We start from the raw sequence: 72,089 nt of genomic DNA on the forward strand, positions 1-72,089 counted from the left end.
AAAATTAATATAAGACCCGGTCTTATATTCGGAGAAACACGGTAAGTAGCAAACTCTCATTGTTTTGCAACCAGTGTGCCTCCAGTTGTTGCATAACTACAAACCCCAGCATGCCCCGGGCAACTAAAGGGCATGCTGGGAGTTTTAGAAGTGTGCCTCCAGCTGTTGCATAGCTACAAGTCCCAGCATGCCCTTTCGCTGTCCGGGCTTGCTGAGAGTTGTAGCTTTTTGCAACAGCTGAAGGAACACTGGTTGCAAAACACTGAGTTTGTTACCTAAATCAGTGTTTCACACCAGTGTCCCTCCAGCTGTTGCAAACTACAACTCCCAGTATGCACTCATAGACCGTACATGCTGAGAGTTGTAGTTTTGTAATAGCTGGAGGCACACTGGTTGCGAAACACTTAGTTAAGTAAGAAACTCTGTATTTTGCAAACAGTGTGCCTAAAGCTGCTGCATAACTACTCAATATATGATTAATTTGCAATGTCCAATTTCCTTACAAGCAGAACGTTTCAAAGTTCGAAAAATGCAAAATTTTCATGAAATTTGGGGATTTTTTTACCAAGAAAGGATGCAAGTAACGACGAAAATTTACCAGTATGTTAAAGTAGAATATGTCACAAAAAAACTGCCTCGGAATCAGAATAAAAGGTAAAAGCATATCAGAGTTATTAATGCATAAAGTGAGAGTGGTCAGAATTGCAAAAAAGACTACATAACCCCTTAAGGACACTTGACGTACGCCTACATCATGACACTCTGGTACTTAAGGACCCATGACGTAGGCGTACATCATGGAGAATTCCGGCCCCTGCCGCACGCCGGGCGGGGATCGGACCGGGATGCCTGCTGAAATCATTCAGCAGCCATCCCGTGTAAACGCCCAGGGGGGTCATCAGACCCCCCATGTTGGCGATCGCGGCAAATCGCAAGTGAATTCACACTTGCGATTTGCGCGGTTTCATGTCATTACGGGTCTATGGTGACCCGGAATATAAGGGGGATCGCGGTTGTCTGTGCCACCCCTCCTATCCCTGCTATTGGTCGCAGGAGTGACAACCAATAGCAGATCGGGGCGGGGGGGTTAACTTTCGTTTTCCTCGTCCTGCGCACCCACAATAGGCGGGGCAGAATGGGCAAACGACAGAGGACCGGGCGCTGAAGATCCACTTACCTGTCCGGAGGCAGCGGGCAACGGAGATCGTCGGGCGACGATGTCGTGCGGCTGGATCCTACGGAAGCCGGTGAGTTGCCTAGCAAGATCTGGAGGGAACAGTTTGAGACTATACAGTGGTCTCTAACTGTAGCCCTCCAGATGTTGCAAAACTACAACTCCCAGCATGCCCAGACAGCTGTTTAGGCATGCTGGAATATGTAGTTTTGCAACAGCTGCAGGGCTACAGTTTGAGAGCACTATACAGTGGTCTCTAAACTCTATCCCTCCAGATCTTGCAAAACTACAACTCCTAGCATGCCCAAACTACAACTCCCAGCATGCCGAGACAGCTGTTTGCTGTCTGGGCATGCTGGGATTTGTAGTTTTGCAACATCTGGAGGGCCACAGTTTGGAGATCACTGTGGCCCTCCAGATGTTGCAAAACTGCAAATCCCAGCATGCCCAAACAGCAAACAGCTGTCTCGGCATGCTGGCAGTTGTAGTTGCGTACCTCCAGCTGTTGCATAACTACATCTCCCAGCATGCCCTTTGGTGACCAGTACATGCTGGAAAATACTGAGTTAGGTAACAGAACCTAACTGAAGGTTTTCCAACCAGTGGGCCTCCAGCTGTTCCAAAACTACAACTCCCAGCATGCACGGTCTGGTCAGTACATGCTGGGAGTTGTAGTTTTGAAACAGCTGGAGGTCCCCCCCCCCCCCCATGTGAATGTACAGGGTACATTCACATAGGCAAGTTTACAGTAAGTTTCCTGCTTCAATTTTGGGCTGTGGCAAATTTTTCGCCGCAGCACATACTCCTAGCGGGAAACTCACCATAATGCAAATGTACCCTAAAAACACTACACTACACTACACTAACACATAATAAAGGGTAAAACACTACATAAACACCCCCTTACACTGTCCCCCCAATAAAAATGAAAAACGTATTGTACGGCAGTGTTTCCAAAATGGAGCCTCCAGCTGTTGCAAAGCAACAACTCCCAGCATTTCCGGACGGCCACTGAATGTCCAGGCATGCTGGGAGTTTAGCAACAGCTGGAGGCACCCTGTTTGGGAATCACTGGCGTAGAATACCCCTATGTCCACCCCTATGCAATCCCTAATTTAGTCCTCAAATGCGCATGGCGCTCTCTCACTTCAGAGCCCTGTCGTATTTCAAGGAAACAGTTTAGGGCCACATATGGGGTATCTCTGTACTGGAGAGAAATTGCACTACAAATTTTGGGGGGCTTTTTCTCCTTTTACCCCTTATGAAAAGGAAAAGTTGGGGGCTACACCAGCTTGTTAGTGTAAAAAAATTAAAAAATTTACACTAACATGCTGGTGTTGCTCATACTTTTTATTTTCACAAGCATTAAAAGGAGAAAAAGACCCTTAAAATTTGTAACACAATTTCTCCTGAGTACGGAAATACCCCATATGTGGGCGTAAAATGCTCTGCGGGTGCACAACAAGGCTGAGGAGGTAGAGCGCACCATGTACATTTGAGGCCTAAATTGGTGACTTGTACAGTGGTGGCTGATTTTACAGCGGTTCTGACATAAACTTAAAAAAAGAAATACCCACATGTGACCCCATTTTGGAAACTAGACCCCTCACGGAACGTAACAAGGGGTATAATGAGCCTTAACACCCCATAGGTGTTTAACGAAAATCCTTCAAAGTTGGATGGAAAAATGAAAAAAAAAATGTTTTCATTTTCACAAGGGAAAATAGGAAAAAAAGCCCCCCAAAATTTGTAACCCCATTTCTTCTGAGTAAGAACATACCCAATATGTGGATGTAAAGTGCTCTGCGAACAAACTACAATGCTCAGAATAGAAGGAGCACCATTGGGCTTTTGAAGAGAAAATTTGTCCAGAATTGAAGGCCATGTGTGTTTACAAAGCCCCCATAGTGCCAGAACAATGGACCCCCCCACATGTGACCCCATTTTGGAAACTATACCCCTCATATAATGTAATAAGGGGCGCAGTGAGCGTTTATACCCCACAGGTGTCTGACAGATTTTTGGAACAGTGGTCCGTGAAAATGAAAAATGTAATGGGGTGTAGTTTCCAAAATAGGGTCACATGTAGGGGGTTCACTGTTCTGGCAGCACGGGGGGCTTTGTAAACACATATAGCCCCTGACTTCCATTCCATACAATTATTTTTCCCAAAAGCCCAATGGCGCTCCTTCTCTTCTGAGCATTGTAGTGAGCCAGCAGAGCACTTGACCTCCACATATGTGGTATTTGCCATACTCAGAACAGATGGGGTTACAAATTTTAGGGCGCATTTTGTCCTATTATCCCTTGTAAAAAAAAAAATTTATTTGAGGGAAAACTTGCATTTTAGTGAGAAAATAAAATCATTTACACATCCAACTTTAACGAAAAATCGTCAAACACCTGTGGGGTGTTAAGGCTCACTGTACCCCTTGTTACTGTTACGCCGAGCGCTCCGGGTCCCCGCTCCTCCCCGGAGCGCTCGCTACACTCTCGCTACTGCAGCGCTCCGGTCAGATCCACTGACCCGGTGCGCTGCGATACCGCCTCCAGCCGGGATGCGATTCGCGATGCGGGTGGCGCCCGCTCGCGATGCGCACCCCGGCTCCCGTACCTGACTCGCTCTCCGTCGGTCCTGTCCCGGCGCGCGCGGCCCCGATCCCTAGGGCGCGCGCGCGCCGGGTCTCTGCGATTTAAAGGGCCACTGCGCCGCTGATTGGCGCAAGTGGTTCTAATTAGTGTGTTCACCTGTGCACTCCCTATGTATAGCTCACTTCCCTGCACTCCCTCGCCGGATCTTGTTGCCATTGTGCCAGTGAAAGCGTTTCCTTGTGTGTTCCTAGCCTGTGTTCCAGACCTCCTGCCGTTGCCCCTGACTACGATCCTTGCTGCCTGCCCCGACCTTCTGCTACGTCCGACCTTGCTTCTGTCTACTCCCTTGTACCGCGCCTATCTTCAGCAGTCAGAGAGGTTGAGCCGTTGCTAGTGGATACGACCTGGTCACTACCGCCGCAGCAAGACCATCCCGCTTTGCAGCGGGCTCTGGTGAAAACCAGTAGTGACTTAGAACCGGTCCACTAGCACGGTCCACGCCAATCCCTCTCTGGCACAGAGGATCCACCTCCTGCCAGCCGGCATCGTGACAGTAGATCCGGCCATGGATCCCGCTGAAGTCCCTCTGCCAGTTGTCGCCGACCTCACCACGGTGGTCGCCCAGCAGTCACAACAGATAGCGCAACAAGGCCACCAGCTGTCTCAACTGACCGTGATGCTACAGCAGCTACTACCACAGCTTCAGCAATCATCTCCTCCGCCAGCTCCTGCACCTCCTCCGCAGCGAGTGGCCGCTTCTGGCCTACGACTATCCTTGCCGGATAAATTTGATGGGGACTCTAAATTTTGCCGTGGCTTTCTTTCTCAATGTTCCCTGCACTTGGAGATGATGTCGGACCAGTTTCCTACTGAAAGGTCTAAGGTGGCTTTCGTAGTCAGCCTTCTGTCTGGAAAAGCTCTGTCATGGGCCACACCGCTCTGGGACCGCAATGACCCCGTCACTGCCTCTGTACACTCCTTCTTCTCGGAAATTCGAAGTGTCTTTGAGGAACCTGCCCGAGCCTCTTCTGCTGAGATTGCCCTGTTGAACCTGGTCCAGGGTAATTCTTCCGTTGGCGAGTACGCCGTACAATTCTGTACTCTTGCTTCTGAACTATCCTGGAATAATGAGGCCCTCTGCGCGACCTTTAAAAAAGGCCTATCCAGCAACATTAAAGATGTTCTGGCCGCACGAGAAATCCCTGCTAACCTACATGAACTCATTCATCTAGCCACTCGCATTGACATGCGTTTTTCCGAAAGGCGTCAGGAGCTCCGCCAGGATATGGACTTTGTTCGCACGAGGCGTTTTTTCTCCCCGGCTCCTCTCTCCTCTGGTCCCCTGCAATCCGTTCCTGTGCCTCCCGCCGTGGAGGCTATGCAGGTCGACCGGTCTCGCCTGACACCTCAAGAGAGGACACGACGCCGCATGGAGAATCTCTGCCTGTACTGTGCCGGTACCGAACACTTCCTGAAGGATTGTCCTATCCGTCCTCCCCGCCTGGAAAGACGTACGCTGACTCCGCACAAAGTTGAGACAGTCCTTGATGTCAACTCTGCTTCTCCACGTCTTACTGTGTCTGTGCGGATATCTGCCTCTACCTTCTCCTTCTCTACTATGGCCTTCTTGGATTCCGGATCTGCAGGAAATTTTATTTTGGCCTCTCTCATCAACAGGTTCAACATCCCGGTGACCAGTCTCGCCAGACCCCTCTACATCAATTGTGTTAACAATGAAAGATTGGACTGTACCATACGTTTCCGCACGGAGCCCCTCCTAATGTGCATCGGACCTCATCACGAGAAAATTTAGTTTTTGGTCCTCCCCAATTGCACTTCCGAAATTCTCCTCGGACTACCCTGGCTTCAACACCATTCCCCAACCCTGGATTGGTCCACTGGGGAGATCAAGAGTTGGGGTTCCTCTTGTTTCAAGGACTGCCTTAAACCGGTTCCCAGTTCTCCTTGCCGTGACCCTGTGGTTCCCCCTGTAACCGGTCTCCCTAAGGCCTATATGGACTTTGCGGATGTTTTTTGCAAAAAACAAGCTGAGACTCTACCTCCTCACAGGCCTTATGACTGTCCTATTGACCTCCTCCCGGGCACTACTCCACCCCGGGGCAGAATTTATCCTCTCTCTGCCCCAGAGACTCTTGCTATGTCTGAGTACATCCAGGAAAATTTAAAAAAGGGCTTTATCCGCAAATCCTCCTCTCCTGCCGGAGCCGGATTTTTCTTTGTGTCCAAAAAAGATGGCTCCCTACGTCCTTGCATTGACTACCGCGGTCTTAATAAAATCACGGTAAAGAACCGCTACCCCCTACCTCTCATCTCTGAACTCTTTGATCGCCTCCAAGGGGCCCACATCTTTACCAAACTGGACTTAAGAGGTGCTTATAATCTCATCCGCATCAGAGAGGGGGATGAATGGAAAACGGCATTTAACACTAGAGATGGACACTTTGAGTATCTGGTCATGCCCTTTGGCCTGTGCAACGCCCCTGCCGTCTTCCAAGACTTTGTTAATGAAATTTTTCGTGATCTCTTATATTCCTGTGTTGTTGTGTATCTGGACGATATCCTGATTTTTTCTGCCAACCTAGAAGAACACCGCCAGCATGTCCGCATGGTTCTTCAGAGACTTCGTGACAATCAACTTTATGCCAAAATGGAGAAATGTCTGTTTGAATGTCAATCTCTTCCTTTCCTAGGATACTTGGTCTCTGGCCAGGGACTACAAATGGATCCAGACAAACTCTCTGCCGTCTTAGATTGGCCACGCCCCTCCGGACTCCGTGCTATCCAACGTTTTTTGGGGTTCGCCAATTATTACAGACAATTTATTCCACATTTTTCTACCATTGTGGCTCCTATCGTGGCTTTAACCAAAAAGAATGCCAATCCTAAGTCATGGCCTCCTCAAGCGGAAGACGCCTTTAAACAGCTCAAGTCTGCCTTTTCTTCGGCTCCCGTGCTCTCCAGACCTGACCCATCTAAACCCTTCCTATTGGAGGTTGATGCCTCCTCAGTAGGAGCTGGAGCGGTCCTTCTACAAAAAAATTCTTCCGGGCATGCTGTTACTTGTGGGTTTTTTTCTAGGACCTTCTCTCCGGCGGAGAGGAACTACTCCATCGGGGATCGAGAGCTACTAGCCATTAAATTAGCACTTGAGGAATGGAGGCATCTGCTGGAGGGATCAAGATTTCCAGTTATTATTTACACCGATCACAAGAACCTCTCCTATCTCCAGTCTGCCCAACGGCTGAATCCTCGCCAGGCCAGGTGGTCTCTGTTCTTTGCCCGATTTAATTTTGAAATTCACTTTCGGCCTGCCGATAAGAACATTAGGGCCGATGCTCTCTCTCGTTCCTCGGATGCCTCGGAAGTAGAGCTCTCTCCGCAACACATCATTCCTCCTGACTGCCTGATCTCCACTTCTCCAGCCTCCATCAGGCAAACTCCTCCAGGGAAGACCTTCGTCTCTCCACGCCAACGCCTCGGAATCCTCAAATGGGGTCACTCCTCCCATCTCGCAGGTCATGCGGGCATCAAGAAATCCGTGCAACTCATCTCTCGTTTCTATTGGTGGCCGACTCTAGAGACGGATGTTGTGGATTTTGTGCGAGCCTGCACTGTCTGTGCCCGGGATAAGACTCCTCGCCAGAAGCCCGCTGGTCTTCTTCATCCTCTGCCTGTCCCCGAACAGCCTTGGTCTCTGATTGGTATGGACTTTATTACAGACTTACCCCCATCCCGTGGCAACACTGTTGTTTGGGTGGTCGTTGATCGATTCTCCAAGATGGCACATTTCATCCCTCTTCCTGGTCTCCCTTCAGCGCCTCAGTTGGCAAAACAATTTTTTGTACACATTTTTCGTCTTCACGGGTTGCCCACGCAGATCGTCTCGGACAGAGGCGTCCAATTCGTGTCAAAATTCTGGAGGGCTCTCTGTAAACAACTCAAGATTAAATTAAACTTTTCTTCTGCCTATCATCCTCAATCCAATGGGCAAGTAGAAAGAATTAACCAGGTCCTGGGTGATTATTTACGGCATTTTGTTTCCTCCCGCCAGGATGACTGGGCAGATCTTCTACCATGGGCCGAATTCTCGTATAACTTCAGAGTCTCTGAATCTTCCTCCAAATCCCCATTTTTCGTGGTGTACGGCCGTCACCCTCTTCCCCCCCTCCCTACTCCCTTGCCCTCTGGTTTGCCCGCTGTGGATGAAATATCTTGTGATCTTTCCACCATATGGAAAGAGACCCAAAATTCTCTCTTACAGGCTTCATCACGCATGAAGAAGTTTGCTGATAAGAAAAGAAGAGCTCCCCCCATTTTTTCTCCTGGAGACAAGGTATGGCTCTCCGCTAAATATGTCCGCTTCCGTGTCCCTAGCTACAAATTGGGACCACGCTATCTTGGTCCTTTCAAAATTTTGTGCCAGATTAATCCTGTCTCTTACAAACTTCTTCTTCCTCCTTCTCTTCGTATTCCTAATGCCTTTCACGTTTCTCTTCTTAAACCACTCATCATCAACCGTTTCTCTCCCAAACTTGTTTCTCCCACTCCTGTTTCCGGCTCCTCGGACATCTTCTCCGTAAAGGAGATACTGGCCTCCAAGAAGGTCAGAGGGAAAACTTTTTTTTTGGTCGATTGGGAGGGTTGTGGTCCTGAAGAGAGATCCTGGGAACCTGAGGACAATATCCTAGACAAAAGTCTGCTCCTCAGGTTCTCAGGCTCTAAGAAGAGGGGGAGACCCAAGGGGGGGGGGTACTGTTACGCCGAGCGCTCCGGGTCCCCGCTCCTCCCCGGAGCGCTCGCTACACTCTCGCTACTGCAGCGCTCCGGTCAGATCCACTGACCCGGTGCGCTGCGATACCGCCTCCAGCCGGGATGCGATTCGCGATGCGGGTGGCGCCCGCTCGCGATGCGCATCCCGGCTCCCGTACCTGACTCGCTCTCCGTCGGTCCTGTCCCGGCGCGCGCGGCCCCGCTCCCTAGGGCGCGCGCGCGCCGTGTCTCTGCGATTTAAAGGGCCACTGCGCCGCTGATTGGCGCAAGTGGTTCTAATTAGTGTGTTCACCTGTGCACTCCCTATGTATACCTCACTTCCCCTGCACTCCCTCGCCGGATCTTGTTGCCATTGTGCCAGTGAAAGCGTTTCCTTGTGTGTTCCTAGCCTGTGTTCCAGACCTCCTGCCGTTGCCCCTGACTACGATCCTTGCTGCCTGCCCCGACCTTCTGCTACGTCCGACCTTGCTTCTGTCTACTCCCTTGTACCGCGCCTATCTTCAGCAGTCAGAGAGGTTGAGCCGTTGCTAGTGGATACGACCTGGTCACTACCGCCGCAGCAAGACCATCCCGCTTTGCGGCGGGCTCTGGTGAAAACCAGTAGTGACTTAGAACCGGTCCACTAGCACGGTCCACGCCAATCCCTCTCTGGCACAGAGGATCCACCTCCTGCCAGCTGGCATCGTGACAGTTACGTTCCTTGAGGGGTGTAGTAACCAAAATAGTGTGGTTTTTTTTTGCTGTCCTGGCACCATAGGGATTTCCTAAATGGGACATGCCCCCCATAAACCATTTCAGCTAAATTTGCTTTGAAAAAGCCAAATGTGACTCCATATCTTCTGAGCATTGTAGTTCGCCAGCAGTGAACTTGACCTCCACATATGTGGTGTTTCCATACTCAGAAGAGATGGGGTTACAAATTTTGAGGGGAATTTTCTCCTATTACCCCTTGCAAAAATTTAAAATTTGGGGGAAAACTAGCATTTTAGTGAGAAAAAAAAATAATTTACACATCCAACTTTAACAAAAAGTCGTGAAACTCCTGTGGGGTGTTAAGGCTCACTGGACCCAATCAACTGGTGCCAGAAAGTTACACTGATTTGTAAATTACTTCTATTAAAAAATCTTAATCCTTCCAGTAATTTTTAGGGGCTGTTTGCTACAGAGAATTTATTTTTTATTTTTTGGATTTCTCTTCTGTCACAACCACAGTGCTCTCTTCTGACCTCTGCTGTCCATTTTAGGAACTGTCCAGGGCAGGAGAAAATCCCCATAGCAAACGTATGCTGCACTGGACAGTTCCTAAAATGGACAGCAGATGTCAGCAGAGAGCACTGTGGTCTTGACAGAAGAGAAATCCAAAAAGAAAAGCATTTTCTCTGTAGTATACAGACCCTAATTTACAAATCTGTTTAACTTTCTGGCACCAGTTGATTTAAAAAAAAGTTTTCCACGGGAGTATCCCTTTAAGGTGGAAATGGGCTGTCGCTAAGAGGACATATATATAAGGATAAATTGGCCAGCACATACTGATACACAACTATTGCATGGACCCGGCACACAGGTCTACACTGCTAAGCTAAGTATACACAAGCAGGAGAATACAGCAACACACTGCTAGCACAAAGATATATATGAAATATGAAATGCTATATTGCTATAATGAAAAATAAAAAAATTGAGGTGCTTCATTTACCATTTGGCCAAATAGTGTGTAACATCCCACAATGATAAAGGGACTTCATTGGGACGGACCCTACACTATTAATGTGCCTATGAGCAGTCAGTTACCAGGCTTGTAAGATCTGAGACATCCAGTCTCTCTCTCTCTCTCTCTCTCTCTCTCTCTCTCTCTCTCTCTCTCTCTCTCTCTCTCTCTCTCTCTCTCTCTCTCTCTCTCTCTCTCTCTCTCTCTCTCTATATATATATATATATATATAAATAAAAATGTAAAATATAAAGCTTTGTTATAATTAACTTATAAATGAATAATTAATGGGATAGTCACACCCTCTATGTAACCCATCCAATTTGTGTTAACACCACAATACATAACATGCTATGTCTCTATTAAGTTGGTGCTCACCTCCTGATATGGCAGCCTCGATGAGTCCACCCTGCTTGGGCATCCTGTTTCACAGCCCACAGCACCTCAGCCTCCAGTGGGGGTGACTTCATGCCAGAGGATAAAGACTATAAATAGGTCAGGGGACCAAGGAGGTGAGGAAGCACGGCCCGGGGCAGCAGGTCAGGCACCTGTAAGGGCACGTTGGAGGGGGGGGGGGGGGGGGGGCAGTGCAGTCATCTTGTATATCATTGTGTGTAACATTGGGTATGATTGGGTACAGGTTGATCTAGGGCAGTACAAAACTAAAATACACCACTGCCTAAGCATATGGCATAATCGCAAACGAGAGACTGTACGGAGGTTCATGGAGTCTCTCTGTGACTTATTGCCATTGGAATCATAGGCACTCCATAGAGCACTGTATGGTACTTCATACAAACAATGCTTTTAGTAGATGAGTAGCTCTGAAATACAACATACAATAAAACATGCCACAAGTTTCTTTTTCTTGTAATTATAAGTAATCTAACAGATCTGTCCATATGAAATCGGATCCTCTTTCTGTTGCCTGTGGTAAATCCAATGTAATGTATTAAGCCCCGGCTCTGGTCTTCTTCCTGTTCCCACCTTTCAAGAATTTTTTTTTGATCCTTGACTCAAGGATCTGATTACATCTTCTGATAATTAACCAATGTTTATTTTAGAACACCTTGCAAAATAACTGTAACCCTATTAGAATACCACAGTTTGCCCACTCTGGTCACCCAAATGGCTTACATGACTCTATAGAACAGGTGTGCATACAACTTAAATTGTCTCTATTGTTTTGCAAGACCTTTTCATTTTCATTTTAGCAGCATCTAGTCCATTAAATCCAATTTAGCAGAATTATCAGAGCTTGAAAGGGCAGATCAAATCCCAGCTGTGCTCCCCCCAAATCAGCTTGACTATGGACTGCGGCCCTCTACTCACTTGTTCAGATCCACACATGATGCTTTGTTGAGCATTGGATTCATTTTAGTCTCTACGAAGCCTGTAGTTCCCAAAATAGTCTCTCTATTTCAATAGTGGAGTCTTCAATAGAAAAAAGAAAAAAAAAATATATCATTTAGTATGAAATGTTTACTTCTCGCCAAGCGGATGAGTCAACTCCCTCTGATACAGTAGCATTTTTCACTATGTAGATGTAATAATGCTAAGCAGGTGTTTATTTTCCAGTTGTAAAAAAGTCAAAGGAAATGCGGGAAAGAAGATTGCTATTTATGTCTGTTATAGTCCTCAATAAAAACAAAAATTCTCTCTATGGGATGAGATCTTGTTTCATTTTTGTGATGAGATGATTAATATGGAATCTGTCAGTAGTCTTGAGCCTTCACAACTGCTTACAGCCCTTTACAGAAGTTGGAGGCGGAGTGTAATGATTCTTTACTGGGTAGGGATAAGTGCAGACCTGGATCTTGCTCCAACAGTGGTAGCCCCAAACTGGGCAACAGACACTTCCCTGGCTAAGAGCAGGGGCATCAGAAGTGTCAGACAGTCTGGGTCAGCTACAAATAGTTCCAATGTGGCAAACAAGTGGTTAACCTGGGAACAAAACAAAGGATCAGGACCAAGAGAGCAGTGAAGTACACATCACTGTCACAAGGCAAATCAGGGTAGTAATGGTTCAAACATAGAAAGCTGCGTATTACAAAATCCAAAGGCAGGAGCAAAGTCAGTAAATATACGAAAGGTCAGGTCACAGGAGGTCAGAAAAGAAATAGGGATAATAGGGATCAAAAACACTAGTGTAGGATGAAAAATGTAGGGAATGTAGGGAAACCTTAGTAAATACTGTCGGGAAAACAATTGTAGGGGATTAAGACTCACAAAGAAACCTACACTCCACTCTTAGTAAATCAGGGCCACTGTAGTTTAAATACCATGCCTCAGGACCGTTGCTAGGATGGCAAAGAATGACACTAACTGTCAGAGAGTGGAACGGAGACAACACTGGGTCAGGCTAGGCAGGTTCATTATAGATACCTTCAGTTTTGTTCAATCAACATGCAAGACCAGCTCCATCCATTAAGAGCTTTTAGGTCCCTCTATTCAACTCTGAGGGACAACATTAGCAACCAATCAGGAGACCTCTAATACTGTCAATAATAGAAGAGTAGCTAAAGGAAAGGGATCATGAAGCTGTAAATAAAAAATCACCCTCCCCTCTGGGTCATAAAGAGCAGAGATTAAACAAATTCAAAATCAATCAAAATAAATGTTATCCATATTTTTTGTGAAATTCTGACATGTGGCGAATTGATTCACTCATCTCTACCTACTGACGGTAATATTGGAAACCAGTACATGCTAAAAAAAAATATAAAAAAGCAACTTTTGGAGCTTTTTAATAAATGAAAAATTATTTTTAAAAAGTCTAAGCTGTTTAATTGTATGGATATACAGTGGGGCAAAAAAGCATATAGTCAGCCACCAATTGTGCAAGTTTCCCACTTAAAAAGATGAGAGGCCTGTAATTTTCATCATAGGTATACCTCATCTATGAGAGACAGAATGAGAAAAAAATCCATAAAATAATATTGTCTGATTTTTAAAGAATTTATTTGCAAATTATGGTGGAAAATAAGTATTTGGTCAATAACAAAAGTTCATCTCAATACTTTGTTATATACCCTTTGTTGGCAATGACAGGAGTCAAACGTTTTCTGTAAGTCTTCACAAGGTTTTCACACACTGTTGCTGGTATTTTGGCCCATTCCTCCATGCAGATCTCCTCTAGAGCAGTGAAGTATTAGGGCTGTCGCTGGGCAACACAGACTTTTAACTCCCGCCAAAGGTTTTCTATGGGGTTGAGATCTGGAGACTTGCTAGGCCACTCCACTCCACCTTGAAATGCTTCTTACGAAATCACTCCTTCGTTGGACGGGCAGCGTGTTTGTGATCATTGTCATACTGAAAGACCTAGCTACGTTTCATCTTCAATGCCCTTGCTGATGGAAGAAGGTTTTCACTCAAAATATCACGATACATGGCCCCATTCATTCTTTCCCTTACATGGATATGTTGTCCTGGTCCTTTAGCTGAAAAACAGCCCAAAGGATGATGTTTCCACCCCCATGCTTCACAGTAGGTATGGTGTTCTTTGGATGCAACTCAGTATTCTTTTTCCTCCAAACACGACAAGTTGAGTTTTTACCAAAAAGTTCTACTTTGGTTTCATCTGACCATATGACATTCTCCCAATACTCTTCAGGGTCATCCAAATGCTCTCTAGCAAACTTCAGAAGGGCCTGGACATGTATTGGCTTAAGCAGGGGGACACATCTGGCACTGCATGATTTGAGTCCCTGGCTGCGTAGTGTATTACTGATGGTAGCCTTTGTTATTTTGATCCCAGCTTTCTGTAGGTCATTCACTAGGTCCCCCCGTGTGGTTCTGGGATTTTTGTTCACCGTTCTGGTGATCATTTTGACACCACGGGGTGAGATCTTGCCTGGAGCCCCAGATCGAGGGAGATTATCAGTGGTCTTGTATGTCTTCCATTTTCTAATAGTTGCTCCCACAGTTGATCTCTTCACAACAAGCTGCTTGTCTATTGCAGATTCAGTCTTCCCAGCCTGGTGCAGGTCTACAATTTAGTTTCTGGTATCCTTCAACAGCTCTTTGGTCTTGGCCATAGTGGAGTTTGGAGTTTGACTGTTTGAGGTTGTGGACAGGTGTATTTTATACTGATAACAAGTTCAAACAGGAGCCATTAATACAGGTAACGAGTGGAGGACAGAGGAGGCTCTAATAAAAAAAGAAGTTACTTTGATCCCAGCTTTCTGTAGGTCATTCATTAGGTCCACCCATGTGGTTCTGGGATTTTTGCTCACCGTTCTGGTGATCATTTTGACACCATGGGGTGAGATCTTGCATGGAGCCCCAGATCGAGGGATATTATCAGTGGTCTTGTATGTCTTCCATTTTCTAATAATTGCTCCCACAGTTGATCTCTTCACACTAAGCTGCTTGTCTATTGCAGATTCAGTCTTCCCAGCCTGGTGCAGGTCTGCAATTTAGTTTCTGGTGTCCTTCGACACTCTTTGGTCTTGGCCATAGTGGAGTTTGGAGTTTGACTGTTTGAGGTTGTGGACAGGTGTCTTTTATACTGATAACAAGTTCAAACAGGTGCCATTAATACAGGTAACGAGTGGAGGACAGAAGAGACTCTAAAAAAAAGAAGTTACAGGTCTGTGAGAGGCAGAAATCTTGCTTGTTTGTAGGTGACCAAATACTTATTTTCCACCATAATTTGCAAATAGATTCTTTAAAAACAGACAATGTGATTTTATGGGTTTTTTTTTCTCATTATGTCTCTCATAGTTGAGGTATACTCTCATCTTTTTAAGTGGGAGAACTTGCACAATTGGTGGCTGACTAAATACTTTTTTGCCCCACTGTATCTATTTTCAACATTTATTTTTTTTCTAAACAGGAACAACATAATGTGACTGAATGACTAAGCAACCAAAAGAATAATGTTAACAGGAATATAGAGATTTATGATTAAGCGCCTGGCATCTGATCCTGAAGGATTTGGCATAGTCATGGGTGTTGCCATTTTGATCATTTGGAATCTGCTATAAATTATTAATAGACTTTAGCAATTTGTTTATGACTGAAGATGGATTCATGTTATTCATTTTTTTTACATCATAAAATATTACTGAAAGTTATTTGGCAACATACAGTAAATAAGTAGCAATTTATACACCGATCAGCCCTAGCATTAAAACCACTGACAGGTATAGTGAACAACATTGGTTATCTTGTGAAAATTACATCTGTCAGGGAACGGGATACAACAGGCAAAAAGTGAACAGTCAGATCTTGAGGTTGATGTGTTTGACGCAACCGGAGGTCCACATGATATAGGTGAGAATGTAATTCATCCGATATGGTGGAGCTCATCTTTACACATGTTCAATTGCTTATTCCAGCAGCACAAATCAGTGACATACTTGTTATGTAGCAGAAGGCTTTTGGAGCCAGTGTGACTTTCAGCTGATGCATTGGCTGCTAATCAGAGATACTCAGGCCTTTTGAATAGGCAACAAGATTTGTCAGCAAGGACACTAGTAGAATTAGTGAGATAATGCTTTTTATCCTTCTTCTGGAGCAAATGCTCATGTGATGATTGAGCAAGGAGAGATGGGGGAAGGTTTACATCTGGCTGGTAGCAGTATGTCTGTTCTTCTTGAGGAGGAGTTGGATGACGAGAATAAAGTGCAACCTGAGGAGGAGGAGTAAGCGATAGAATCTGTCAAGGGGACAGGTGACAAGGAACCTACTCAAGGTGACTAATAATAGTAATAATGATAATGACAACAACCATGAGGACCAACCTTTTTAACCCCTTAAGGACCAAGGACGTACCGGTACGTCCTTGGTCCTGCTCTCCTGATATAACGCGGGGTTACACAGTACAGCATGTAGTTATGATTTTTTCCACAAGTCCGACAAAATCAAACCTATATAAGTAGGGTATCATTTTAATTGTATGGACCTACAGAATAAAGATAAGGTGTCATTTTTACCGAAAAATGTACTACGTAGAAACGGAAGCCCCCAAAAGTTACAAAACGGCGTTTTTTTATTTTTATTTTGTCGCACAATGATTTTTTTTTGTTTCACCGTAGATTTTTGGGCAAAATGACTGACGTCATTACAAAGTAGAATTGGTGGTGCAAAAAATAAGCCATCATATGAATTTTTAGGTGCAAAATTGAAAGAGTTATGATTTTTTAAAGGCAAGGAGCAAAAAACGAAAATGCAAAAACGGAAAAACCCCCGGTCCTTAAGGGGTTAAACAAGCCGGGCCCTCAGAAAAGCTGGCAAGGATGGCGAGCTGTATTTGCCATGGATGTTCTATCTTGTCCATTCTCTAGTGTAGCTTCAGAAAGAGTGTTCAGCACAGAAGACGTTGTCACCCCTAAACAAACAAGATTGTCTGTTAGCAACATGAAAAAAACTCCTATTTGTTAAAATGAATAAGGCATGGATCAGTGAGGAATTTAAACTCCTTGCCACACGCCACTGATTAGACACTACTACCACCACTGCCTGCTGTTTGCACACAGTGGTGGTAGTAGTCCACCAGTCCACTAATGCCTGATGTCTGTTGTCTACAACAACTCTCACCAGTCCACCACTGCCTGCTGTCGTCTTACTTCTACAGCTCTCACCAGTCCACCAAAGCCTTATGCACCTTTATTTTTGTGTTCAAAAGCATACAAAATGTGCTAGTGCTGTGTGTTTTTAACCTCTTAAGGACCCAGGGCGTATGGATACGCCCTCACACCCTGGGCCTTAAGGACCCAGGGCGTATCCATACGCCCTGGCGTTTTCCGGTTTCTGCCGCGCGCCGGGCAGAGATCGGAACTGGATGCCTGCTGAAATGCTTCAGCAGGCATCCAGGGCAAACGCCGAGGGGGGCCATGTAGACCCCCCATGTCGGCGATCGCCGCAAATCGCAAGGGAAATCGCCCTTGCGATCTGCGGTGATACCGGGCTGATCGGGTCTCTGGGACCCGACCGCCCGGTAATTTCGCATGATCCCGGCTGTCACAGACAGCCAGGACCATGCTAATGTATAGGAGCGAGGTGGCAAGCCTGCCACCTCCTCCTATACCCTGCGATCTGTCGGTTAGTTAACCGACCAATCGCAGGAGGGGGGGCGGTTACTTCCTCCCGTCCGGAGAGGACAGGAGGAAGACCGGAGGACGCGGCGGGGGACGGGGGAGTGCTGGGGACCGGCCCCGGTACTTACCTCGTCCCTGAAGACCCGGATCCCGGTTAGGAAGATGGCGGCGGCGGCGATAGGTGGGTAGATCTTCAGCCGCGGTCGGGCCCTTTACAGCAATGCAAGTCGCCGTAAAGCGACATGCATTGCTGTAATGGGACCCTGTGAACTACAACTCCCAGCATCCCCAGACAGCCCTTGGCGTCTGGGCATGCTGGGAGTTGCAGTTTTGCAACATCTGGAGGTCCACAGTTTGGAGACCACTGTGCCCTTCCAGATGTTGCAAAACTACACATCCTCAGCATGCCCTTACTGTCCAGGCATGCAGGGAGTTGTAGTTCTGTAACATCTGGCCCTTCAGATGTTGCAGAACTACAACTCCCAGCATGCCTGGACAGTTTTGGCATACTGGGAGTTGTAGTTTTGCAACATCTGGAAGGGCACAGATTGGGAACCACTGTATTAGTGGTCTGCAAACTGTAGTCCTCCAGATGTTGCAAAACTACAACTCCAAGCATGCTGGGAGTTGTAGTTCGGCAACATCTGGCTCTAAAGATGTTGCCGAACTACTACTCCCATCATGCCTGAGAATGCTGGGAGTTGTGGTTTTGCAACAACTGGAGGCACACTGGTTGGGAAACATTGTCTGTTTCCTATCTCAGTGTTTCCCAACCCGTGTGCCTCCAGCTGTTGCAAAACTATAACTACCAGCATGCACTGATAGACTGTGCATGCTGGGAGTTGTAGTTTTGCAACAGCTGAAGGTCCCCCCTGTGAATGTACAGGGTACATTCACATGGGCAGGGGCTTACAGTGAGTATCAGGCTGCAAGTTTGCGATGCAGCAAATTTTGCGCTGCAGCTCAAACTCGCTGTAACCCCCCGCCTGTGTTACTGTACCCTAAAAACACTACACTACACTACCACAAAATAAAATAAAAAGTAAAAAACACTACATATACACATACCCGTCTGGTACGCCACTGTTTCCAAAATGGAGCCTCCAGCTGTTGCAAAACAACTCCCAGTATTGCCGAACAGCCATTGACTGTCCCGGCATGCTGGGAGTTTTGCAACAGCTGGAGGCACCCTGTTTGGGAATCACTGGCGTAGAATACCCCTATGTCCACCCCTATGCAAATCCCTAATTCAGGCCTCAAATGCGCATGGAGCTCTCTCACTTCGGAGCCCTGTCGTATTTCAAGGCAACAGTTTAGGGCCGCAGAGGGGGTATCTCCGTACTCGGGAGAAATTGCCTAACAAATTTTGGGGGGCTTTTTTCTTTTCACCCCTTATGAAAATGTGAAGTTGGGGTCTACACCAGCATGTTAGTGTAAAAAAAAAAAAATTTTACACTAACATGCTGGTGTTGCCCTATACTTTTCATTTTCACAAGAGGTAAAAGGGAAAAAAGCCCCCCAAAATTTGTAATGCAATTTCTCCCGAGTACGGAGATACCCCATATGTGGGCGTAAAGTTCTCTGGGGGCGCACAACAAGGCTCAGAAGGGAGAGTGCGCCATGTACATTTGAGGTGATTTGCACAGGGGTGGCTGATTGTTACAGTGGTTTTGACAAACGCAAAAAAAAAAAAAAAACAACATTTCGGAAACTACACCCCTCACCGAATGTAATGAGGGGTGCAGTGAGAATTTACACCCCTCTGGTGTCTGACAGATCTTTGGAACAGTGGGCTGCGCAAATTAAAAATGTTGTACAGACCACTGTTCCAAAGTTCTGACAGACACCAGTGGGGGGTAAATGCTCACTGTACCCCTTGTTACGTTCCTCAAGGGGTCTAGTTTCCAAAATGGTATGCCATGTGGGGGTTATTTTGCTGTCCTGGCACCATAGGGGCTTCCTAAATGCGACATCCCCCCTGAGCAAAATTTGCTCTCAAAAAGCCAAATATGACTTCTTCTCTTCTGAGCATTGTAGTTCACTCGTAGTGCACTTCAGGTCAACTTATGGGGTACCTCCATACTCAGAAGAGATGGGATTTCAAATTTTGGGGGGTATTTTTTGCTGTTAACCCTTGCAAAAATGTGAAATTTGGGGGGAAACACCCATTTTAATGATTTTTTTTTTTTTTTTTTACGTATGCAAAAGTCGTGAAACCCGTGTGGGGTATTAAGGCTCACTTTATTCCTTGTTACGTTCCTCAAGGGGTCTAGTTTCCAAAATGGTATGCCATGTGGGTATTTTTTGCTGTCCTGGCACCATAGGGGCTTCCTATATGGGACATGCCCCCAAGCAAAATTTGCTCTCAAAAAGCCAAATATGACTCCTTCTCTTCTGAGCATTGTAGTTCGCCCGTAGTGCACTTCAGGTCAACTTGTGGGGTACCTCCATACTCAGAAGAGATGGGGTTACAAATTCTGGGGGGTATTTTCTGCTATTAACCCTTGCAAAAATTTGAAATTTGGGGGGAAACACACATTTTAGTGAAATTTTATTTTATTTTTTTACATATGCAAAAGTCGTGAAACACATGTGGGGTATTAAGGCTCACTTAATTCCTTGTTACATTCCTCAAGGGGTCTTGTTTCCAAAATGGTATGTCATGTGTTTTTTTTTTTTTGCTGTTCTGGCACCATAGGGGCTTCCTAAATGCAACATGCCCCCCAAAAACCATTTCAGAAAAACGTACTCTCCAAAATCCCCTTGTCACTACTTCGGTTCTAAGCCCTCTACTGCGCCCACCGAACACTTTACATAGACATATGAGGTATGTGCTTACTCGAGAGAAATTGGGCTACAAAAATAAGTATACATTTTCTCCTTTTACCCCTCGTAAAAATTCAAAAATTGGGTCTACAAGAACATGCAAGTGTAAAAAATGAAGATTGTGAATTTTCTCCTTCACTTTTCTGCTATTCCTGTGAAACACCTAAAGGGTTAAAAGGCTGACCGAATATCATTTTGAATACTTTGGGGGGTGCAGTTTTTATAAGGGGGTCATTTTTGGGGTATTTCTAAGATGAAGACCCTTCAAATCCACTTCAAACCTGAACTGGTCCCTGAAAAATAGTGAGTTTGGAAATTTTGTGAAAAATTGGAAAATTGCTGCTTCACTTTGAAGCCCTCTGGAGTCTTCCAAAAGTAAAAACACGTAAATGTTATGATGCAAACATAAAGTAGGCATATTGTATATGTGAAAAAAAAAATTTAAATATTTTGAATATCCATTTTCCTTACAAACAGAGAGCTTCAAAGTTAGAAAAATGCAAAATTTTCTAATTTTTCATAAAATTTTCTAATTTTTCACCAAGAAAGGATGCAAGTTACAATTTTTTTTACCACTATGTTAAAGTAGAATATGTCACGAAAAAACAATCTCGGAATCAGAATGATAACTAAAAGCATTCCAGAGTTATTAATGTTTAAAGTGACAGTGGTCAGATGTTCAAAAAATGGCCGGGTCCTAAGGTGTAAAATGGCTGGGTCCTTAAGAGGTTAAGCAAGCTATGTTACCATGGTTACCACATTTGTAATTAAAGGGGTACTCCACTGGAAAACATTTTTTTTTTTTAAATCAACTGGTGCCAAAAAGTTAAACATTAAATTTTGTAAATTACTTTTAAATTACTATGCTAAGTTTTAACCCTTCCAGTACTTATCAGCTGCTACCTGTTCCGGAGGAAGTTCTTTATGAATTTCTTTTTTGACTGTCCACAGTGCTCTCTGTTGACACCTCTGTCCATTTTAGGAACTGCCCAGAGTAGGAGCAAATCCCCATAGCAAACCTATCCTGCTCCAGACAGTTCCTAAAATGGACAAAGGTGTCAGCAGAGAGCACTGTGGTCAGACAGAAAGGAAATTCAAAAAGAAAAGAACTTCCTGTGGAACATGCAGCAGCTGATAAATACTGGAAGGATTAAGATTTTTAAATAGAAGTAAATTACAAATCTGTTTAACTTTCTGGCACCCATGTTTTCCAGGGGAGTATCCCTTTAACTTGGCCTTTAAATGACTTTAAAACTACTTGAATTCTTTCCTATGTTATCCTAACAGTGTTTTATGTAGCTTAAGAGCTCTAAGGCAGTGTAATTCATGTATTTTGAGGCTTATTTCATTGCCAGTTTGTGGAGAACCTGTTCACTGTAAAGCAAACTTTTTCGGAAAGTTTGCAAAGCTCAACACTTATTCTAACTATATACAGTACATATGATCATTGGGGCTAGACTTGCCAAGGCCAAAATTTCACTGGTTAAAATTTGGCTAAAGGAGTAAAACGGCTAAGGCTGGTACAGGTGGCTTAATGGTGAGGGAAAGGGTTTTCTATACCAGTGGATAAACATTTGGACAGTAGAGTTTATCAACACGTTGTGGTCAACCAAGGTCATCTCTTCATAGCGACTTTTTCCCCTATTGGAGAAGGACAATTTCAGCAGGACAATGCACCACACCACATGGGTCATATAGTCATGGATTGGTTCCAATAACATAACAGTGGGGTTTCCTTACTTCCCTGATCTTCACAATCTCCAGATTTTAATCCTATAGAACATTTCTGTGATAAGGGAGAACAGATTGTTTAGAGAACGTCTGGACCTTAAGCCATCCTGTCCACATGGGTCTCTATTCCTGCAAAACAATTTATTCACCAAGTGGAAGCTATGCCATGACAAATAGATGAAGGCCAAAGGAGGTCCAACCTGCTACTCGATGGAGGTCTCTCATAAAGTGGTCATTTAGTGTATGTAAAATACATATCTGAATATAAATGAGTAGATGTTTTGTTAAAACTATGAAGCAGGAAAACAACATTATAGGGAAAATATTACATTGACTGCTGTACTAGATGAGGACAGGTGGCTAGGTGGGTGTCATGGCACAATAAAAGTATGTGGAAGCCAATAGGATTAAATTTAGAACTGAGTCACTGGGAAGGCTTCATTTGCTCTATGCTTGGAATATACAGGTGCTTTTTTTTCTGTGAATCCACAAATCCTGATAATGCAAACACAGGTGCTCAACGCTTTACATGTCTGCAGGACCTGCATTCTCATTACGGTTTATGCTTCTGCGATGCTAAATGGATGTGCATCATCTTAAGAACGTGTAATACCAGCAATGCCGCCTAGGATCGGCATGTACCTCAATATGGTGCCGAGTCTAATTCAGTGTTTCCCAACCAGGGTGCCTACAGCGGTTGCAAAACTACAACTCCCAGCCATACTGACCACTACATCTATAGGAGGGGGTTCCTCTGTCCCCCATCGGTGACCCTGGGATGTGATCGCTGGGTCCCGATTTGTTTCCATGGCAGCTGATGACCCCTGTCTGACAAGTATGGAAGCCTGTGATTTCCAGCCATAGGTGTATGCGAGGTCCAGTCATAGGTGTATACTAACAGTTATACTATGCTGCAGAACAGATGTGATTCAATAAATAAATAAAGTGTAAAAAAAAAATAATAATAATAATAATAACTTCCCCTTTTCCAATAAAGCCCTATATTATGAAAAGAAAAAAACATATATAAAAAATAGGTATTGCCATGTTGGTACTATAGATGGAAAATGTTATTTATCCCACATGGTAAACATCGTAATGAAACAAATGAGAAACAAGAACTATGAGCATGTTCATTATTCATTGTTGTAAATATGAAATGAGAGCAGGAATGAATAACAAAATCTGACCGTAAATTCCTTACAGGATCATTAGGGATAGCTTTTCCCTTCACAGATGACGTACATTCTAAGGATGATATCCATGTGTTCTTTTTCCAACAGGAACTAATGCCATGTTTTCAGCCAACTAGTCAATACCTCTTATATATATCAATATTCTGTGGTCATTCTGAATTGGTAAAATACGAATTTTAGACCTCCCTGATGACGCCACTAGTGAACAGGTGGTAGAAACGCGTCAGCGGTTTATAGTTTTGTATAATTCTTGTTGGCATGGGTGGGCTGGCAGGGCCCATCAGAGCCCCACCTTGTGCTTGTTGTTTCTAATGGTGCTGACCACCTTGTAGAAAATTAGGATTTTAATGGCGTTGGTTACACAGGCACTATAAATGGTAACTTTTAAAGGGGTACTCCGCCCCTAGACATCTTATCCCCTATCCTTTGGATAGGATTTCAGATCGCCGGGGTCCTGCTGCTGGGGACCCCAGGGATCTACCATGCAGCACCCACCTTTAGCGGCCTCCGGAACCACTGGAAGTCCTCAGGCTGAGTCCATCTCGACCACGAGGACAGAGTAAAGTGATGTCACAGCTCCGACCCCGTGTGACATCACGCTCCGCCCCTCAATGCAAGTCTATTGGAGGGGCGTGACATCACACAGGGGCGGAGCCGTGACATCACTATGCTCTGTCCCCGTGATCGCCAGTAATCAGACCAGGAGGAAACATGCTCCAGGGACTGATTCTAACAGGGTGTGGTGTGGAAGATCACGGGGTCCCCAGTGGTGGGACCCCCGCGATCAGGCATCTTATCCCCTATCCTTTGGATAGGGGATAAGATGTCTTGGCACCGGAGTACCCATTTAAAGGTACTATTAAAAGTTAAGTTTTAGGCACACCTTTGAGTACATTATCAGTTGTTCTTTCAATTCTTTTGACCGTAAAGTCGACAGCAATTTCTCCAACTTTTTTTTTTTTTTTTTTTTTTAATTAGTAGTAGTATTTTTTATGGCTACAAATATAACCAAAATACCTTGTGTAAACATAGCCTATATATGTATTAACCTATTATTGTGTTGTAAATCTGGTCCAACACAAAATTTTGTGTTAAACCCACCCAGTAGGCATTTCTAACATGTCCTCTAGGTTTTAAGTTGTCAGTGTATGTTGTTATGTGTATGTGGATGCTGTGAACAACAACGTGTGATGTGGATTCAATGAATGGGAGAATAAAAGCTCCCCCAGTACATGAGGTGGAGAACAAGCCACACTACAAATAAGGTGTGCGCGTTTTTTGACGTTACATTGACAGAATACTTGATAATATGAAGCAGATTTCATTTTACCTCTGAGCGTTGCTCTCGGATGTGAGAGATGGGGCACAGGGCAGTACCTCCTCATGAGTCTTAGATCCCAATGGATATACAGTATCCCAAATGTATAAGCTGTAGACAAACAAACATTGTGCCAAGATCAGAGCCTGGAGAACAAGTTGTAACATTACACTCTATTCTGCAGCATTTATTTGCCAGTGATAAGAAGTGATAACTAAAGGAGCGATCTCGATGAGATCCTATTATTTACAAACAATGAAGAAATCACAAAGAGACTAAGACTAAGACTGCGTTACTCCTTGTTATAATGTTACTTTATAATATTGTCACATAATTCCAATGAACTAAAAGTATCAAGCAGGTATAGGGATTCTATTTACTAGAGGGGGAAATGCCAGATTATAAATGAAAATAAACAGTAAATATAATACTGATAGAATTCGGGTAGAAAACAGACATGGTGCACATCTACAATCTTGTATAATGATCTGATTGCTTCTCAGCATAATATCAAAAACTAACAGGTTGTTAGTATACATTTTTGATCAAAAAGTACAAGCCCACTCGCCACGTCAAGGCCACCTATTTAGAGTGGGTCCCTAATGTCCCTAGCATAAAATGGCGTAGCACTGGGTGGCGACCACCACCACCGCGACACCAGTGCCCATGGGGGGGAAACGACCCACTGGCAGAGCGTCCCCAATGGCACTCAAACCAGTCTATGGGTCGCACCTCCCCGCAGACACGGCGCCACGGCAGCAACGGGCACAGCACCACACCAGTGTGAACAAGGTGTAATGGCTCACTTACCATGCTCTCCCAGTCAGACTGGGAGGCTGCTAGGAAAGAAATGGCCCTTGTGTAGTTAACTACTACTTATATAGGGTTGGGCTGAGGGGGTGGGGAAGAGTGCCGCACATGTTCAAACAATGCTAGGGACGTTAGGGACCCACTCTAAATAGGTGGCCTTGACGTGGCGAGTGGGCTTTGTACTTTTTGATCAAAACGTATATACTAACAACCTGTTCGTTTTTGAAATTATGCTGAGAAGCAATTGGATCATTGTGCAAGATTGTAGATGTGCACCATGTCTGTTTTCTTCTTGAGTACATAAAACTGATAGAGCGTTCAGCTTGGTTAAACATAAGGATCTCTTCATTAGAGATGAGTGAAATTCAGTTTTGCTGGTTCGCCAAACTCTATCAAAAAGCTCTGGTTCTGACTGAACTGGTTCTATCTAAACCTGTACTTCAGTAATAGCCCCAAAACATGTGTCTGACACTGTCTAAGAGCCCTAAAAGCCATGTTTTACAGTGTTAGGTTACCTAGTAGTATATATCTATGGACTTCAGAGCTGTTTATAAGACAAAGTTAATTTCAAAGTTAGGATAAACTTAAGTCCAAACCTCAAATGTTTCTCAGAAGCCAAGTGGAAGTTGGCATTCTCTCTGAAAAAAAAATGCAGAGAAACTTTTGGCATCTGTGCCCAAAGAGGCTAATTGGTATTTTTTACGGAAAATTCACAAGACTCTAGATTCCACACGCGGGAGACCCATAGTCTCCGGGGTCAGGTCTCTTACAGAGTCGTTGTCTAAATATATTGATTGGCTTCTGAGATCGTTGCTAAGGGAAATTCCCTCCATGGTAAAAGATACCAATGATTTTCTGTCTGCCCTCAGTGCCCACTCTTGGCAAGAGGGTTTCATATTAACATCTATAGATGTGTGAGAAAGAAGTAAAAAAAATCTTTGTATCTGTAAAATCTTTGATACCTAATGAGCTGTATATACTGGAAAGTTGGGGTTGGCTGTTCTAGCATAATCTTCTTAATATTCCTATTATTCCTATCATCTCTTCTTTGTTTAAGACGTGATTACAATAATTGAAGTAATTACTGTGTATTTAATCATCACAATATTATCAAGCACTAGCAGCTAACACCAGGACGGAGGTAGACTTATTTGGCTCACGACACAGATCTATCATACAATAGCTTGATGAGAACTATTTGTGCTACAAGAAAAATTCTGCGGAATATATGTGACATTCTCGGATACACATACATCTGTTGGAACCAGTTGTTCGTATTTTTCAAGAGCGCAGTCTTCATTCTGCATATGAGCTTGGGATTACCTATACGAAACGGCAACAGATTGGCTTTTTGATCAAATACAGATGGATTATCAGTATGACCCTGTTTTAAGCATTGACATGCAATCTGCAGATATAATTCACTCAAAGACAGATAAAAAATACGAGGAACATTAAATCACTCTTCTCTCTGGCAGGGAACTAGTTCATGGAGAAGAACGCTAGACAAACACAAGCAGAAGGACAGAAGAAATGATATCTAGCAGCTACAATAATATCTGTAGACTGGAAATGTGTTAGGATCTATCTATAACTTTAATGTACATATCACTTTTAGTAATTTACTTTGGCAAATCTCCTTAGAGGCAAGTCTGCCGGTCCACCACCTGAGAGGTCACGACTCCATGACTCAGATACCCTATAAGATGCCTCATACATATATTATTGGTTGTTTATTGAACCATTTTATTTAATCAGTGTCAGTTATAACCAGAAGGACCCATTTAGTGATTAGTATAATGGATTAGACAGTGGGATAAGGGGACTGTTGTCCATCAAGTCCATCTGGTGCATGTATGGTGAAAGATGTATTCCAATCTTAGACATGTATGACAAATCCACATATGTGACCACCTCTCCATTTGTACTCTGCAGTCAGATCATGGGACCCTCATTCTCCCAGCTATTGGGGCCCTAGAAGTGGGCAGTACTCCCATCTACATCATACAGAATTTCACTTAAGTGAGTACACCCCTTACATTTTTGGAAATATATTATTATTCAGATGGTTCAAGCGTGTGTGGCGGTAACCAGGTCAAGAGTAAAAAGACAAGTTGTCTTGCCTACAGTCAAGCATAGTGGTGGGAGAGTCATGACCTGGGCCTGCATGAGTGCTGCTGGCGATTAGGAGCTAGAGAGGAATTTATTTTATATAATGTGAGGGGTGGACTCACTTATGGGAGATACTGTATAAAATGTGAGGGGTGGACTCACTTATGGGATATACTGTATATATAATGTGAGGGGTGGAGTCACTTATGGGATAATACTGTATATATAATGTGAGGGGTGGACTCACTTATGGGAGATACTGTATATAATGTGAGGGGTGGACTCACTTATGGGATATACTGTATATATAATGTGAGGGGTGGACTCACTTATGGGAGATACTGTATATATAATGTGAGGGGTGGACTCACTTATGGGAGATACTGTATAAAATGTGAGGGGTGGACTCACTTATGGGATATACTGTATATATAATGTGAGGGGTGGAGTCACTTATGGGATAATACTGTATATATAATGTGAGGGGTGGACTCACTTATGGGAGATACTGTATATAATGTGAGGGGTGGACTCACTTATGGGATATACTGTATATATAATGTGAGGGGTGGACTCACTTATGGGAGATACTGTATATAATGTGAGGGGTGGACTCACTTATGGGATATACTGTATATATAATGTGAGGGGTGGACTCACTTATGGGAGATACTGTATATAATGTGAGGGGTGGACTCACTTATGGGAGATACTGTATATATAATGTGAGGGGTGGACTCACTTATGGGAGATACTGTATATAATGTGAGGGGTGGACTCACTTATGGGAGATACTGTATATAATGTGAGGGGTGGACTCATTTATGGGAGATAATGTATATAATGTGAGGAGTGGACTCACTTATGGGATGTACTGTATATATAATGTGAGGGGGGGACTCACTTATGGGAGATACTGTATATAATGTGAGGAGTGGACTCACTTATGGGAGATACTGTATATAATGTGAGGGGTGGACTCATTTATGGGAGATAATGTATATAATGTGAGGAGTGGACTCACTTATGGGATGTACTGTATATATAATGTGAGGGGGGGACTCACTTATGGGAGATACTGTATATAATGTGAGGAGTGGACTCACTTATGGGATGTACTGTATATAATGTGAGGGGTGGACTCACTTATGAGAGATACTGTATATATAATGTGAGGGGTGGACTCACTTATGTAAGATACTGTATATAAAATGTGAGGGGTGGACTCACTTATTGGATATACTGTATATAATGTGAGGGGTGGACTCACTTATGGGAGATACTGTATATATAATGTGAGGGGTGGACTCACTCATTGGAGATACTGTATATATAATGTGAGGGGTGGACTCACTTATGGAAATACTGTATATATAATGTGAGGGGTGGACTCACTTATGGGAGATACTGTATATAATGTGAGGGGGGGACTCACTTATGGGAGATACTGTATATATAATGTGAGGGGTGGACTCACTTATGGGAGATACTGTATATAATGTGAGGGGTGGACTCACTTATGGGATATACTGTATATATAATGTGAGGGGTGGACTCACTTATGGGAGATACTGTATATAATGTGAGGGGTGGACTCACTTATGGGATATACTGTATATATAATGTGAGGGGTGGACTCACTTATGGGAGATACTGTATATAATGTGAGGGGTGGACTCACTTATGGGAGATACTGTATATATAATGTGAGGGGTGGACTCACTTATGGGAGATACTGTATATAATGTGAGGGGTGGACTCACTTATGGGAGATACTGTATATAATGTGAGGGGTGGACTCATTTATGGGAGATAATGTATATAATGTGAGGAGTGGACTCACTAATGGGATGTACTGTATATATAATGTGAGGGGGGGACTCACTTATGGGAGATACTGTATATAATGTGAGGAGTGGACTCACTTATGGGATGTACTGTATATAATGTGAGGGGGGGACTCACTTATGGGAGATACTGTATATAATGTGAGGGGTGGACTCACTTATGAGAGATACTGTATATATAATGTGAGGGGTGGACTCACTTATGTAAGATACTGTATATAAAATGTGAGGGGTGGACTCACTTATTGGATATACTGTATATAATGTGAGGGGTGGACTCACTTATGGGAGATACTGTATATATAATGTGAGGGGTGGACTCACTCATTGGAGATACTGTATATATAATGTGAGGGGTGGACTCACTTATGGAAATACTGTATATATAATGTGAGGGGTGGACTCACTTATGGGAGATACTGTATATAATGTGAGGGGTGGACTCACTTATGGGAGATACTGTATATATAATGTGAGGGGTGGACTCACTTATTGGAGATACTGTATATATAATGTGAGGGGTGGACTCACTTATGGGAGATACTGTATATATAATGTGAGGGGTGGACTCACTTATTGGAGATACTGTATATAATGTGAGGGGTGGATTCACTTATGGGATATACTGTATATATAATGTGAGGGGTGGACTCACTTATTGGAGATACTGTATATATAATGTGAGGGGTGGACTCACTTATGGAAATACTGTATATATAATGTGAGGGGTGGACTCACTTATGGGAGATACTGTATATATAATGTGAGGGGTGCACTCACTTATGGGATATACTGTATATAATGTGAGGGGTGGACTCACTTATGAGAGATACTGTATATAATGTGAGGGGTGGACTCACTTATGGGAGATACTGTATATAATGTGAGGGGTGGACTCACTTATGGGAGATACTGTATATAATGTGAGGAGTGGAGTCACTTATGGGAGATACTGTATATATAATGTGAGGGGTGGAGTCACTTATGGGAGATACTGTATATATAATGTGAGGGGTGGACTCACTTATGGGAGATACTGTATATATAATGTGAGGGGTGGACTCACTTATGGGAGATACTGTATATATAATGTGAGGGGTGGACTCACTTATGGGAGACACTGTATATATAATGTGAGGGGTGGACTCACTTATGGGAGATACTGTATATAATGTGAGGGATGGACTCACTTAGGGGAGATACTGTATATAATGTGAGGGGTGGACTCACTTATGGAAGATAATGTATATAATGTGAGGGGTGGACTCACTTATGGGAGATACTGTATATATAATGTGAGGGGTGGACTCACTTATGGGAGATACTGTATATATAATGTGAGGGGTGGACTCACTTATGGGAGATACTGTATATATAATGTGAGGGGTGGACTCACTTATGGGAGATACTGTATATAATGTGAGGGGTGGACTCACTTATGGAAGATACTGTATATATAATGTGAGGGGTGGACTCACTTATGGGAGATACTGTATATATAATGTGAGGGGTGGACTCACTTATGGGATATACTGTGTATATAATGTGAGGGGTGGACTCACTTATGGGAGATACTGTATATATAATGTGAGGGGTGGAGTCACTTATGGGAGATACTGTATATATAATGTGAGGGGTGGACTCACTTATGGGAGATACTGTATATAATGTGAGGGGCGGACTCACTTATGGGAGATACTGTATATATAATGTGAGGGGTGGACTCACTTATGGGAGATACTGTATATATAATGTGAGGGGTGGACTCACTTATGGGAGATACTGTATATAATGTGAGGGGCGGACTCACTTATGGGAGATACTGTATATATAATGTGAGGGGTGGACTCACTTATGGGAGATACTGTATATATAATGTGAGGGGTGGACTCACTTATGGGAGATACTGTATATATAATGTGAGGGGTGGACTCACTTATAGATGATACTGTATATAATGTGAGGTGTGGACTCACTTATGGGAGATACTGTGTATATAATGTGAGGTGTGGAATCACTTATGGGAGATAATGTATATATAATGTGAGGGGTGGAGTCACTTATGGGAGATACTGTATATATAATGTGAGGGGTGGACTCACTTATGGGAGATACTGTATATATAATGTGAGGGGTGGACTCACTTATGGGAGATACTGTATATAATGTGAGGGGTGGACTCACTTATGGAAGATACTGTATATATAATGTGAGGGGTGGACTCACTTATGGGAGATACTGTATATATAATGTGAGGGGTGGACTCACTTATGGGAGATACTGTATATAATGTGAGGGGTGGACTCACTTATGGGATATACTGTATATAATGTGAGGGGTGGACTCACTTATGGGAGATACTGTATATAATGTGAGGGGTGGACTCACGTATGGGAGATACTGTATATATAATGTGAGGGGTGGACTCACTTATGGGAGATACTGTATATATAATGTGAGGGGTGGACTCACTTATGGGAGATACTGTATATATATTGTGAGGGGTGGACTCACTTATTGGATATACTGTATATAATGTGAGGGGTGGACTCACTTATGGGATATACTGTATATATAATGTGAGGGGTGGAATCACTTATGGGAGATACTGTATATAATGTGAGGGGTGGAATCACTTATGGTAGATACTGTATATATAATGTGAGAGGTGGAATCACTTATGGGATATACTGTATATAATGTGAGGGGTGGAATCACTTATGGGAGATACTGTATATATAATGTGAGGGGTGGGCTCACTTATGGGTGATACTGTATATATAATGTGAGGGGTGGACTCACTTATGGGAGATACTGTATATAATGTGAGGGGTGGACTCACTTATGTGAGATACTGTATATATAATGTAAGGGGTGGACTCACTTATGGGAGATACTGTATATAATGTGAGGGGTGGACTCACTTATGGTAGATACTGTATATAATGTGAGGGGTGGACTCACTTATGGGATATACTGTATATATAATGCGAGGGGTGGAATCACTTATGGGAGATACTGTATATAATGTAAGGGCTTGACTCACTTATGGGAGATACTGTATATATAATGTGAGGGCTTGACTCACTTATGGGAAATACTGTATATAGTTGAACCTTGCATGATTTAAGATGGTACAAATTAAAATTTAGAATCTTTAGAACCATAAAGTACAGTATTTTTTATTGGGCATGATTCATCCCACTTTGAAAGGTGTATGCAAAGTAACTGTCCTCCAGAGGATGGAGAAAAGCTATTTTGCATAGCTTTTTCCCATAGAGCATTGCATGGCTTATAAGACTTTATTTGCTAGTTTAACAGTCTCCTCAAGGAGACAAACTACCCCCTCTTTAAAACATGTTTTTTGTTATTTCAATCAAAGAATATCCACTCTCTAATCATGCGTTTGTCGCAGACACTGGGTGTTAGTAAGAGCACCTGTTCACATCGTGATGCCAGGGCACTGTTTTTCCGATCGGCGGTCCGAAGATATGGAGACAGCTTCTCCTGGGCCAAACTCAATGAGTAAATAAACACACCAACGTCCGGTTACGGATAACTGTCTTTACTGAGCATCCGATTGGTGATCCCCACCAATCGGAAGTATGACAACCTGACTAGGGGACAAAGAATATCCCTCACGCAATTCAGTAAAATGAAGGGAGTAGTGTTCAACCACCTGACAAAGGTGGTAATGTAGTATGGCCTGCAGAGAAATATGAAGCCGAGGCATTTCGCCAGCTTAATGATCCAAATTGCTACAAAAAATTACCATCCAATCCCTTGACTAGATTTCAAAATGAGTTGTTTGAGATACTGGAAAAAGCATTTGAAGAAGGTATCATCGCTAAGAAGGTATTGGATGGGTTAAAAGATTTTAAACCAGTTGTACCCACCCGGACGTCCTATAGTATCTGGACGGGGGGACTTTGTGAACCAATCTCTAGGCTGGTTGATCACTATCTACAGCCCTGCTTTAAAGACTTACCCTCTTATATATTTTGTTATATTTTTTTCCCATTTATTTCAGTTTACTAAGTTGATGGCTGTCTTGAGTATGAAGATATTGGCTTCAGATTTTGGAAGCATCAAGCAAACCGTTGTCACCAATGTGGATGAATCAGACAAGAGCTATAATCATGTATTAAGCAATTTTTTTTATTTTTTTTGTGGTGGTTTTCTGTGATTTGTGTTTATATGGATTCACATTTTTTTTATATAGTTATTCACATAACTCACACATTCTTTTGCACTAGGTCATGTTATGTATATTTATTTACTCACACACAAATTCACAATTTTTATGTATTTATTCACATAATTCATATAATTTTACAATAGTTATATAATTTCTATATTTATTTACACATGAATTCATTTATATTTTATATAATTTTTTTATATATTATACTTATTTCACGTACATCGATTGTAGTTTTTACATTATATTTTTTATGAATTATTGTTATCTATTTATACACTATTCAATTAATTTATGTCAATTGCACTATTGTCACTTTTTATTTCAGTAGAACTTTTGTTATAATATATAACTTTATCACATATTATTGTATCACACTTTCTCTTATTTTTCATACTTGCACTTTGCACATTAATTCACTTATTATTATCATTATTATTTACCGTAGTTCTTTTTAACAAACCTAATTTGTATACACATATCTATAGTTATCAAGTCCATCACCATGTTGGCAGAATTTATGAATTTCACAGTCATTTTACACAATTTTTCTTGTTACATCAGTAAGGGAGTTTTCTCCCTTATTCAAGTTTGGCAGCGGGTTGCTGTACGCTTCGGTGCGCATGCGTGCCGTGGTCTCGTCGGATTGCACGTGACCGGGCTCCCATGACGGCGCTTGCTGGTAACATGTATCCTTTCGGGGCGGCGGCATACGGGAAGCGTGGAATAATGGCGCCCGCATTAACTCTCTCATTGGCCATCTCTTATTGAACTCCGGTATTTCTACCCTCGGTCCTCTCCCCACCTCACCGCTCCAGGACAAAGCAGCGAAATGCGTTGGAGGGTGGGGGGGTCCGGTGCATGTGTGTTACCACATACTGATGGGATTTATTGTACATGTCTGGCTGTTTATGTTGTACTCTGAGCCACTAGTTGTACAATATTGGTTGTGCATCCACTAACTGTTTTGCTATTTATCTGACCTTTAAACCATAGATATTTGTGCAATATTGTTTATGAGCTTTACTCATAGTGCAATACAGTGTATGTTCACATTAGTGCAATATAACTTATGTTTACAGTTTGTATTGGTACAGCCTTGACACGCACCTTATTCATAGTGCAATAGTATATATGTGTACACCATATATATGCTGCTAGATATTTTGGCATTGACATTGCAAGTGACTTTATATATATTATCCTATGAATTTTCCCATTTTTCAATTCTTGTCATATGAATTTTGCATGACTTCCAAACGACTGGAGATATTTCGATGATACTTATTCACATGTTACTTATATGTCCACTTAAAATATAGGATAGTTCATTTAGCCCTTAACTACCACCATTTGTGAGGGTTGGGGTTTTTGTTTAAAGTCCCATGCAAATCAATGGGAAATGTATTTTCCACCATAACTTCCGTACGGCTGGAGATATTTCAATACCTGGTACACATATTATGGGTCGGGATATGAGGTCGGGATATGAGGACAGGATATGAGGACGGGATATGAGGTCGAGATAGGAGGATGGCATATGAGGACCGGACAGGAGGTCAAGACAGGAGGTCGAGACAGGAGGACGGGATAGGAGGACTGGATAGGAGAACGGGATTGGAGGTCGAGATAGGAGGTAGAGACAGGAGGACGGGATAGGAGGTCAAGACAGGAGGTTGAGACAGGAGGTCGGGATAGGAGGTCGGGATAGGAGGTCGGGATAGAAGGTCTGGATAGGAGGATGGGATAGGAGGTCAAGATAGGAGGTCGAGATAGGAGGACGGGATAGGAGGTCTAGATAGGAGATAGAGATAGGAGGACGGGATAGGAGGACAGGATAGGATGATGGGATAGGAGGTCGGGATAGGAGGATGGGATAGGATGATAGGATAGGAGGTCGGGATAGGAGGACGGGATAGGATGATAGGATAGGAGGTCGGGATATGACAACAATATATGAGGATGGTATATGAAGTCAAAAGCTTCCTCTGTTGATTTTCCTCCACAACAAGGATTAGTTAGGAAGGAAAAACCGGGCAACGCTGGGTACTCAGCTAGTGTTTCAATAAAAATAAATTTTGTATGTAGTGGTTGTTTTTCTAATTTTTCTGGCTTATTATATGTGGGATGTTTATGGTTATAAGTCAAACACTGTTACTTTTGAGGTATTGGTCTAACCTACTTTTTTGTTGTATAATTATTATAGATCTCTACCTGTTTTGGTATAGTGAGAGGTCGATCAAACAAGGCCAACAGGACCTCCTCAATGACTCCTAACAATCTTAACAACATCTTATATTTGTACTGTCACGATGCCGGCTGGCAGGTAGTGGATCCTCTGTGCCAGAGAGGGATTGGCGTGGACCGTGCTAGTGGATCGGTTCTAAGTCACTACTGGTTTTCACCAGAGCCCGCCGCAAAGCGGGATGGTCTTGCTGCGGCGGTAGTGACCAGGTCGTATCCACTAGCAACGGCTCAACCTCTCTGGCTGCTGAAGATAGGCGCGGTACAAGGGAGTAGACAGAAGCAAGGTCGGACGTAGCAGAAGGTCGGGGCAGGCAGCAAGGATCGTAGTCAGGGGCAACGGCAGAAGGTCTGGAACACAGGCTAGGAACATACAAGGAAACGCTTTCACTGGCACGATGGCAACAAGATCCGGCAAGGAAGTGCAGGGGAAGTGAGGTGATATAGGGAAGTGCACAGGTGATAACACTAATTGGAACCACTGCGCCAATCAGCGGCGCAGTGGCCCTTTAAATCGCAAAGACCCGGCGCGCGCGCGCCCTAGGGAGCGGGGCCGCGCGCGCCGGGACAGGACTGACGGAGAGCGAGTCAGGTACGGGAGCCGGGGTGCGCATCGCGAGCGGGCGCTACCCGCATCGCGAATCGCATCCCGGCTGGAGGCGGTATCGCAGCGCCCCGGGTCAGTGGATCTGACCGGAGCGCTGCAGTGAGGAGAGTGTAGCGAGCGCTCCGGGGAGGAGCGGGGACCCGGAGCGCTTGGCGTAACAGTACCCCCCCCCCTTGGGTCTCCCCCTCTTCTTAGAGCCTGAGAACCTGAGGAGCAGACTTTTGTCTAGGATGTTGTCCTCAGGTTCCCAGGATCTCTCTTCTGGACCACAACCCTCCCAATCCACTAAAAAAAAGGTTTTCCCTCTGACCTTTTTAGATGCCAGAATCTCTTTGACGGAGAAGATGTCCGAGGAGCCGGAAACAGGAGTGGGAGGAACAGATTTGGGAGAGAAACGGTTAATGATAAGTGGTTTAAGAAGAGAAACGTGAAAGGCATTAGGAATACGAAGAGAAGGAGGAAGAAGAAGTTTGTAAGAGACAGGATTAATCTGGCACAAAATTTTGAAAGGACCAAGATAGCGTGGTCCCAACTTATAGCTAGGGACACGGAAGCGGACATATTTAGCGGAGAGCCATACCTTGTCTCCAGGGGAAAAAATGGGAGGAGCTCTTCTTTTCTTATCCGCGAACTTCTTCATGCGTGATGAAGCCTGTAAGAGAGAATTTTGGGTCTCTCTCCATATGATGGAAAGATCACGAGAAATTTCATCCACAGCGGGCAGACCAGAGGGCAAGGGGGTAGGGAGGGGGGGAAGAGGGTGACGGCCATACACCACGAAAAATGGGGATTTGGAGGAAGATTCAGAGACTCTGAAGTTATACGAGAATTCGGCCCATGGTAGAAGATCTGCCCAGTCATCCTGGCGGGAGGAAACAAAATGTCGTAAATAATCACCCAAGACCTGGTTAATTCTTTCTACTTGTCCATTGGATTGAGGATGATATGCAGAAGAAAAATTTAATTTAATCTTGAGTTGTTTACAGAGAGCCCTCCAGAATTTAGACACGAATTGGACGCCTCTATCCGAGACGATCTGCGTGGGCAACCCGTGAAGACGAAAAATGTGTACAAAAAATTGTTTAGCCAACTGAGGCGCTGAAGGAAGACCAGGAAGAGGGATGAAATGTGCCATTTTGGAGAATCGATCAACGACCACCCAAATAACAGTGTTGCCATGGGATGGGGGTAAGTCAGTAATAAAATCCATACCAATCAGAGACCAAGGCTGTTCGGGGACAGGCAGAGGATGAAGAAAACCAGCGGGCTTCTGGCGAGGAGTCTTATCCCGGGCACAGATAGTGCAGGCTCGCACAAAGTCCACAACATCCGTCTCCAGAGTCGGCCACCAATAGTAGCGAGAGATGAGTTGCACAGATTTCTTGATGCCCGCATGACCTGCGAGATGGGAAGAGTGGCCCCATTTGAGGATTCCGAGGCGTTGGCGTGGAGAAACAAAGGTCTTTCCTGGAGGAGTTTGCCTGATGGAGGCTGGAGAAGTGGAAATCAGGCAGTCAGGAGGAATGATGTGTTGCGGAGAGAGTTCAACTTCAGAAGCATCCGAGGAACGAGAGAGAGCATCGGCCCTAATGTTCTTATCGGCAGGCCGAAAGTGAATTTCAAAATTAAATCGGGCAAAGAACAGAGACCACCTGGCCTGGCGAGGATTCAGCCGTTGGGCAGACTGGAGGTAGGAGAGGTTCTTGTGATCGGTGTAAATAATAACTGGAAATCTTGATCCCTCCAGCAGATGCCTCCATTCCTCAAGTGCTAATTTAATGGCTAGAAGCTCTCGATCCCCGATGGAGTAGTTTCTCTCCGCCGGAGAGAAGGTCCTAGAAAAAAAACCACAAGTAACAGCATGCCCGGAAGAATTTTTTTGTAGAAGGACAGCTCCAGCTCCCACAGAGGAAGCATCAACCTCCAATAGGAAGGGTTTAGATGGGTCAGGTCTGGAGAGCACGGGAGCCGAAGAAAAGGCAGACTTGAGCCGTTTAAAGGCGTCTTCCGCTTGAGGAGGCCAAGACTTGGGATCGGCATTTTTTTTGGTTAAAGCCACGATAGGAGCCACAACGGTAGAAAAATGTGGAATAAATTGTCTGTAATAATTGGCGAACCCCAAAAAACGTTGGATAGCACGGAGTCCGGAGGGGCGTGGCCAATCTAAGACGGCAGAGAGTTTGTCTGGATCCATTTGTAGTCCCTGGCCAGAGACCAAGTATCCTAGGAAAGGAAGAGATTGGCATTCAAACAGACATTTCTCTATTTTGGCATAGAGTTGATTGTCACGAAGTCTCTGAAGAACCATACGGACATGCTGGCGGTGTTCTTCTAGATTGGCAGAAAAAATCAGGATATCGTCCAGATATACAACAACACAGGAGTATAAAAGATCACGAAAAATTTCATTAACAAAGTCTTGGAAGACGGCAGGGGCGTTGCACAGGCCAAAGGGCATGACCAGATACTCAAAGTGTCCATCTCTGGTGTTAAATGCCGTTTTCCATTCATCCCCCTCTCTGATGCGGATGAGATTATAAGCACCTCTTAAGTCCAGTTTGGTAAAGATGTGGGCACCTTGGAGGCGATCAAAGAGTTCAGAGATGAGAGGTAGGGGGTATCGCAGCGCCCCGGGTCAGTGGATCTGACCGGAGCGCTGCAGTGAGGAGAGTGTAGCGAGCGCTCCGGGGAGGAGCGGGGACCCGGAGCGCTTGGCGTAACATGTACATTCTCATACTTTTATCTTGGGGGTGAATATCGCATTCACCCCCAAGATAAAAGTATGAGAATGTACAAATATAAGATGTTGTTAAGATTGTAGTTCCTGAACTAGTATCATGGGTGTGTAACCAAAAGGCAGTTAGCCAACATGGTGCATTATTACTAGCAATGTGAATGGATCCTTTAGGGTAGGGTAACACGTAGAGCATCTGCTGTGTATTTGACGCTGCAGATACGCTACTGCCTGTCCCTAGAGTCTGCCTCCAGCTGTTTTTACCCGTGTCATGCTTACAGCAGCAATCTGCCTGCAAGTTGCAGCTCTCTCTGTGTCTGCTCATAGCGGCGGATTGCTGCTGCAAGCAGGACATAGGAGGAAAACCACTGGAGGCAGACTCTAGGGACGGGCAGTAGCGCATCCACAGCATCAAATACACAGTGGATGTGCTACATGTGACCCAACCCTTAGGAAGACATTTCGATGTGCATTTTTAACAGTAGGACATGGTATTCTAATCTGCCTTTTTAAATATGGCCTCATGTGATTTTTGGTCAGCAATGTACCAATAAGGGATTTTTGTATCTTATGGATATCTGGTGAGGTCTAAGATATTGATTCCTTTATTACTCTTGATAGTAACAGTTGAAAAGTTTAGTGGTCTCCAAACTGCTGACCTCTAGCTGTTTTACCTACAACTCTGAGCATGCCTGGACAGCCAGCAGTGCTACCAATGAAGAGGACATTTTAGTGGGACAGATTTACAGAATTTATTGAGAAGACAGCATGGCATAACCCAGAGTTACTTTGCTTGGATTTCATTCTATTACCTAAACCATGGCATCAAAGGTTCTGTGGTACAGCATGACTAAACCTAAAATAAAGCTAAAAGTACACATTTTAAACAACCATTGAAGAAACACAGGCATAATACACAGTGTAACAACAAATTGTGACAATAAATAAATTGTTTCACTGCATACTTGCTATGATAGGCCAAACATGTTGTAGTAATGTCCTAGTTCAGTCTATCTCTACTAGCTTCTATTCTAAATATATATACAAGTAAAAGATTTGAGCACCTCAGTCTATATTGACTCTCTATTATATCAGCCCCAATGGACCAATGTATATGGGGCTCTATATAACATATAAGCACATTGAGTGCACGCCTAATAATATACACAAATAACTAGAAAACATGCAGTCACTTTTAGAAATATATATCAATTAGTTTATTAAGTAAAAATTGGGTCTATCCTAGACCTAAAAACAGGTACATATATATTTTAAGGAGAATATCAGCATCAAACATCAGTGGGGCAGATACCATAACATGCATAAAATGTATATTGTGGTGGTCAGATGGCTACAGAAAGTGCATATAGAGACATATAGTAAACATAATAATCAGAATAGGCCCAAATAGCCATATATTGCACATATATCCACAAATGTAAACTCATATAAAAACATGTATAGTACAAAAGGACCACCAGGTAATCAGTAATACCCACAAGTATACCGGAATTCCCCCCTCCAACGTCCGTTTTGGCTATGCCGCCTTCTTCCGGGAGAGCTTTAATTATACTATTTGCTTGATCCTTTCTGTGTACTTTTGACTCTAGGCTAAGTTCCGACTATACCTCAGCCTTCCGATTTTGTACTGCATGATCTTTTGGTTTTAATTTGGTTGTCTGACTACGCTTTCTCTGTTTGTCTGTTTATTCCCAGTGCTTTGTACTATGCCTGTTAACCCTCTGTATCCTTAGCCGCTTCCCTGACATCTGTACAGTGTTTTGTTTATAGTTTTGGACCCTGTTACGCCCCAGCAATTACTCCATTGTTTAAGGCGGATACTAGGGCAGATACTAAAGTAAGCAGAGAAAGTGGCTGTGGGTGAATTCAGGGTTGCACTTATGTTTGACAATATGATGAGCAAACAAAGAAAATGAGAACCTTTTTTCACATCAATGACTTAAGGGAGAGATCACCACTGTTCACCTACATCCTAGTCCATAATTTCTCATGTTCTCACAGTAGCCTACAGAGCTAATTATTCTGGATTAGAAGTAGAGGATTCAAAAGTGATGATTCACCAAGCCTTAAAGGGGTTGTTCAGCAAAAGAAACAACCTGTGTATGGTGTCAAAAAATATAATAAAGCAACTTACTTATATAATGTTATTAGCCATAGCTCAGAGATCCTCCCTGTTACGCCTAGCGCTCCGGGCCCCCGCTCCTCCCCGGAGCGCTCACGGCGTCTTTCTCCCTGCAGCTCCCCGGTCAGTCCCGCTGACCGGGAGCGCTGCTCTGTCATGGCCGTTGGGGATGCGATTCGCACAGCGGGACGCGCCCGCTCGCGAATCGCATCCCAGGTCACTTACCCGTTCCCGTCCCCTGCTGTCATGTGCTGGCGCGCGCGGCTCCGCTCTCTAGGGCGCGCGCGCGCCAGCTCCCTGAGACTTAAAGGGCCAGTGCACCAATGATTGGTGCCTGGCCCATTAGCTTAATTGGCTTCCACCTGGTCCCTGACTATATCTAACCTCCTCCCATGCACTTCCTTGCCGGATCTTGTTGCCCTTGTGCCTAGTGAAAGCGTTTTGTGTGTTTAAACCCTGTGTACCAGAACTACTGCTATCTCCCCTGACTACGAACCTTGCCGCCTGCCCCCGACCTTCTGCTACGTCCGACTTTGCTTCTGCCTACTCCCTTGTACCTCGCCTATCTTCAGCAGCCAGAGAGGTGAGCCGTTGCTAGTGGATACGACCTGGTCACTACCGCCGCAGCAAGACCATCCCGCTTTGCGGCGGGCTCTGGTGAAAACCAGTAGTGTCTTAGAACCGGTCCACTAGCACGGTCCTCGCCATCCCTCTCTGGCACAGAGGATCCACCTCCTGCCAGCCGGCATCGTGACAGTAGATCCGGCCATGGATCCCGCTGAGGTTCCCCAGCATTCCATCTCTGATCTCACCACGGTGGTCGCCCAGCAATCCCGACAGATCGCCCATCTAACCCACCAGCTGTCGGAAATGTCCACCATTGTGCACCAACTTCAGTCGCAACTGCAGCAGCAATCATCTCCTCCGCCACCTCCTGCACCCCTTCCGCAGCGAGTGGCCACTCCTAGCCTCCGCCTGTCCTTGCCGGACAAATTTAATGGGGACTCTAAGTTTTGCCGTGGCTTTCTTTCGCAATGTTCCCTGCACATGGAGATGATGTCGGACCAGTTTCCTACTGAAAGGTCTAAGGTGGCTTTCGTAGTCAGCCTTCTGTCTGGAAAAGCTCTGTCATGGGCCACACCGCTCTGGGACCGCAATGACCCCGTCACTGCCTCTGTACACTCCTTCTTCTCGGAAATTCGAAGTGTCTTTGAGGAACCTGCCCGAGCCTCTTCTGCTGAGACTGCCCTGCTGAACCTGGTCCAGGGTAATTCTTCCGTTGGCGAGTACGCCATACAATTCCGTACTCTTGCTTCTGAACTATCCTGGAATAATGAGGCTCTCTGCGCGACCTTTAAAAAAGGCCTATCCAGCAACATTAAAGATGTTCTGGCCGCACGAGAGACTCCTGCTAACCTGCATGAACTCATTCATCTAGCCACTCGCATTGACATGCGTTTTTCTGAGAGGCATCAAGAGCTCCGCCAGGAAAAAGACTTAGATCTCTGGACACCTCTCCCACAGTCTCCACTGCAATCTGCGCCTAGGCCTCTCGCCGAGGAGGCCATGCAAGTGGATCGGTCTCGCCTGACCCTGGAAGAGAGGAATCGCCGTAAGGAAGAGAATCTCTGTCTACTGTGCCAGTACTGAACATTTTTTGGTGGATTGCCCAATCCGTCCTCCACGTCTGGGAAACGCACGCTCGCACCCAGCTCCCGTGGGTGTGGCGTCTCTTGATGCTAAGTCGGCTTCTCCACGTCTCACGGTGCCTGCTCGGATTTCTACTTCAGCCAGCTCTCCCCTCTCAGCCGTGGCCTGCCTGGACTCTGGAGCTTCTGGGAATTTTATTCGGGAGTCCTTAGTGAATAAATTCCGCATTCCGGTGACCCGTCTTGTCAAGCCACTCCACATTTCCGCGGTCAACGGAGCCAGGTTGGATTGCACCGTGCGTTACCGCACGGAGCCCCTCCTAATGTGCATCGGACCTCATCACGAGGAAATGGTATTTTTTGTCCTTCCTAATTGCACTTCTGAAGTTCTCCTTGGACTACCCTGGCTTCAACACCATTCCCCAACCCTGGATTGGTCCACTGGGGAGATCAAGAGTTGGGGTCCCTCTTGTTCCAAGGACTGCCTTCAACCGGTTCCCAGTACTCCCTGCCGTGACCCTGTGGTTCCTCCTGTATCCGGTCCCCCTAAGGTCATTAAGGACTCTGCCTGCCACAGGAAATGCCTCTCCCCCCCTCCCAGTCCCATCAGGCAAGCCTCTGTGTCCCCTCATGGCCCTCGTCCTGGTGTCACACTGCCCCGTGCCAGGTCTCGCCCTCTGCCCTCTCTCCCCATTCCTACTCCTGCTGTTCTACCTGCCGTTGAGGAATCCCTCCATCCTTTCCCGGTGTCCTCATCCCAGGGGAGGCAGTTACCGGACAAAGAGAAGGGGAGACCTAAGGGGGGGGGTACTGTTACGCCTAGCGCTCCGGGCCCCCGCTCCTCCCCGGAGCGCTCACGGCGTCTTTCTCCCTGCAGCTCCCCGGTCAGTCCCGCTGACCGGGAGCGCTGCTCTGTCATGGCCGTTGGGGATGCGATTCGCACAGCGGGACGCGCCCGCTCGCGAATCGCATCCCAGGTCACTTACCCGTTCCCGTCCCCTGCTGTCATGTGCTGGCGCGCGCGGCTCCGCTCTCTAGGGCGCGCGCGCGCCAGCTCCGTGAGACTTAAAGGGCCAGTGCACCAATGATTGGTGCCTGGCCCAATTAGCTTAATTGGCTTCCACCTGGTCCCTGACTATATCTAACCTCCTCCCATGCACTTCCTTGCCGGATCTTGTTGCCCTTGTGCCTAGTGAAAGCGTTTTGTGTGTTTAAACCCTGTGTACCAGAACTACTGCTATCTCCCCTGACTACGAACCTTGCCGCCTGCCCCCGACCTTCTGCTACGTCCGACTTTGCTTCTGCCTACTCCCTTGTACCTCGCCTATCTTCAGCAGCCAGAGAGGTGAGCCGTTGCTAGTGGATACGACCTGGTCACTACCGCCGCAGCAAGACCATCCCGCTTTGCGGCGGGCTCTGGTGAAAACCAGTAGTGTCTTAGAACCGGTCCACTAGCACGGTCCTCGCCATCCCTCTCTGGCACAGAGGATCCACCTCCTGCCAGCCGGCATCGTGACACTCCCTATCAGCTGTGTTCTTTCCCCTATAATCTGTGACATCAAGTGCAGGACCCGACCAGTAATGTGAATGGGGGAGGGGGGGCTGCTATTACTGCTCATTAGATTTATGACTCTTTACATAGTTACATAGTTTGTATAATCGAAAAAGACATTGATCCATCAAGTTTAACCAAGGAATTGAAGGGAAGGGTATGGTTGTATGAAGGGGAAGGGACATGATTATATTTCTGCATAAGCATTAATGTTATGTTGTTCTAGGAAGGCATCTAACCCTGTTTTAAAGCTTTCAACTGTTTCTGCTGTGACAAGTTCCTGAGGTAGACTGTTCCATAAATTCACAGTTCTTATGGTAAAGAAGGCATGTCGCCCCTTTAGACCAAACCTTTTCTTCTCCAGACGGAGGCAGTGCCCTCTTGTCCTTTGAGGGAGTTTAACCTGGAACAGTTTTTCCCCACATTTTTTGTATAGGCCATTTATATACTTATAAACGTTGATCATATCCCCCCTTAAACATCTCAAGACTGAACAAATGTAATTATTTTAATCTTTCCTCAAAGGCTGTTCCATGCCCCATATTAGTCTCTGCACCTTCTCTGCACCTTCTCCAGCTCCACAACTTCCCTTTTATGAACTGGTGACCAGAACAGGGAACCCATTCTGACGGAAACTACTGTAACCAAGAACGGCTTCCTGCTGCCTTATCTAATGAGTCATAAATCTAATGAGCAATAATACTAGCTCTCCCCTTCACACCACTCTTGCCCAGTGCTGACAGGAGGAGGAGGGAGGGAGCTTTGCATTCACAGCCTGTGACCTGGCATCACAGCTATAAGGGAGACAGTACAGCTGATATAGAAGATCTCTGCACTATGGCCTAATAACATTACATTAGTAAGCTGCTTTGCTTTTAACACCAAACACATGACTAGGGGATATCCTATTGCTAGGCCTTGACCAGCCACCATCTTTCCCCAGAAAAAACAACACACACTTGTTGCTGGTACAAGGCCACAGCAGACCAATTTTATTGAATAAAAACAATTTAAAACATTGTCACAATAAAACCCCCTGTCTTAACATCATACACCCAAATAACCAATTAACCAAATTAGTCATAACATTTTACACCTGCCATGAGAAGGGCATGAAGGCACGGATAAAACCAGAGGCCTCCTACTTTACCTGTAGCTGTACGTCACCAGGCCCAGGAGCACCAGTTTTAGAGAGTCACACCCCTCCCTGGGGCCCCCATGCCCGCAGGGAATTCACCACCAGGCTGGGTGCCATCCCAAGCCCAGCTGAAAAACACTCTTTCAGCATTCACCATGTCCCCTCGTGCCTCCAATCCCTCCCCTGTTACCTTTGCTGGGACAGCGAACAAAGCAACCCAAGACAGGGCGGGCAGGACTTCTCCTATGGCCATGCACCAACTGACACTTCCTTCCCCCTCCCCCGCTCTTTATACCCCCTGTCTCGCTCCTCCCTCTTACTCACCCTTGACATCCCCTTGACCCTCCTACCTGCCTGCTTGTCTCCCCTGTCATGTGCCCCTCCACTCTGATTCTTGGTGTTACAGGGCTTCCTGTTGTTTCTTTTGCTAGACAATCCCTTGAAATCTGAAATCAATACTTTCATTGTTAGATGCTGACTTTCCCCTCCTGCAGTGCTCACTGTACTTACCTCTATGAGAGGCATCTAACTATGGCCCACTCTTGTCCCAATGTACTTTTGCTGCTATAAAAGGAACAAAGCTTCTCTCAGGCCACTTCTCAAGGCCCCTTTAACTAAAACTTCTAGTAAAAATAACTTAAAATGTGTCAGATCCTTGGAACTTTCAAGGCAGCTCTTAGAATCCATAAACAATGTTATAAACATACAGATCTCCGTCATGAGCTGTGAAAATATTTGCCAAATTAGCGGTAAGTCATTCACACTTCTCCACTGACCATTAGAAATGACAGACTGTGAATCTGTCAAAACATTCCATCTAAATGAATGTGAGCATGAAAACTGTCTTCTGTGCACATGTTACTGGTAATGAAAAGCTGTCTGTCTCTATCTAGTTATAGAAACAATGTATCATTGGAGATTAAATCCCATAAATTAACTTGATGGATATTAACTCTTTTACTTTTGCAACAGAATCCATCCAGCTATTAAGCCTTGTGTGCATACTGTATGTGGCATTGCTTGCTAGCAATTTTTTTGTAAAGGGATACTATAGTTTCAGCACATAAAAAATTCGGAATATGTTTCTTCTTTTTTCTGAATGTCATATTGTAAAATTATTTACAAAATATATAAATAAACAGTTATATAAAAAAAATATTTCTTTAGTTTGGAATCACTTACAGTATGTCCCCATTAAAGTGGGGTCGATTGGGTATACCAGTAGAAATACACCCACTGGACACTTTATTAGGTACACCTTACTAGTACAGGGTTGAACCCCCCTTTGCCTTCACTCTTCATGGCATACTTTCTACAAGGTGAGATGCTGGAAACATTCCTCAGAGATTTTGCTCCATATAGATATGATGACATCACACAGTTCCTTCATGTGGACATAATGACATCACACAGTTCCTCCATGTGGACATGATGACATCACACAGTACCTCTATATGGACATGATGACATCACACAGTTCCTCCATATGGACATGATGACATCACACAGTTCCTCTATATGGACATGATGACATCACACAGTTCCTTCATGTGGACATAATGACATCACACAGTTCCTCCATGTGGACATGATGACATCACACAGTACCTCTATATGGACATGATGACATCACACAGTTCCTCCATATGGACATGATGACATCACACAGTTCCTTCATGTGGACATGATGACATCACACAGTTCCTCTATATGGACATGATGACATCACACAGTTCCTCCATATGGACATGATGACATCATACAGTTTCTCCATATGGACATGATGACATCACACAGTTCCTCCATATAGACATGATGACATCACACAGTTCCTCCATATGAACATGATGACATCACACAGTTCCTCCATATAGACATGATGACATCACACAGTTTCTCCATATGGACATGATGACATCACACAGTTCCTCCATATGGACATGATGACATCACACAGTTCCTTCATGTGGACATGATGACATCACACAGTTCCTCTATATGGACATGATGACATCACACAGTTCCTCCACATGGACATGATGACATCACATGGTTCCTCCATATGGACATGATGACATCACACAGTTCCTCTATATGGACATGATGACTAGTGTTGAGCGGCATAGGCCATATTCGATTTCGCGATATTTTGTGAATATATGGATGAATATTCATCATATATTCGCTAAATTCGCATGTTCGTAATATTCACGGTTTATTTTCGCATGAGAACATTCGCATATGCAAAAATTAGCATATGTGAAAATTAGCATATACGAAAATTCGCATATGCCAAAATTCGCACGCCAGTCTCACACAGTAGTATTAGAGCCTTCTTTACACCACACAAGCTGGAAGCAGAGAGGGATGATCACTGTGATGTGTACTGTGAAAAAAAAAATTAAAAAACAGATATTCGTAATTGCGAATATATAGTGCTATATTCGCGAATATTCGTGAATTTGCGAATATGCCATATTCACAAATAAAATTTGCATTGCGAATATTCGCGAGCAACACTAATGATGACATCCCACACAGTTCCTCCATACGGACATGATGACATCACACAGTTCCTCCATATGGACATGATGACATCATACAGTTCTTCCATATGGACATGATGACATCACACAGTTCCTCCATATGGACATGATGACATCACACAGTTCCTCCATATGGACATGATGACATCATAAAGTTCCTCCATATGAACATGATGACATCACACAGTTCTTCCATATGGACATGATGACATCACACAGTTCTTCCATATGGACATGATGACATCATACAGTTCTTCCATATGGACATGATGACATCACACAGTTCCTCCATATGGACATGATGACATCATACAGTTCTTCCATATGGACATGATGACATCACACAGTTCCTCCATATGGACATGATGACATCACACAGTTCCTCCATATGGACATGATGACATCACGAAGTTCCTCCATATGGACATGATGACATCACACAGTTCCTCCATATGGACATGATGACATCACACAGTTCCTTCATGTGGATATTATGACATCACACAGTTCTTTCATGTGGATATGATGACATCACATGGTTCTCTCATTCCACCACATCCCAGTGGTGATCTATCTGGTGACTGTGGAGGAGATTGGAGTCATGTGACCTCATTGTCCTATATGAGATGATATCATGTGACAAGGGGCATTATCCTGCTGGAAGTATCATCAGAAGATGGGTTCACTGTAGTCATAGAGGGATGGACATGGTTAGCAACAATAATCACGAAGGCTGTCATTGTTTTGTACCAAAATGTGTCAAGAAAATGTGCCAAATTGTATACAGCGGTCCCTTTTGTATAAAGTACAGCTTTTTCCTTTATCAATACTGATCATGGCATCTAAAGTATCTTTAGGGCTTTGTGAGACTCATCCGATCATCCACAATGCAATTGCGGGGTCTAATGAGTCAAGATGGCGGCCAGAGGTCTCCTTACCTCCTCCATGCTGCTCGGCTGAAATCCATGAGGGGTATTTATGAAGCACTTTACCCTTGTTTTCTGGGGTTAATCTGGTGCAAATATTTGTTGCAGTGCGTTTTTTGCGCCTTTTCATTTCCGCACTTTCCTTGGCGGCAGTATGTGTGTTTTCAGTAGGGTTTTTGCAGTGGTCTGGAATTTATGAAAATGTGACTTTTTAAAAAGGCGCAAAATTTGGCTCAAACCCTTTGAAAAGGCGCAAATCACCTTCATAAAAAAGTGGCATAGAAAACACACAATACAAAAATTGGTTGAAATGACTTAATATAATCAGACCCACTTGTTATTGAATATATTTACCGTATTTATCGACGTATAACACGCATTTTTTAGGCTTAAATGCCGGTAAGCCACTGCAGTTGAATGATTTAAAGCAGGCACTTTAAATCAATGAACTGCAGCGGCTTTTGCAGGTCCAGAGACCTGCCGTCGCTGCCTGATTCTCTGCCCCTACCTATCCTGGGGTCCAGAGACTGCCGGCGCCGCTGCCCCATTGCCTCCCCCCATCCCCGGTTTTATTGACCCCACAGAAGCCCCCAGGAAAGACAGGGGGAGAGAGGCCATCGCTGCCCGTTTCTCTCCCCCTGCCTTTCCTGGGGTCTAGAGCCCTGCTGCCGCCGATTCTCTCCCCCTGGCTATCGGCGCCGCTGCCCCATTGCCTCCCCCATCCCCGGTTTTATAATAACCTGTTGCAGAGGTTGGGTCCACGCTGCTTCTGGCCTCCGGTGTGGCGTCTCCTGCGTCGTTGCTATGCGCTGTGCAATGACGAGTGATGTCGCGTTGAAGACGTCACTCGTCAATGCGCCTCGCAGCGCATAGCAATGACACAGGAGACGCCACACCGGAGCCAGAAGCAGCGTGGACCCAACCTCTGCAACAGGTTATTATAAAACCGGGGATGGGGGAGGCAATGGGGCAGCGGCGCCGATAGCCAGGGGGAGAGAATCGGCGGCAGCAGGGCTCTAAATCCCCGGAAAGGCAGGGGGAGAGAAGCGGGCAGCGACGGCCTCTCTCCCCCTGCCTTTCCTGGGGGCTTCTGCGGGGTCAGAAACAGTGTATCGGGGTAAACACATGCACACACACGCACTCTCATTTTACCAAGGATATTTGGGTAAAAAACTTTTTTTATCCAATTATCCTTGGTAAAATGAGGGTGCGTGTTATAGGCCAGTGCATGGTATACCCCGATAAATACGGTATATATATGTAACAAATAGTGTTGAGCGGTATAAGCCATATTCGAATTTGCGAATATTCGCGAATATATGGACGAATATTCGTCATATATTCGCGAATATTCGCATATTCGTTATATCCTCGTTTTATTTTCGCATATGCGAAAATTTACATATGTGAAAATTAGCATATACAAAATTAGCATACACGAAAATTCGCATATGCGAAAATTTGAATATGCTAATTTTCGCACGCCAGTCTCACACAGTAATATTACAGCCTTCTTTACACCACACAAGCTGGAAGCAGAGAGGGGTGATCACTGTGATGTGTGCTGTGAAGAAAAAAAAACAAAAAAAACGAATATTCGTAATTACGAATATATAGCGCTATATTCGCGAAATTCACGAATATGCGATATTCGCGAATAATATTCGAATTGCGAATATTCGCGAGCAACACTAGTAACAAACAACTTACTTAAAAAAAATTACATTTGAAAACATTTTTCAATATGGCTATGATGGACATGTATAAAAGTCTGGATATATGGTACAATTAAGTTTAACACACAAGGAATTACCTCTGAAGGAGCTTCCTGTAACACTTACCTGTAATGTGGGTAATTTCATACATCTGACATACAAAAAAAATTGGTGCAAAACAAAATGTAAAGCAGTTATTGCAATAATTCAATATAATGTTTGTGAACATTAAAAAAAATCCCAAAAGCCAAAATTGCTGTCACATGACATCCAATAAAAATAGAATAAAAAGTGACCAGAAAATCACATATAGACAAAAGGTACCAATAAAAATTGCAGATCGCAGATCATGGTGCAAAAAAAATGAGCCCTCATACAGCGGTGTATACCGAATATTAAAAATGTTGTAGGGGTCAGAATAGGAAAAATTTAAGCTTACTTATTTTGTTAACTATTTTTGACTTTTTTCTAAAAGCAGTACAATAATAGAAAAGCACGTAAACATGGGAATCATTTTAATCGTATTGACTGACAGATTAAAGAGAACATGTCATTTTTACTATAAAGTGCAGTGCATAAAAATGAAACTCTCAAAATTTGAAAAATGTTAGTTTTCTTTTCAATGTCTGGACACAAATGATATATTTTTTTGTCTGGGCCGAACATTTTAAGGTATAATGAGTGATGTCATTACAAAGTACAGTACAATTGGTCTCGCAAAAATAAAAAAAAAATTAAGAATAAGGCTAAGTTTCCACTTTTTTCTGGCAGTTTTTGGACATCTGCCACTGCAGTTTTTGAGCCAAAGTCAGAAGTGGATCCATAAGGGAAGAGAAGTGTAAGTCCTTCCTTTATATGTCCTATTCCTTTTGAATACACTTCTGGCTTTTGCTCAAAAACTACAGTGGCAGATATCCATAAATTTAGCCTTAAAGGGGTACTCCGCCCCTAGACATCCAAAGGATAGGGGATAAGATGTCAGATCGCCGGGTTCCCGCTGCTGGGGACCCCCAGGATCTACCATGCAGCACCCACCTTTAGCGGCTTCCGGAACCACTGGATGTCCTCAGGACAGAGCATAGTGACATCAAGGCTCCACCCCTGTGTGACATCACGCTCCGCCCCCTCAATGCAAGTCTATTGGAGGGGCGTGACAGCTGTCACGCCCCTCCAATAGACTTGCATTGAGGGGGCGGAGCGTGACGTCACACGGGAGCTGAGCCGTGCCGTCACTATGCTCCATCCCCGTGATCGCCAGTAATCAGACCCGGAGCAAGCACGCTCCGGGGACTGATTCTAACGGGGTGCGGCGTGGAAGATCACGGGGGACCCCAGCGGCGAGACACCCACGATCAGGCATCTTATCCCCTATCCTTTGGATAGGGGATAAGATGTCTTAGCGACGGAGTACCCCTTTAAGCAAAAATGAAAATTGTCTGTGTCCTCAAGGGATTAAAACCCACAAATGACTGTCAGGGTCTGTTGGGAGTTGTAATTTTGCAACAGCTGGAGGCACGCTGGTTGGGAATCGCTGGCCTACGGGTAAGGCTTAGTGTCCCAAATGAAACCGCAAAGAATACAGGATTATTTATAAGATACCAACAAAAGAGGAAAAGAAAAAAACACAAAAAAATCTTAAACATTTTCTGACCATAACAACACAATTCAAACAATCATTTCCATTAAACTTCCAAGACGTCTTTGTCATTTTAAAAAATGTATTATTTTTTTTTATTCTGCTTTTTAGAATTCCATTGACCTTTCGGAATTGTTACATCTCCCTCTTTTTTTCACATATCTGAGCACAGCTGCAATTTTTATGCAGAGTGAATCTGACTTTTCCACATTTTTCTGCACACGTTCGGCAGGCACAGGTTAATCCCCGTATCATACACTGCCACCAGTTTGCTAAGCAGCTTAAAGCGACATGTTCTAACTTTGACAATGACCTGCTAATGATTTTACATTTCTCCAAAGTATTATGAGCTATCTGCGGCGCCTTTATCGTCTAATGAGATCAATACATTTAGAAAGCGTCTGCGGAAAGCTGGCTGCCAAAACCAAGGACATTGGGAAACTTCTATTTCTTAAGTAAATCATATGTCACACATTCTGTCTAGATAGAAGCGCAAGGGCTGCTGCTAGATCCGAAGGAAAAAGTGGGACACCGCACAAAAAAAAAAAAAAACCTTGCTACAAAGGACTGCACATAATTCATTTCACACCTCGGACTTTGACACATTCAATGTCTCGGCTTGCAGGATACATTAACACTCATAGGCCAGTTCTTGTTTTTTTTTTGCTGTCAAAGTGTAGTTATTTTGGGGTTTATTTCAGCTGCATATAATATTATGGACTGTTTAAAGGGGTATTTTAGTCTTAAAAAAAAAAGGATGAGGGGAATAGAAAAATTAAGAAACATACTTACCGTATATACTCGAGTATAAGCCGAGTTTTTCAGCACGATTTTTAGTGCTGAAAACACCCCCCTTGGCTTATACTCGAGTGAACTCTCCACCCGCAGTGGTCTTCAACCTGCGGACCTCCAGAGGTTTCAAAACTACAACTCCCAGCAAGCCTGGGCAGCGATCGACTGTCCGGGCTTGCTGGGAGTTGTAATTTTGAAACCTCTGGAGGTCCGCAGGTTGAAGACCACTGAGGGCGGATGATGACAAGAGGATGATGAAGGGGGGGTGTGGGATGATGACAAGAGGATGATGAAGGGGGGGTGTGGGATGATGAAGGGGGGTGGGAATGATGACAAGGGGATGATGAAGGGGGGTGTGTGGGATGATTACAAGGGGATGATGAAGGGGGGTGAGGATGATGACAAGGGGATGATGAAGGGGGGTGGGGATGATGACAAGGGGATGATGAAGGGGGGATGTGTGGGATGATGACAAGGGGATGATGAAGGGGGATGTGTGGGATGATGACAGGTGATGATGATGAGGGTCTGGATGATGACAGGCGGTGATGATGATGAGGATGTTAATGACGGGTCTGGATGATGACAGGGGGGGATGATGTATTTCCCACCCTAGGCTTATACTTGAGTCAATAACTTTTCCTGGGATTTTGGGTTGAAATTAGGGGTCTCGGCTTATACTCGGGTCGGCTTATACTCGAGTATATACGGTAGCCTTGATGCCCCACTGGTGTCCTGCAGAAGTGTCCTCCCCTTAGCCTCCATTTGGTCCCCCAATCTTCTTCCTGGTTTCAAGAGGAAAACTGGGTACAGGACCTGCCAGCTCAGCCAATTACCGGGTCATCACTGTAGCAGCGCTCATCCCGTTTTCCATGCAAACTGGTAGTTTTGTGGCTTTACAGCAACTGTCTCTTAGAGCTCCTTTTAACTGGACGGGCGTCTTTAGGACACTCATACAATTTAATACCATGGTGGACTACATATCTAAGTGCTGCTTTTACTGCACAAGTCCAGCTTGACTATGGCAGCAGGATATGTGTTTTCGAGGCACCTCCGTGGCTGAGACTTGTGCAAGACTACCGCATTCAAGATAGGGATTTTGTGGAGCTCCCATATACTTGAACGCTGTGAATCCTGCGCTGGAGTGAAACTTGACTTGCTCTTTCACTGTAAGTGTATCCTAAGGATGCGCTTACACTTAAAAGTAAGGCTGGATTCACATCACGATTTGAGTGTCCGCTGCACAGATACGATTTCAGAAGCTCAAATCCCCTGAAATCGTATCTGTGCAGGGACAGGTACTGACAGATATGGAGCCATTAACTATTATGGGCCTGCAGACCCGATCATAGTCTGCTAGTGACTACGATCTGGTCCTTTTCTCAGCAGGTCAGATTTTTGACAGGGACATACCCATGAACCTGTTTAAGGGGGGTGGATAAGTGTCAGAAGAGGAGTATGTTTTTCGTTACTTGATTTTTGGTTTTATCTCAGCAAGGGAGATAAACTTATATACTGGGTTAAAGTACCTACTGGGGAAACCCAATTTGAGGCATCTATATAGTGGGAAAATATCTGATTGGGTAACCTACATACTGTTGAGGGAGGTCCTGTCTACCTACTATTGTGACTACTGAATTACCTTCCGTAGTCACACTGCATATATTGGGGATACCTGCCTACTCTTACCCCCAAACACACTTACCTACCCACTACTGGAGGTCTGAACCAGATGGACAATTTCAAACAGAGAAAACATCACCTGTAAGTCATTGGATCTATCTATATGTGTTCAATTAAATGATCTTCAGAGTGTAATTTCCGTTTTTTGTATTTTTCTGTTTTGGTGTCTATTCAAACTCTAGGTTTGTGCTTGAACTGTTTTCTGTGCTATGCTCCCTGGATACTTGCGTACCCATCCTAAATAACGGCTCCACAACCACAAAGATGGTCCCTACCTAAATAAGTAAGGGACAGTCACAAATCAAAATAATAAACTACAAAAACTGACGAGGTCGGAAAACAGCTGGAGGCACACAACTAAACGCACGCACACAGAAAACAAAGTCCAAACAAGCCAAGTCTAAGCCAAGAGATTACGGAGTACAATTACGGAGAGCAAAAGAGTATAGAGTCAAAAGCCAAGTCAAAAGATCATAAAACCAGATAAGACAATAATAGTACAGAGAATGCTGGTTTCAGTAGAAGCACTTTCCCAGGCAAAGCATAAATGAGAGAGGCTTCCTTATATATCCCTGTGCTGCTAGCAGGAGGATCCTAATAGGTTAAGCAAGCTGAACCACACACAGAAGCACAGTCCCAGCAAGTCCCAGCTACCAGGGTAAACAACAAGGCTAGAAAGCATTAACCCTATCTGGATCTGACAGAAACATTCATCACACAGAGGCTCTGTAGGGTTAGGACCTACCACAATATCGGCATGGGGGGGGGGGGGGGTTATTGGTTTGTAGATAGTAATAGTATGGTGTTGCAGAATTATTATAAAAGAAAAATGAAAAACCTGACCTAGACAACAAGGGATTCCCTATTTAGGCATGGTCTGGCAATTATCTATTGACATCTAGGAAATGAATGGCAGAATTGTATTAGGAATATAAAGCAGTGCTATTTTCACACTATATTTTGGTATATTTGGATATTGTATGGAGGTTTCATTTAGGAATTGCATGGTAGTATTATTTGGCAATGTAAGATAGTACAATATTGCACGGCATTGCATGGTCAATATTTGTGTATAAATATTTGTGTAAAAAGTGCAGGTTTATGTGTGATACATTTTAAAGGGGTATTCCAGTGGAATACCCCTTTTTTATCAACTGGTGCCAGAAATTTTTATACAGATTTGTAAATTACTTCAATTTCAAAATCGTAATCCTTCCAGGACTTATCAGCTGCTGTATGCTCCACAGGAAGTTCTTTTCTTTTTTAATTCCTTTTCAGTCTGACCACAGTGCTCTCTGCTGACACCTCTGTCCATGTCAGCCCCATAGTTAGAATAGGTATGGGGAAAACAGGAAGTCTTCCTGTTTTCTCCACACCTGTTCTAACTATGATTGTTTACATGGGAATATAAGTACACTTATATATATGTAACTCATGACCTGATGAAAAGGAGTGGACACTCCTCGAAACATGTTAGTTGTATGTTTATGACCAATAAATAGTCTTTTAAATATACCAGTGGTGTTTGCTTGGTCACCGCCACTTAGCGGCATAGCGCCCACAGCAAGCCCCCTTTTCTCCTGGTTCTCCTGCGGAGGTCCATCTGCATGCTGATTCTCTGATCATCTCTGATCATCTGCCGGGATGTGGTGCAGCAGCCGTGGATAGTGCCTTGTTCAACTCCAAATGGCGAGCACTTTTTACCTTTTCTGCTACCTACCATTTTCCACTAACTTACTACACCAAGGAGCGCCTGTATCTATTCTCTTTTCCCTTTTTTTGTTCTAGATTTTTTAACAGTGACTCAGATTGTTTGAAAATCTGGTGCATCTTACACTGTGTGCTTAGTCTGCAACACCTCTGAGGTGGTATAGTTTAGGACTGGATTTGTTTTTTGGTGCAGACTTTACAAAATATTATGCTATTTAAGCTCCTCTCCATTGCTATCCCTTTTTTAGGCCACACCACTTTCAAAAAAATTGTCACACGTGGTACAAACAAGGCAAAATTCTTTTAAAATGATGTGACCAGCTGCAAAGCAATTACCATTTATTCTCAGAAAACATATGCCTTTTTGGTCTCACCCAGAGTTCAGCCAGGGTCAGGAAAATAGGCTCTGCAGGATTTGGCGGGAGATGGGCATACTGAAATTAAAACATCTTCTTCATCTGACCGAACCCCATAACTCTTTTTCAGAGTTATGTACCAAGTATAGGTTGGATGAGGGTCACTTCCTGCTGTACAACCAGGTAATGGTCTTTGTGAAGCCCCGATTGACCGAAGGAGCATCGTGCCACCACTTCTGACTCCCTTGTAACTATTGATACACCAAGTAATTCTCTCTCACAACTGTAGTGATGTGTACATAAAAAGGCTAGTTCATTATTTAGGTATTGGGAAGGGAAACTAGGCGAGGAATCATTAGCTTTACCAATACTGGAGGGTTGGACGAAAGTGCAGAAGGCCATTGTTAACCAGGTGTGGCGGGAGACCCAATTTAAAATCATGCACCCTGCATTGTATGGATTCACTTTCCCGAGAACCCCTGAATGTCCTGATAGAATAGAACATTGTCCTAACTGTGGAGATAGGGGCACTGACCTGTTACATGGGTTGGTACTATGTCCCATTACGCTCAGGAATTGGAGGAAACTCTTGGACCTACTTTACATTAAACTGAAGATTAAGTTGCCCTTAGACCCCTTACTTATTGTTCTACATATGGCCCTGGAGACAGTAAAGGTGACGCTTTTGTCACATAGCTTCCTATTAGTGACTAAACGATGCCTGCTATCTCATTGATTACAGCCATCTATGCCTACTGTACAGGAGGTACTCCTGCAACTCAAAAGATATCTCTTTTTGGACCAGCTGGAACTTGGTTGTACTAAAGAAAAGTCGGCCAAGTCCTTGGAAACGTTTATGGTCTCCTTCCTAGCCGATTTCGTAATAGGTCTGGTCATGGCTTCCTTTAAGGATACCACTTGATATCTACGAAGGGGTTTGACAGGTTCTTTCTGAAGATTGGAAGTGTCTTAGTGACCCGGTTATCTGGTTTTTATGGGGGGATTGGAGGCTATTTACTGGCATTTTGAACCTTTTGTGTTATGAATGATAGGTACATGATGGATATGTTGGCACTACTATACTACTGGGATAAGATGAGCAAGGGGAAGAGGGAGGGGGATGGTTAGGGTTTTTATTGGGGCACAGCTGACACAATACTATATATTTTTTCTACTGTTAATGTTGCTTTTACTATGGCAAGTCAGATGCATATCTTATTTTACAGTACATGTCCCCTCTTTCTGTTCTGCTATTGTTGTGTAGGGGGAATGTCCCGGCTCAGCCTGTTGCTCTGCTTATAAATAAAAACTAATACAATACTATTTACAAAGATTATGTGCTGTAAAATGTTTTAACAAACTAAAATAATATGTGCATTCAGTTTTGAATATTTGTCCATCTACTTTAAATGGGCAATATCATAATAATAACTTTTTATATATTGTACATCTTGGCAAAACCTTAAAGGGGTACTCCGGCGCTTAGATATCTTATCCCTATCCAAAGGATAGGGGATAAGATGCCTGATCGTGGGAGTCCCGCCGCTGGGGACCCCCAGGATCTTGCACGCAGCACCCCGTTTGTAATCAAACCCGTAACGTGTTCGCTCCGGGTATGATTACCGGCGACCACAGGGCCAAGGGTGTGTGACGTCACGCCTCCACCCCGTGGGACGTCATGCTCCGCCCCTCAATGCAAGCCTACGGGAGGGGGCGTGATAGCTGTCACGCCCCCTCCCATAGACTTGCATTGAGGGGCGGAGCGTGAGGTCACACGGGGGCGGAGGCGTGACGTCACACGCCGTCAGCCCTGTGGTTGCCGGTAATCAGACCCGGAGCGAACACGCTCCGGGGACTGATTACAAACGGGGTGCTGCGTGCAAGATCCTGGGGGTCCCCAGCGGCGGGACTCCCACGATCAGGCATCTTATCCCCTATCCTTTGGATAGGGATAAGATATCTATGCGCCGGAGTACCCCTTTAACCCCTTAAGGACTCAGGGTTTTTCCGTTTTTGCACTTTCGTTTTTTCCTCCTTACCTTTTAAGAATCATAACCCTTTCAATGTTCCACCTAAAAATCCATATTATGGCTTATTTTTTGCGTCGCCAATTCTACTTTGCAGTGAAATTAGTCATTTTACCCAAAAATGCACGGCGAAACTGAAAAAAAAAATCATTGTGCGACAAAATCGAAAAAAAAACGCCATTTTGTAATTTTTGGGGGCTTCTGTTTCTACGCAGTGCATATTTCGGTAAAAATTATACCTTATCATTATTCTGTAGGTCCATACGGTTAAAATGATACCCTACTTATATAGGTTTGATTTTGTCGCACTTCTGGAAAAAATCATAACTACATGCAGGAAAATTTATACGTTTAAAAATGTCATCTTCTGACCCCTATAACTTTTTTATTTTTCCATGTAAAGGGCGGTATGAGGACTAATTTTTTGCGCCGTGATCTGAAGTTTTTATCGGTATGATTTTTGTTTTGATCGGACTTTTTGATCACTTTTTATTCATTTTTTTAATGGTATAAAAAGTGACCAAAATACGCTTTTTTGGACTTTGGAATTTTTTTGCGCGTACGCCATTGACCGTGCGGTTTAATTAATGATATATTTTTATAGTTCGGACATTTACGCACGCGGCGATACCACATATGTTTATTTTTTTTTTTTACACTGTTTTATTTTTTTTATGGGAAAAGGGGGGTGATTCAAACTTTTATTAGGGAAGGGGTTAAATGACCTTTATTAACACTTTTTTTTACATTTTTTTTTGCAGTGTTATAGGTCCCATAGGGACCTATAACACTGCACACACTGATCTCCTATGCTGATCACTGGCGTGTATTAACACGCCTGTGATCAGCATTATCGGCGCTTGACTGCTCCTGCCTGGATCTCAGGCACGGAGCAGTCATTCGTCGATCGGACACCGAGGAGGCAGGTAAGGGCCCCCCCGGTGTCCGATCAGCTGTTCGGGATGCCGCGATTTCACCGCGGCGGTCCCGAACAGCCCGACTGAGCAGCCGGGTCACTTTCAGTTTCACTTTAGAAGCGGCGGTCAGCTTTGACCGCCGTTTCTAAAGGGTTAATACCGCACATCACCGCGATCGGCGATGTGTGGCATTAGCCGCGGGTTCCGGCCGTTGATGAGCGCCGGGACCGACGCGATATGATACAGGATCGCGACGCGATCCCGCTTCATATCGCGGGAGCCGGCGCAGGACGTAAATATACGTCCTGCGTCGTTAAGGGGTTAACCTTTCTAATATACTTTGTAAGAAAATGTTTTTACTTTTTTATAGAAATTATGGCTTAAAAAATACCATTAGGGGTCGCCATACCATCCAGAACATAATCCTGTCCGGCTGCAGAATCATCTTTGTCCCAGCTGAAGCACAGGCAGGCAGGGTCGGACAGGACTAAAGGGACACCGGGAAAATTCCCAGTAGGCCGCCCGCCCCGTGAGCTGGCAGTGGCCGGCCCATGCTTGGCTGCCCAATTGCAGCAGCAGTGCGGGCCGGCCACCGCCTTACACTAGCATACAAGGTCCTGACACTTGTATCAGGACCTTGTATGCATAATGCAGCGGTAGCAGAAAGTTTTTTAGTGGGGGCGGGAGGAGAGGGCATCCCTGTCACAGGCCGCTTTTGTAAACTCAATCTGCAGTGCAGTGCAAGCCTGTGACAGGGACGGTCGGAGGTCTGTGCAGGAAAGAGAGATCGCAGGGGACTTACCCTCCTCTTCCCCCTCTGCTGATTGGCAGTTTTTCCTACTCTGCTTGGGTCTTGTGACACCAAAGCATCACATGACCCCAGAAAGCAGGAAGTGCCTGGAGAATACAGGAGCCCAGCAGCACAGAACGGCTTCTGAGGAAGGTAAACACGGCTCTGTGTCCCCCAAACTCCCCCCCACGCCATCCCTGTCCAACCTTTTCCAGCATCATCCCTCCCCCTTCCCAGCACGATCCCTGCTCACCCCCCCCTCCCTTTTCTCACCAGGGGTGCCTCCAGCTGTTGCAAAACTACAACTCCTAGCATGCTGGGAGTTGTAGTTTTGCAACAGCTGGAGGCACCCTGGTTAGGAAACACTATAATAGGACATAGATCAGTGTGTCCTTAACAGGGTGCCCTGGTTAGGAAACATTGATCTATGTCCTATATCAGGGGTACTCAACTGGCAGATCGCGGTATAGACTGCATCCACCAGTCATTCGGACCATCTGCTGGATCTTTCCTTATTCATTTGTAGCTGTGTTTTGAGACGCCAATACAAATGAATAGCCGCGGCCCGGAGCAAAGGAGCAATGTGTCCCTACCCTGCGCTTCTCCTATGATGCAGGTAACACCATTAGCTGCCTGCATCATCTGCTCTGGCCAGGCCTGACTAGAAGAGGCCAGAGCAGCGGAGCAGTGCGGGACCTGGGAGGGCGAGCCTAAGCTCTCAGGTAAAAGTTTGTGTTCCCCCATCTGTGACTCTCCAGTTATTGTAGAACTACAGCTACCATCATGACCTTCTGTCTATGCATGATGGGAGTTATAGTTTGCAACAGATGAAGAGTTACAGTGGCAAAGTTCATGTAGGGGCACAGTTTATATGGGGGCACAGTGGCATCATTAATTCCGTGGGCACAGCGGCATCCTTAATTCTGTAGGTACAGTGGCATCCTTAATTCTGTGGGCACAGCGGCATCCTTAATTCTGGGGGCAAGGCAACATCATTCATTTTGGGGGCACAGTAGCATCATTAATTCTGGGGGCACAGCGGCATCCTTAATTCTGTAGGTACAGTGGCATCCTTAATTCTGGGGGCAAGGCGGCATCATTAATTTTGGGGGCACAGTAGCATCATTAATACTGGGGCACAGTGGCATCCTTATTTCTGTTGGCACAGTGGCATTCTTAATTCTGTGGGCACAGTAGCATCCTTAATTTTGTGGGGCAAAGTGGCATATTTAATTCTGTGGGCAAAGTGGCTTTCTTAATTCTGTAGGTACAGTGGCATCCTTAATTCTGTAGGCACAGTGGCATTCTTAATTCTGTGGGCACAGAAGCATCCTTAATTTTGTGGGGCATAGCGACATCCTTAATTCTGGGGGCACAGTGGCATCATTAATTCTGTGGGTACAGTGGCATCATTAATCCTAGGGGCGAGTGGCATTATTAATCCTGGGTGCACCGGGGCATCATTTATTTTGTGGGCACAGGGTCTTCATTGGCGTCATTCATTGTTTTTAGAGACACAGAGGTACAATTAGTCGGCATTTGGGCATAGCATGTGCCAGTAATATTGCAGGGGAATAGTGTGTGGCAGTACTATATTCAGGGTGTACAGTGTGTGGCAGTATTATATTCAGGGTGTGTAGTGTTTGACAGTATTATATTCAGGGGTACAGTGTGGGGCAGTATTATATTCAGGGGCACAGTGTGTGGCAGTATTATATTCAAAGGATAAAGTGTGTGGCAGTATTATATTTAGGGTACAGTGTGTGGCATTATTATATTCAGAGGATACAGTGTGTGGCAGTATTATATTTAGGGTACAGTGTGTGGCAGTATTATATTCAGGCATACAGTGTGTGGCAGCATTATATTCAGGGGTACAGTGTGTATCAGTATTATATTCAGGGTGTACAGTGTGTGGCAGTATTATATTCAGGGGTACAGTGTGTGGCAGTATTATATTCAGTGGCTACAGTATGTAGCAGTATTATATACAGGGGTACAGTGTGTAGCAGTATTATATTCAGGGTACAGTGTGTGTCAGTATTGTATTAAGGGAGTACAGTGTGTGGCAGTATTATATTCAGTGGCACAGTGTGCAGCAGTATTATATTCAGGGGTACAGTGTGCAGTAGTATTATATTCAGGGGTACAGTGTGCAGCAGTATTATATACAGGGGTACAGTGTGTAGCAGTATTATATTCAGGGTACAGTGTGTGGCAGTATTGTATTCAGGGAGTACAGTGTGTGGCAGTATTATATTCAGTGGTACAGTGTGCAGCAGTATTATATTCAGGGGTACAGTGTGCAGCGGTATTATATTCAGGGGTACAGTGTGCAGCAGTATTATATTCAGGGGTACAGTGTGTAGCAGTATTATATTCAGGGGCTCAGTGTGTGGCAGTATTATATTCAAAGGATACAGTGTGTGGCAGTATTATATTCAGGGGCCCAGTGTGTGGCAGTATTATATTTAGAGGTACAGTGTGTGGCAGTATTATATTCAGGGGTACAGTGTGTGTCAGTATTATATTCAGGGGTACAGTGTGTGTCAGTATTATATTCAGGGGCACAGTGTGTGGCAGTATTATATTCAGAGGCACAGTGTGTGGCAGTATTATATTCAGGGGCACAGTGTGTGGCAGTATTATATTCAGGGGCACAGTGTGTGGCAGTATATTCAGGGGTACAGTGTATGGCAGTATTATATTCAGGGGTACAGTGTGTGGCAGTATTATATTCAGAGGTACAGTGTGTAGCAATATTATATTCAGGGTACAGTGTGTGTGGCAGTATTATATTCAGAGGCACAGTGTGTGGCAGTATTATATTCAGGGGCCCAGTGTGTGGCAGTAACAGTATGACGGTAATATGTATGCTGGTAATATTCCTCCTTGTATACTGGTATTATGGGTAATATTACTCTCAGTATACAGCATTTGGTCAGTATAAGCATGATGGTAATAGGTATGGTGATAGTATTCCTCCTTGTATACTGGTATTATTGGTAATATTGGTCTCAGTATACAGGATCTGGTCAGTAACATTATGATAGCGATATGTATGGTGATAATATTCCTCCTTGTATACTGGTATTATTGGTAATATTGGTCTCAGAATACAGGATTTTCACATAGCACCTTTCTTTTTTTCGCAATTTTTCACTATAAAAGAGGGTTGCGGCACTTTACTTTTTGAATTTGTGGTGAACTGTGATTAGATCTTGAATACTGACACCATTCATTGTAACATTTGGCAAAGTAGGCGTGTACTCCTTATATATATATATATATATATATATATATATATATATATATACAGCAACATGTTTTATCTATGTACTCATGTTTCATCTATATCTTTGTGCTAGCAGTGTGCTGCTGTATTCTCCTGTTGCTGTATATTTAGCCCAGCAGCCTGCACCTGTAAGCCAAGTCTTTACAATAGTTTGGAATCAATAGTGCTGGCCAACTTATTCTTTGGTTGTATTGCACATATGGGGGAGTGGCTACCTCCATGTTGGCTCTTGCACCCCACCCAACTCTATTAGGTGTATATAAGCTGCCTTGGATGTTTCAGACCTTGCAATGCCTGCTGTACTGTTCACACAGAGGCATATTCATAGTGTAGGGTCCGTCCCAGAATGAGGTCACCTTACCGTGGTGGGACGGTCCACGCTATTTGGAGCCAAATTTGCAAGCTAAGTACCTCATAATTTCATAATTTCATATTTTCATTTATTGCACTACAGCTGTATAGCTTTTCATGTTCTATCTATATATTCATTTTTTTATCTATATACTCATGTTTCATCTATATCTTTGTGCTAGCAGTGTGCTGCTGTATTCTCCTGTTGCTGTATATTTAGCCCAGCAGCCTGCCCTGTAAGCCAGGTCTTTACAATAGTTTTGAATCAATAGTGCTGGCCAACTTATTCTTTGGTTATATATAGCCACAAAGTGATACGCCTGCACTCTGCAGGCGTTTGCTGGCACAATGACACAGTGCTGTGGGGCTGATATGCAATAATTTCCAGGGCTGGTTTTCATCCCCAGTCCGGCCCTGCAGGCAGGGACAAATGCTTGGAAGTTAGGTCAGGTCTAGCACTTCTATGTGCTCACTCCTGTCCTATAAATCAGAATGCAGTATGAAAACAAAGAGGAGGGGGTTACAGAGCAGCCTGCAGTGATTGGATGAAGAGACTCAGCACAGCACAGCAAACTCAGGGAGGAAGTGAATGCATGGTGAGTGAGCTCGGGCACAATTCTTGCCCGGCACTTTCTTAACTGTAGATTTAAGAATGAGTGAACATCAGAACGGAGGGATTTGTCAGCCAGATGCAGAAGCTAGACACCTAAAAAAAATTTACATAATCTGTATGATCTAGTTAGTAACATATTTAAGCATTATTTTGTTTCTGTGATTCAACAGGTACGCTTTAAGAAGTTGAACAAAGTCTAATAGTTACTATGTTTGGCCCATTTCCCAATGTATACTCAAAAAATGCAGACCATGTTTTTAAGTCCAGCACAGTATATAGAAAATGGACAGTAGTTTAGACTATGTTCAACCCATTCAAGTCACTGAGCCCAAAAGGAGTGCAATGCAGTATTTATTGGTAAACCTTTTGGACGGGCTGCTGACATATATCTTGGAAAACAATATATTTTTAATCAACTGGCTCCAGAAAGTTAGACAGATTTGTAAATTACTTCTATTTAAAATTCTTAATCCTTCCAGTACTTATCAGCTGCTGTATACTACAGAGGAACTTGTGTAGTTCTTTTCTGTCTGACCACAGGGCTTTCTGCTGACACCTCTGTCCATGTCAGGAACTGTCCAGAGCAGGATAGGTTTGTTATGGGGATTTGCTCCTGCTCTGGACAGTTCCTGACATAGACAAAAGTGTCAGCAGAGAGCACTGTGGTCAGACAGGAAAGAAACATAAAATTGATTTCCACTGGAGTACCCCTTTAATGTGTGGCCAAAAACATGGTGTGAATATCCCATTAGCTATCCAAGTACAATAATGACAGCACCTCTACAGCCCTCGGGAATATTATGTACAGAATATGATTACCTGGTCAATGTTCATGCTCTGCTTAGCTGAGTGTGCACTGTGCAGGTGTATGGAGAGGTCAGGGGAGATAGATGTCCTATGTACACGGCCAGTTCAATGGACAATAGAGGACGACTGAGAGAGCGAAGAGTAGTAAAAAAAACATGAGACAACGAGCGAGAAAAAAGCTTTAAGGGTTCTGATTAAACAAAGATATGTTTTATTAAAAAAGACCCAATATCCGTTTATTTAATTAAATCAAAAGCGTAAATGTAAACAATTATCAGATTTGTAAGCGAAACAAAATATCTTTCTACCCCCCCCCCCTTTAATGGATCACACACTCATTAAAATCTCTTTCGATAACCTTCCACCGATACCTAATGTATTTGTTTTTAATCAAAATATGCAAAGTATGTGAAGTTGATAACACGTTACAGATTTCTCCGGGGACTTGCTTATCACTTTTATACATTTCTAAAAAAGAACAATAGGCTAATCTCATTCGCTATCATGAATATTCAAATTGTATTTATTAATTTTACATAAACACTTGTGTAAGCGGTTTTAATTTATTTTAAATTTAATTGTCACAGAAACATAATGAAAAACAAGCATCAAAACCCGAGTTTAATCTGTTGACAGTTTTAATAGTAAACTTTTAAAGGGAATAAGCAACAATGAGCTAATATGTGGACGGACCCCGAATTACACAGATTAGTGAAGAAAAAATTAAGAATGTGTGCTTCGCATTAAGGAGCTATTTTATCAGTTTAGTCTGATTAGTGGTTTCTTAAAGAGACCTTCCTGATCTCCTGACATGGATGTTTTAGAAAAAAACTTTCCCCATAAAATAGCAATCCTGGAACATCTTCTCTTTGAACTCTTACTGTACATGTGCTGTTCCTCTCTTGTTCCCCCTAGAAATCTATGATCAAATCGGAAACTGGATGTTACCATTGCCTTCATTAAAGGGGTTATTTAGGATTAGATAAACAGAGCTATTTTTTTTCCCCAAACAGTGCCACACTTGTCCCCAGGTTGCATTTCAGTTCAATTCCATTGAAGTGAATGGAGCTCAGTTTTAATACTACACACAACCTAGGGACAGACGTGTCGCTGTTTTCGGGAAGAAATAGGCTCTGTTTTTCTATTTCTGGACAATCCCTTTAAAGGGGTACTCCGCTCCTAGACATCTTATCCCCTATCCAAAGGATAATGTGATAACATGTCTGATCGCGGGTGTCCCGCCGCTGGGACCCCCGCGATCTCCGTGCAGTAAAAATAATCCCATAGAGTTAGAAGATTAGATGGGAGGGATCTGAGAGCAAGTAGAAGGGATCTGATAGTGATGATGTCATCTTGTAGTTCAAAGGAAGTCAGCTGACCCAGAACTGAGATCCTGCTCTGACACATTAGGCACTGGAAGGTTTAGAGAGTAAGACTGGTAATCACAAGACCAAGTTGCTGCACTGTAATTTAAAGATGCTGCTGTGCTGGAATAACACAGATGGCACTGTAGGACTAGTGATAGTGAGTGTGCATGATATTAGTCCTACACAAAATCTGTTTGTGACCCAGTGGTTCCAAAATGCCAGTTGGCCATCCTTGTATGCAAATGCTGAAATTAATTAGCTTGTTAACTTAAATTTATAATAGTAATAATCCTATATTTAATTATCGCACTAATTATAATATAATACTAAATGTATGATACTCCCATATCATATTATATATTTCCAAGTATTAAACATTTTTATTCCTAATAATGTGTTACTATTTTCCCCATTTGAGCTCTTCACTATACCTTGTTACTCTTCCGGGTGCACTCTTAGCCACACATACGCAGCTTTTTTTTTTCATGAAATTCGATCTTAACAAGTCCAGACCGATTGTTCCAGAGAACAGATATAATGTGCTAAACTTAGATCCTGTGTTTCGGAATCTCTGCTAAACACACTTGCAATAAACATTTATTACTGCAATCTAAAGTATAACAAGAATTTATATGATGGAGCAATAATTTCAGTATCAGCTACAGCTAATATCAATAAAGTTTTTACAAGGTGCTGCTAGGAGCTCTAAGTGATTTGTACAATTAAACGCTAACAAGTTTTACAATGTTTCAGAACACAAACAAAACACAATAGACCTCATTTAGCATCTATTCTGTTTTCTCCACCTTTTCATTTGCCTTAACCCGATATTTCCATTTCTATGTGTAATTCCAACATCCTTCCTTGAAACTATTTCTGTTGTGTTTGCTTTACTTTTAGTATTTTTTATATTCAGACCAATTTATGTTACCGTTAAAGGGTACTCCGGTGGAAAACTTTTTTATTTTTTTATCAACTTGTAAATTACTTCTATTTAAAAATCTTAATCCTACCTGTACTTATCAACTGCTGTATAATACAGAGGAAGTTCATTTCTTTTTTTAATTTCTTTTCTGTCTGTCCACATTGCTCTCTGCTGACACCTCTGTCCATTTCAGGGTTTGTCCAGAGCGGGAACAATTCCCCATAGCATACCTTTCCTACTCTGGACAGTTTCTGACATGAACAGAGATGTCAGCAGAGAGCAATGTGGACAGACAGAAAATACATTTAAAAAGAAAATAACGTCCTCTGTATTACACAGCAGCTGATAAGTACTGGAAGGATTAAGATTTTTTTAATAGAAGTAATTTTAAAATATGTTAAACTTTCTGGAACCAATTGATGTAAAAAAAAAATGTATCCCACTGGTGTACCCCTTTCTTGCCTCACCATGTTGATTAAATACTAAACAAAAGACATTTCATCTTCTTAACTTTTCCTAATTCATGTTCAGGTATAAAATTGTCTTTGCTAAATTTTAACAGCCATGATTATCTTCCTAATGGTTATACTCAGGGTTGGATTGGCTCATCACAGTACTAGTAGTCTGAAATCTTGAAACATAGATGGGCCACAATAACAAAGACTTAGAGGTCAAACAGAAGACAACCCCAGTTGGAGGGGACTTTTCAATGCCACTAATGTCAGGAACTTACCTAACCAGCTCCAGCATTGCCTATGACAAGGGCCCTGCATGCTCTGTTTGCCACTGTGTGACATGGCCAGCCCGGCCTATCAGGAAATGATAGTGCTGGGCCAATCAGTTGTGGTACTGGTGCTCTCACCTCCCTGTGGTGGGAGATTTAAATGGGTGATTCATTAGCTGAGTGTGGCTCTTACCCTACACTAGCATTCTTATACCTTGTTCATGCAGTGACTTGCTCTGTGTACCCTGACCCCTGCCTGTGACCTGAATATCCCTTTGCCTGCTGCCTTTGTACTTTGCTGCTCTCTAGGTTTGACTCTTGCCTGTCCTGACATTGTCCTTTTTTTCCTTCTGATTTTGTACTATGCTGCCCGCTTGGTTCCTACTTTCTGACAGGTACCTATTTACCCATGTGTCATTGACCTGGACAGTCTCATGCTTCTTGATGCCCTGCATAGGGACTGTTGCCAAATTGGGGGCTGCCTTTTAAGGCAGATCATTCAAGTAGGTAGGGACAGTAGTTGGTGCTAGATCCAGACCTGCACTGATCTCTACCATGAATGTGACAACATGGCTCTGTTTCATATCAGATCTTATTGATGATATTTCTGTGTGTACAGTTTTAGCAGTATCGAATACAACATCATACATGTCAATCCTATACCTATTTCCAAGACTTCTCTTGTGCTGCACCTATAGGCTGCAATGCTTATCCCTGGACAGACTGATTTCCTTGAAAACGTATCTTCATAGTGTGGTGTACTACGAGGGTGATGTACCGTATATGACGCCAGGGTAATGTTAACCACCACGCTCCAAGGATTAAACAGTTCTACTGGGCCCAGCACTGTACTACAAATGCAGGTTTACAGAAAACTATCTTTTACTGAGGCAAGAATGATAATATCCTTTACATCACAGATCAGAGCAGAGGAGAGGTAAAATAACCTTTGGGAGCCTGTTGCCTTGCTGGGACTTGTAGTTACATTTGCTTGACTGTATTATGGTTGCTGCAGACTTTATACTTTAGCTTTAGGCTTGTGACAACCCACGCTGATTTTAAACTGACTGAAGAATATTCCCCTGAACTTCTAGTTAACACCAGGCTTAGAATTGTACCTGTGTGATGGGATTTTTGGAAATTGCCTGGCTGTAGATTTTAGACTTCTCAGATTATCACAGACTTCTCCAAGCTCCTCTCCACACTGTAACTCAGCTCTCCTCCAACTACTAACTTAGACTAACCCCCCCCCCCCCCCCCCCACACTACTTAACCCCTTGGGGACGGAGGGTTTTTCCATTTTTGCACTTTCGTTTTTTCCTCCTTACCTTTTAAAAATCATAACCCTTTCAATTTTGCACCTAAATATCCATATGATTATTTTTTGCGGCAAACCAATTCCACTTTGTAATGACATCACAACAATACCACAACATCTACTGCAAAACGGAAAAATAAATCATTGTGCGACAAAATTTAAGAAAAAACGCCATTTTGTAACTTTTGGAGGCTTCTGTTTCTACACAGTAAATTTTTCGGTAAAAATGACACCTTATCTTTATTCTGTAGGTCCATACGGTTAAAATGATACCCTACTTATATAGGTTTGATTTTGTAGTACTTCTGGAAAAAATCATAACTTCATCCACAAAAATGTATACGTTAAAATTGTAATCTTCTGACTCCTATACCTTTTTTATTTTTTCGCGTACTGGCGGTAGGGCTAATTTTTTGGTAGGGCTCATTTTTTTCTCCGTGATCTGAAGTTTTTAGCGGTACCATTTTTGTATTGATCGGACTTTTTGATCGCTTTTTATTCATTTTTTCATGATATAAAAAGTGACCAAAAATACGCTATTTTGGACTTTGGAATTTATTTGTGCATAAGCCATTGACCATGTGCTTTAATTAACAATATATTTTTATAATTCGGACATTTCCGCACCCGGCGATACCACATATGTTTATTTTTATTTACGCAGTTTTTTTTTTTTTTTTATGGAAAAAGGGGGGTGATTCAAACTTTTATTAGGGAAGGGGTTAAATGATCTTTATTAACTTTTTTTTAACCTTTTTTTTGCAACGTTATAGCTCCCATAGGGTGCTATAACACTGCACACACTGATCTTTTACATTGATCAATGGTTTCTCATAGGAAACCATTGATCGATGATTCTGCCGCTTGACTGCTCATGCCTGGATCTCAGGCACTGAGCAGTCATTCGGCGATCAAACAGCAGGAGGCAGGTAGCTGACCCTCCTGCTGTCCTACAGCTGTCCGGGATGCCACGATTTCACCGCTGCTATCCCGAACAGCCCCCTGAGGTAACAGGCAGCAGTTTAGTTTGACTTTAGACACGACGATCAACTTTGAACGCCGCGTATAAAGGGTTAATTGCGCGCAGCACCGAGATCAGTGCCCCACGCTATTAACCATGGGTCCCGGCCGTTGTTAGAGGCCGGGCCCGACCCACTATGATGCGGGGCCACGACGTGGTCCCACGTTATAGAAAGGGAGTGGGCGTCAACAACAGGTTAAAGGGGAACTCCGTCCTTAAGACATCTTATCCCCTATACAAAGGGGATAAAATGTCTGATCGCGGGGTCCCGCTGCTGGGCACCCCCACAATCTCTCATGCAGCACCCACCAGTGTTAGCTGCATGAAGCACTGGAGGCTCCAAATCTGAAGCCTCACAACCATGGGGTCGGAGTATCATGATGTCACAACTCCACTCCCTTGTGATGTCACACCCGCCCCCTCATTGCAAGTCTATGGGAGGGGGCGTAATGGCCGTCACACTCCCTCCCATAGAGGGGGTGTGCAGCTCACATAGGTGGGTGCTGCATGAGAGATTGTGGTGTTCCCCAGCGGGGCGGGACCCCCGTGATCAGACATCTTATAGCTGAAGTACCCCTTGGGGCATCAGGATCAAATGGTTTACTCTGCATGACTTCCCTTAAAGATACAGTAACACGGATAAACATATGTATAACACAGAATCACAAAATAGCATAAAGCGATATAGCCTGGAGTAGTGGGCCCAGAAAAGGACAACATCCTGTACTGGGTTACCACATTAGGGCAGTGTTTCCCAACCTGAGTGCCTCTAGCTGTTGGAAAACTACAACTCCCAGCAGGCCTACACAGCCAACAGCTGTCGGGGTATGCTGGGAGTGTTGGGAAACATTTTTAATAGGCTGTTCTTTTCGGATCCCTACCCTCCTCCTTTTACAGCACTATTTGCATATATGTATGTTCAGATACTGGTTACATTATTTATAAATCCATCATACTTACAAGTGTAGCCATTGTGTCAATCCTTTCTTCTGTAGACTACCAAGCAAAAACATTATACAGTATGCAGATGCTTATTATTTCACAGTTTAGTACTTTACATCCTATAATGCAGAATATGCAGGTATTATTTTACTTGTTTGCCCTTTGCAACATATAGAAGTTCATGTTTCATTGTTTTGCTGCGGTTTTGAATA

The 72,089-nt window shown here is 43.9% G+C and overlaps 1 long non-coding RNA gene across 1 annotated transcript; it reads right to left on the minus strand.

Moving 5' to 3' along the window:
* Positions 1–16,187: 16,187 nt before the first annotated feature.
* On the minus strand, positions 16,188–46,025 carry LOC130360548 (uncharacterized). The gene is made up of 3 exons (XR_008890703.1): positions 45,927–46,025; positions 24,392–24,490; positions 16,188–16,599 (listed from the first exon to the last, which is right to left on the minus strand). It is a non-coding gene; the product is annotated as an uncharacterized LOC130360548 (long non-coding RNA).
* Between the last annotated feature and the right edge of the window lie 26,064 nt (positions 46,026–72,089).

The sequence above is a fragment of the Hyla sarda genome, chromosome 3 (genome assembly GCF_029499605.1).
Source record: "Hyla sarda isolate aHylSar1 chromosome 3, aHylSar1.hap1, whole genome shotgun sequence".
NCBI lineage: Eukaryota > Metazoa > Chordata > Amphibia > Anura > Hylidae > Hyla > Hyla sarda.